We start from the raw sequence: 72,089 nt of genomic DNA, 5'->3' as shown, positions 1-72,089 counted from the left end.
GAGGGAGGTGGGATATGATGATAGAGACTGGATTAATCTTGCACAGAATAGGGACCGATGGCGGTCTTATGTGAGGGCGGCAATGAACCCTCGGTTTCCTTAAAGCCATTTGTAAGTAAGTAAGTAAGTTCCTTCATGTAAATCCTTACTTCCCTTGATTGCCATTCCACTATGAGATACAATTCGTCGGTATATTGGTGTAGGCACACAGAAGTTCTACATATCGACTATTTAGGTCAGTGGTGTTCATTACACGGACCGTGGGCCGCATGAGGCTCTCAAAGACATTTTATTGAGGCTCTTGAGCTAATAATGTCCATACCTGTTGAGTAACAGTTAGCGCATCTGACCGCGCAATCAGGTGGCCCGAGTTCGAATACTGATCGGGACAAGTTACCTGGTTGAGGTTTTATCCGGAGATTTTCCTCAACCCAATATGAGCAAATGCTGGGTAACTACCGGTGCTGGACCCCGGACTCATTTCACCGGCATTATCACCTTCATTTGATTCAGACGTTAAATAATCTGATATGTTGGTACAACGTCGTAAAATAACCACTAAAAAAAAACAAGAACTAATATCAAATACCTTACTATAATAATACCGGACAGCTGTATACTAGCAGCTTTGACGTGAGTGCGAAATATCATGGACTTGACATCTAGCGGAGCGACGTGGAATTACGACAAAGACAAATATTAACATAGCGGAATTCGGACTATTGTTTAAAACGTGAGTTACTAATGTGGAATAATATATGAAACACTTAAGAAATGTTTAATAATATTTAATGTAACATTATTATCTTATATCAAAGCTGCATGTTATGAGAAATATTGCATGCTTCATTTTACTTTCCGTAATTGTTACATATTTTTTTTCTTTGGTTTAGTGACACAAAATCGATTCTGATATTAAGAATGAATTTACCTTTATACTGGGTGTTCATTTCAAAGTGTGTCATGACGTCACTGTTGTTGGGTCACCGATTTGAACGAGTTTCAGCTTAAATGTTAGAGAAGTTGCCTATTATTTAAGGCGTTCTTCAATCTGAACTTGAGAACGTGTACGGTATAACTTGAACGTCGTAGCAACAGATGGCGGTCTGTACGGTCTGTGTGCTACCATAACCTCTTTCGAACTGTGTTTTGCGACGGCAAGTCGTACGCAGGGTATTTGTTATCATCGGTTGCGTACGGTAACATTCCACAACACAAATCAAATGCTCCGTGTCCATGTTGACCGTCGAAGTTAATGTAAACAAATACGTAAGTAATCGTCTTAACCCTCTCCCCATATCCCGACAGTACGTATTTCCAAACAGTTCACATTCCTGCCACTACTGGCGTTACCGTACGTATCGGCACGTACTCTTCAGAATGAACGCCGTACTTGCTAGCCAACTTCTCTGCCTCTTAGATTATACACCTGAGCTGCGGAAGTGTAGGAAGATTGAATTCTCTAGGCTCATCAGCTAGCCACATGAAGGCATACAGCGAGCCAAGACACATTTTGAACTGAACACCCAGTATATGCATTGCTGACAACTGCAAAGATAAAATTGGTAGTAATCTGATGCTTGTAATAATTTGTAAAAGAATGTGGACAACAATAAAACTTAATTTGATAAAACCTTAAAATTTCAAATATATTTTAACTTCTAATCATTCATTAGGTCTAAATAAAGAAGCAAATTTTTATTTTTCTATCAACACAAAGACGAAGGAATTAGGCCTACCAAGGAATATTGTTGACTCACGTTTTATGGTCCCTCGGAAATCGAAAGTACGATTTTGAGCAATTTGTAATGCTGTAATTTTGTAGCAATTATAAACAGCACATATACACCCTGATATTTTAACACAGCACCAATTAATAAAACTATTAACTAGCCCAGCAACAATATACATTGCAGTTGATTACAGCTTGCTTCGCGAGTATTTCCACACCGGCCGCCTAGGAGCAGCACCAGCGTCGTTCGCACGCAAAACTGCTAGCTATTTGGTGATATTACTACAGAGCGTTCCAGCGATAAGTAGGCCTACCGATTTATTCTTCGGCCTCTGGGCGACACGATGCTTGACCGATCGCCAAAAACCGGGTCCTTAAACTCATCGAATTCAGCCTTACATGCATACATACTAACCATAATATGTTGTATTTAACATTAATTATTACATATTATATTATAGTCTGCATCAATTGAATATTCACTTCAAGGTCAATGCATAAATAGTTGCAGCTTAAGTTCAGTCACAATGATTTACTCACAATGTAAGCACGATTTGCATAAAATGAGGTATTACAAGATAGTATTTCATGTTATTCACAATAGACACCAGAAAATATTGTATACCTGAACATTCCTAGAGGTTTAACAGCCTCTAATGGCGAAGTGCATCAACCTCTGATAAAAACGCAGTAATCATAGGTTACGAAACGACGGTTAAACAGTAACCGTGCTTAAAATATAGGCCTAATTTCTGTGCACCATTCATAATCACCGATTACTTAAACATAGTTAGCTGACACTTCATTTAAGCAACGTAAAGTTTATGATGGTACATTGTTTCTACAAAATGACTAAAGGAAAGTATCCATTCCTGTGCAAAGATAAAAGTCAACGTCTAAAACCGACTGCACTTACTACATTCTACAGAGTGATTTATATAGAACTGACACATTTCTTTCATTAATTGTTTCAAAACGAATTGTGCTAGCGACAACTTATTATACCTAAAATGTAGAGGAATTTTGGGAGATTATTTACCTCTACAGCAAATGTTGAAAATGTCCTCCATCCTGCATAAGGCACAACTCAACACGTCGTTCCATGTTACTGGCCACTCGTTGTCAATAGCTTGAATCTCCTGTGTGATGTTGCGCTTCAGATCGTCCAATGTCTGGGGACATGTGGCGTAAACCCTGTCTTTTAAGTAACCCCATAGAAAGAAGTCCGGCGTTGTCAAATCCGGAGATCTCGGTGGCCACAGGTTCCTGGAAATTATTCGGTCGTCACATAACCGGATAAATGGAACCATGCTTCATCTGTGAACCATGTGATGGACAATATGGCAGGATTTTGCACAATGAACGTCTGAAACCAACGACAATAATTCAATCTTTTATCCTTATCTGGTTCCTGTAGCTGATGAACAACCGTAACCCTATATGGCTTTAGGCTCTCTGACACATTGAGTAGGTGTACCCTGTCTCCTGCGACAAACGTCTTAATGATTTTTTGGGTGACTGCTCTAGTCGTGCTCTTACGTCAACAACAATTGTGGGAAGCCTAGATGAACGATGCTTGCCCTTTTCATTCACCAGAGATCCAGTTGTTTCCAATTTGTTTACCAGTCCCAGTATTGTGTTTCTTTTGGGAGGATTGCGAACACCAAATTCTCTCTGGTATGCCCTTTGAGCAGCTGTAATTCAATTCGTAATCTAGTATTGCTTCAGAAGGAAGAGTCGTTGATTTAATGTGTACTGCATTTTCACGTTGACACAAAATGTCGAAAACAGCTGCCAACAATAGGAATAAAACATAAACATCTGCGCATCTAGTGCTGCCAACAATAGGAATAAAACATAAACATCTGCGCATCTAGTGACAAGGAATCGAAATTCCAGAACATTCTGCTTAATTTGGTGCTAAAATTGGGTCAGTGATGCCAACAATAGGAATAAAACATAAACATCTGCGCATCTAGTGACAAGGAATCGAAACTCCAGAACATTCTGCTTAATTTGGTGCTAAAATTGGGTCATTGAATGAATTTCCAACGGAATAATTAAAGAAAGAAATGTGTCAGTTCTATATAAATCACTCTGTACAACAAATCGAACGTGTCCTATATTTTCGCGTTGCATTTGTTTGCTTTTGGGCACTGTTACGTTTGCGAGTTAGGCTACATTTCTTTGTTTTTCAGTGCTCTTAGGTTAAAATCGTACAAAATGGAAAATTAAATGCAAAAATGATTGTATCCCAAGTGAGTTTGAAGTATTGCTAGACTTAATTACTATATTTAAATTAATTATATAATTAATAAGAAAAAGATGGAATATCCATAAAGGAAAAGGATGAAGAAGATTAGTACGAATGTGTGTACGATCCAGGACCCCATTTATACCAGGGAACTGTGCATTATCCTAAGATCCATCCATAACCTCTCTTATTTCAGTCAGTGACGTAGAGAAAGAGATACTCGAGGGTTCCCTCTTAAAATACAGATAATATCAGTTGCATAGAATCGTAATATAAGCAGCAGATGCATAGGAGAAATACGACTGTTTCTGTGTTATTTTAAGTGACCCATATGTTGCAGCAGAAATGACACTGTAGATTTTAATAAAATTAATTCCTCCTGAAATTTTCTGTCACCTAATCCTCGTAAGAATTCTCTCTTTCACGCTCACCATCAACTCTATCCCAGTATTTATTTTTTATTTTATTGGGTTATTTTACGACGCTGTATCAACATCTAGGTTATTTAGCGTCTGAATGAAATTAAGGTGATAATGCCGGTGAAATGAGTCCGGGGTCCAGCACCGAAAGTTACCCAGCATTTGCTCGTATTGGGTTGAGGGAAAACCCCGTAAAAAACCTCAACCAGGTAAGTTTCCCCAACCGGGATTCGAACCCAGACCACCTGGTTTCGCGGCCAGACGCGCTGACCGTTACTCCACAGGTGTGGACTCTATCCAAGTAATTCAAGTACTGTACAATGAAAATAGTCTTCGAAATAATCACCTCTGAATCTGGCCGCCATTTTGTTTTACTTGGCCTATTAATTACTCTCGAATATGGCCGGTTAGAGATTACCGTGGTTAACCTCCTGTTTAAGTTCTAACCGAGGTCGATGTATTGTAAAAATGCTTAACCAGACGTTAGGTGGCAAATTTAACCGGGGGTTTACACTAACCGACGTTGATGCACGAGGACTTAAAAGTAATAAACCGCGAGAAAGAAGGAGATAGTTACCCAGATTCAGAGAAAGTAGCGCCAGTCGCCCCCCCCCTCCACCGCAGGAACATTTCGCTATAGCGTGCGATAACAATATCTCAACATTGTTAGGTGATAACGCAAAAATCAACATCTATTTTCGCATATACATCTTTATTACACAACTTTCAACACTGTATCACTTCGGAATATGTAGGCCTATAGTAAGACTTTCCTGTGTTAAATTTCAACGTACTTCGTTTACATGTTTCGATCTATTTATGGGTCATCTTCAGAACTGGTCGTTGTTGGTCTTGGCGCCTCTTGTTCTGTTTCCTGTGAGGGTGTGTTCATGTGGTATAGTGTAGAGTCAAAGCGTGTGTGTGTTTTGAAGTTGAGTTGTGTGTTGAGAATTTCGTTGGGGTGTGTTTTTGTGTGTCTGTATATTTCATATTGTTCTAGTGTGTTTAGTTTCTGGTTTTTTGGTTGGATGTGTAGTATTTCCATGTCTGTGTTGTTGTCTCTGTGGGTGTGGTTAGCATTTGTGATGTATTCTGCATATGTGGAGGTGTTTTGTAATTTTGTTATGGCTGTGATGTGTTCTTTGCAGTGTGTTTGAAATGATCTGCCTGTCCGTCCTATGTAGAAGTTATTGCAGGTGTTACATTTGAGTTTGTATACGCCTGTGTGGTTGTATTTATTTGTTTGTGTTGTTTGTGTGTTGAGATGTTTTTGTAGAATGTTATTTGTTCTGTATGCGATGTTGTAATTTAATTTCTTGAATGAGGTTGCAATTTTATGTGTGGTTTTGTTTTCGTATGTTAGTGTGATGTATTTTTTGTGTTCTTGTGTTTGTGTTGTATTCTTATGTTTTTTGTGATTATGTTTTGTCTTACGTATTATGTTCTCTATTATGTTAGGGTTGTATCCGTTTTCTTGTGCTATGTATTGGATTGTGTTTAGGTCTTCGTTGTAATCCTGTTGGTTCATTGGTATATTGAGTAGTCTGTGTACCATTGTTCAGAATGCAGCTTGTTTGTGTTGTGTGGGGTGGCTGGATGTGTTGTGTATGTGTGTTGTTGTTGTTGTTATGGGTTTTCTGTATTGCGTATTTACTGGAATATTTCACGCACTTTTTTCCCGCAATTTCGATCTATAAATTAAGGGTGCGTGAATTAAGCGAGGAATTTCACAAGCTGGTATTTTTAAGGGTAAAAATGACAAAACTACAATTTTTAATTTGAAGGACGCAGTATGACTCGAATATCGGGATTTACCATTCATTGTTAAAACTTTTTTACAGACGGCTTTTGACAGGTTTCCCTTTTCGAGTCTCAAACTCAACTGATGCGATCCAACACAAAGCCATGGATAAATATATAATAGGATACGAAACTTAATGAGTTTCCCGTAACACATACTAGAGGCGCTGTTGTAGAAATTGATCCTGCTGCCATCTATTTGTGGGAGAGGCGTTATTACATCTAGCAGCGCACCAAGTAGCGAAAAGAGTAATTACTCCATGCATTTAGCAGTGCACCTGGTGACGAAAATGTTAAACTGTGCAGAAAGTATTCCCTCCCACCCTCATCGATATTCAAAACTAACCCAATTTAAAATAAAACATTTACAGTTTTATTCCTCACAGCATATTCCCCTGAAAATTCTTACCGGAGCCAACAGGAAGATAAAAGAGACGATGTGTTTCACACTACCCGATTAAAATATAACCAGACAGAAACAAAAAATAAAGCAAAAGGTTAGATAATTGGGATTGTATTCTTTGTGTATTTATTGTACAGCACAATGGTAAAGTCTGCGAGAACTACTTAGACAGTTCAATTTATTATATTACTATTACTTTACAATACATTCAACAACTCTATTTTTACAACGTCCATAAACATCACTGTTTAACATACACTGCTTATACACACACGTATCACTTTATGTTCACTTATTAGCAAGTTTCAATCCGCCATCTCGTCTCCTCGACTCTCCCGTACAGCAATATCTCGAACGGATAAATAGAGAACTCTCGGAAATGTACCCAACACGTAGTTCTAATGTTCACCACCTACGACGTTGGGCGCTGATCACCTTATTTCAAACCCCCAAATCCAGATGGTGCTGACCGCAGTTTCGCATTCTATTATATATTTATCCATGACAAAGCTTTCATACCACCTCCATTCAAATGGTAGGGGGAGGTCAAAACCCTATACCGGTATTTTTAAAGGACTTTCATAGACGAGAAGGGTGCACCTGTAACAGGTAGCTGTCCGGTCCCAAATACCGCTATGCACTCTCTCGTTACAGCATTTAAGATACCGTACATTCAGGGCTCCTCAACATAACACACCTCATTACTTGAAATTTCAGCATGTACTTGTTACAGTATTTCACGAATATTAAATGCGTGAAATATAAGAGGAAATTAATTTATTAAATAACTAGCCTTACCCGTGCGCTCCGCTGCACCTGTTAGAAATAAATATAAAGTAATTACATAATTAAAATAGGACGTTTGATCCAGGGAACATTCGTGTTTGATAGAAGGATAAATCGTTTAATATGTTACTTAATTTAAATTGTATTTAAATAATTAAAATGCGATCATTTTGGTCCAGAGAGCACTCATTGGTGCAATGACAATTCCTTTAACATGTTTCTTAATTGTTATTACATGCAACCATAGTTTAATGAACATTGACATAATTTAGATTTAATGTGTATACTTTATTTTACTTGTTATAGGTTTCCATTGAATTATGGTAATAACTTAATTTTAACCCTTGTTTTCTACGTATTCAGTAAATGGCGCTTGGCCCACTATGGTTCTGAACCCTTCAAATAACTTAGATTATATTATATTATATAGTATTATATTATATGGTATTATATTATATTATATTATATTACATTACATTATTATATCAGAGGTTACTGTAATAACATTATAGCATTATGTCCATCTAGAGAAACTACACTTTCCAATGGTGAAATAATAATTAATTATACAAATCGGTTAATTTAGCTTCCGATATTACTTCATACAAACACAGAAACATTCTCTGTAGACTATCTTTCATAGCTTTCGATTGTTGTTGTCCAAGGCCCCTTATAGACAAAGTCATTTGTTTTTTATTTCATTATACGGCCTTAGATGGCAGTTATTTTAATTTTAAAACTCATTTATCTCATTAAATATCAGTCCTATCAAAATTTTTCAAAGAATAAAACTTATCGCAAATGAGTTTTAAAGAAACTTTTGTTATGTAAAATTTTTCATGAAAATCAATAATAAGCGAGATATTTCGATTAATTTAATTCAGGTCCTCTTATAACACCCCCTTTTAAATAATTTATTTTGAATGCCATATAGCCTAAAATCTAAGTTACAACGAACTTAATTTATATTCCAATTTTCATCGAAATCCGTTCAGCCATTATCGCGTGAAAGGGTAACAAACATACAGACAGACAGACAGAGAGACAAAAATTTCAAAAAAGCGTTTTTCGGTTTCAGGGTGGTTAATTATATATGTTAGGACCAATTATTTTTGGGAAATCGAAAATTAGCAGAAAAATTTCGGCTACAGATTTATTATTAGTATAGATATAGCCTAGTAAATAATTTGGGTGCGTGAAATATGCGATGGCGTGAATTACGCGTGTAAATACGGTACTTTGAATGTGTGTTTGTTGTCTACTTTTCGTATTGTGTGGGTCCGAAAACATAATAATTGATGGTCTTTTTCTCTATGAGGAAATCAGTTTTGTACAGTGAAACCACAACAGTTGATAAAGTGTCGTGAAATAACCAACTTAAAATAAAAGAAGTTACGGACCATTAACAGAAGCAGTGGCAGTACAACAGTAGTGGTTGCCACAACAACACGGTGTCTGTGACAGCAGTATTAAAAGTAACAGCACTGATATCAGACTGTTGAACTATGGGAAGCAATAGCTGCGATCTTCCGTCGGACCGAACCTGCTAAGTGGACCCAGTCGATATGCAATGGCAGTGAAAGTAGCATCCGGTCCCTCCCAGAACCAATACTAATCGGCAGCGCTAATGGAAAAGTGTAGTTCCCTGCAGTAACCGCTGCTCTTAGCGGGGTCCACCGCCGAGCTTGCTCCTCCGTAACCTGCTTCTGTCGTCCGTCCGTCGTCTGCCGTCATATTCCTATTTTCAACATTGCGAGTGAATTACTTTCTTCCTTCAATCCTTCATTTCTTACTTCCATCCATCCATTCCTTCATTTTTCGTTCTTTCCTCCCTTTCTTCCTTTTCCTTCTTTAATCCTTCTATTCATCAATCTTTTTCCCCATCCTTTCTTCCTTTTCTCTTCCTTCGTTCCTGTCTCCTTTTCTTTTTTCCTTCCTTCCATCCATCAATCCTTTTCTTCTTTCTCCTCCTTCGTTCCTCCTTCCTTTCTTTCTTTCTTTTCTTCTTTCTCTCTTTCTTCCTTCCATCCATCAATACTTTCTTTCTTTCCCCTCCTTCATTCCTCCTTTCTTTCTTTCTTTCTTTCTTCCTTTCTTTCTCTCTTTCTTTCTTCCCTCCATCAATTCTTTCTTCCTTTTTTCTTCCTTCGTTCCTTTCTTCCGTCTGTTATTCATTTTCCCTTCTTTCTTCCTTCCTTCTTTCTCCGTCCATCAAATCAATCCTTTCTTTTTTCTCCTTCATTCCTTTCTCCTTTCCTTTCTTCCTTTCATCCATCAATCCTTTCTTTCTTTCTCCTCCTTCATTCCTCCTTCCTTTCTCTCTTTCTTCCTTTCTTTCTTTCCTTCTTTCTCTCTTTCTTCCTTCCATCCATCAATTCTTTCTTCCTTTTTTCTTCCTTCGTTCCTTTCTTCCGTCTGTTATTCCTTTTCCCTTCTTTCTTCCTTCCTTATTTCTCCGTCCATCAAATCAATCCTTTCTTTTTTCTTCCTTCGTTCCTTTCTCCTTTCCTTTCTTCCTTCCATCCATCAATCCTTTCTTCATTTTCTCTTCCTTCGTTTCTTTCTCCCTTTCTTTCTTCCTTCCTTCCATCCATCAATCCTTTTCCTTTCTTCGTTCCTTTCTCCTTTCCTTTCTTTCTTCTTTTCATCCATCAATTCTTTCTTTTTTCCTCCTTTGTTCCTTTCTTCCTTTTTCGTCCTCTCTTCCATCCGTCTGTCAATCCTTTCTTTCTTTTTCCTTCCTTCGTTCCTTTCTCCTTTCCTTTGTTTCTTCCTTTCATCCATAATTCTTTCTTCCTTTTTTCTTCCTTCGTTCCTTTCTCCTTTCCTTTGTTTCTTCCTTTCATCCATAATTCTTTCTTCCTTTTTCCTTCTTTCGTTCCTTTCTCCTTTCCTTTCTTTCTTCCTTTCATCCATAATTCTTTCTTCCTTTTTCCTTCCTTCGTTCCTTTCTCCTTTCCTTTATTTCTTCCTTTCATCCAAAATTCTTTCTTCCTTTTTCCTTCCTCCGTTCCTTTCTCCTTTCCTTTGTTTCTTCCTTTCATCCATAATTCTTTCTTCCTTTCTCCTTCCTTCGTTCCTTTCTCCTTTCCTTTCTTTCTTCCTTTCAGCCATAATTCTTTCTTCCTTTTTCCTTCCTTCGTTCCTTTATCCTTTCCTTTCTTTCTTCCTTTCATCCATAATTCTTTCTTCCTTTTTCCTTCCTTCGTTCCTTTCTCCTTTCCTTTCTTTCTTCCTTTCAGCCATAATTCTTTCTTCCTTTTTCCTTCCTTCGTTCCTTTCTCCTTTCCTTTGTTTCTTCCTTTCATCCATAATTCTTTCTTCCTTTTTCCTTCCTTCGTTCCTTTCTCCTTTCCTTTCTTTCTTCCTTTCATCCACAATTCTTTCTTCCTTATTCCTTCCTTCGTTCCTTTCTAATTTCCTTTCTTTCTTCCTTTCATCCATAATTCTTTCTTCCTTTTTCCTTCCTTCGTTCCTTTCTCCTTTCCTTTCTTTCTTCCTTTCATCCATAATTCTTTCTTCCTTTTTCCTTCCTTCGTTCCTTTCTCCTTTCCTTTCTTTCTTCCTTTCAGCCATAATTCTTTCTTCCTTTTTCCTTCCTTCGTTCCTTTCTCCTTTCCTTTCTTTCTTCCTTTCATCCATAATTCTTTCTTCCTTTCTCCTTCCTTCGTTCCTTTCTCCTTTCCTTTCTTTCTTCCTTTCAGCCATAATTCTTTCTTCCTTTTTCCTTCCTTCGTTCCTTTCTCCTTTCCTTTCTTTCTTTCTTCCTTTCATCCATAATTCTTTCTTCCTTTTTCCTTCCTTCGTTCCTTTCTCCTTTCCTTTCTTTCTTCCTTTCAGCCATAATTCTTTCTTCCTTTTTCCTTCCTTCGTTCCTTTCTCCTTTCCTTTCTTTCTTCCTTTCATTCATAATCTTTCTTCCTTTTTTTTCCTTCGTTCCTTTCTTCCTTTTTCTTCTCTCTTCCATCCATCCAGAAATTCTTTTCTTCCTTTTTCCATCCTTCGTTCCTTTCTTCGTTTTTTCTTTCTTTCTTTCTTCCGTCCATCCATCAATCCTTGCTTTCTTTCTTTTAGAATGGCCTCTTTCGCTGTTATCATTAAACCAATGACATTAATATGAGTTACATTATAGTTTTCGGCCCAAGGACAGGCATTTCACTGTAAACCCAGCATTCTCCAATCTTTCCCATTTTCTGGCTTCCTCTTAGTGCACGCTATGATACGTATGTAATTGTAATAATTAAGGAAAGTTTCCTGAAACTCTCAAAGATTTATTTTTCTTAGAATCTGAGTGGAGGGTCCTTTCATATAAAAATAAATTTGTTATTGAAAACGGCATGATAACCATTATACCACAGAAGAGACTTGTAAAATCTGTGCCTCGTGTCATCTCGAAATTTGGACAACGAATTTGTCCGCATTTTGCATATATGAGTGCCTTGAATATCTGCAGGATTAAAGTTGGAAGCTTCAGTATGTACAAGAAACACAATTCTAATATTTCAAACAGTGCTTAACTAATTCTAAGAAGAAAGCAAGATTTGGTGACACTCTAGTGTCGGCACGATGTATTCCATTTTCAGCCTGGACAAGTAACGCTGTCACCTAAATGGAGTCGAACCCAGGCCAGATGAATGATGAGCAATCATTTACAGCTCTAACAGATGAGAAGAATCATGGCGGGAAGTTGCGGCAATTAATTCAGTTGGTTCAAATCAGTTTATGGTCACTTCCTCTGGGTCCCCACGGTTTAATTAATTACTTATTTCCATAGACAGTAGCTTCCCTTTCATTAGATTTAATACAGCTTCCTGGATCCACACTGAAATTCACGGTCTGTCAATACGAACCCAATTAATTATCTGTACAATAAGTCTATTTTCTTCATTTTATCACAAACTTTGACCAGGTTTGGTGCAATGAAGGGATTCGCGTCCACTAGCTTGGCCTGCGGGTAACAAATGGAACCCGTAGACTAATCCGAGAGTGCGCTCGGGCTTGGGTTCGAATCCCACTTAGAACGATTACTTGATTTGGTTTCTCTTAGATTTTTCCCAACTGCAAGGTGAATATACCGGTAGGGGCAAGTTATTTGGTTGAGGTTTTTTCCGGGGTTTTCCCTCAACCCAATATGAGCAAATGCTGGGTAACTTTTCGTGTTGGACCCCGGACTCATTTCACCGGCATTATCACCTTCATCTCATTCAGACGCTAAATAACCTGAGATGTTGATAAGCGCCGTAAATAACCTACTAAAAAAAAAAGAAAAAAAAAACAGAGAGGGTTTGAAATTGAACGGGTTACATCAGCTGCTTGTCTATGCGGATGACGTGAATATATTAGGAGAAAATCCACAAACGATTAGGGAAAACACGGGAATTTTACTGGAAGCAAATAAAGAGATAGACAAAGTATATGATTATGTCTCGTGAAGAGAATATTGTACGAAATGGAAATATAAAAATTGGAAATTTATCTTTTGAAGAGGTGGAGAAGTTCAAATATCTTGGAGCAACAGTAACGAATATAAATGATACTCGGGAGGAAATTAAACGCAGAATAAATATGGGAAATGCGTGTTATTATTCGGTTGAGAAGCTTTTATCATCCAGTCTGCTGTCTAAAAATCTGAAAGTTAGAATTTATAAAACAGTTATATTACCGGTTGTTCTGTATGGTTGTGAAACTTGGACTCTCACTTTGAGAGAGGAACATAGGTTAAGGGTGTTTGAGAATAAGGTGCCTACAAAAATATTTGGAGCTAAATTGTATTTGGCGAGTAAAGTGAAATGGTTTCACCTTACTTACTTACTTACTTACTTACTGGCTTCTTTTAAGGAACCCGGAGGTTCATTGCCGCCCTCACATAAGCCCGCCATTGGTCCCTATCCTGAGCAAAATTAATCCATTCTCTATCATCATATCCCACCTCCCTCAAATCCATTTTAATATTATCCTCCCATCTACGTCTCGGCCTCCCTAAAGGTCTTTTTCCCTCCGGTCTCCCAACTAACACTCTATATGCATTTCTGGATTCGCCCATACGTGATACATGCCCTGCCCATCTCAAACGTCTGGATTTTAAGTTCCTAATTATGTTAGGTGAAGAATACAATGCGTGCAGTTCTGTGTTGCGTAACTTTCTCCATTCTCCTGTAACTTCATCCCGCTTAGCCCCAAATATTTTCCTAAGCACCTTATTCTCAAACACCCTTAACCTATGTTCCTCTCTCAGAGTGAGAGTCCAAGTTTCACAACCATACAGAACAACCGGTAATATAACTGTTTTATAAATTCCAACTTTCAGATTTTTGGACAGCAGACTGGATGATAAGAGCATCTCAACCGAATAATAACACGCATTTCCCATATTTATTCTGCGTTTAATTTCCTCCCGAGTGTCATTTATATTTGTTACTGTTGCTCCAAGATATTTGAATTTTTCCACCCCTTCGAAGGATAAATCTCCAATTTTGATATTTCCATTTCGTACAATATTCTGGTCACGAGACATAATCATATATTTTGTCGTTTCGGGATTTACTTCCAAACCGATCGCTTTACTTGCTTCCAGTAAAATTTCCGTGTTTTCCCTAATCGTTTGTGGATTTTCACCTAACATATTCACGTCATCTGCATAGACAAGAAGCTGATGTAACCCGTTCAATTCCAAACCCTGCCTGTTATCCTGAACTTTCCTAATGGCATATTCTAGAGCGAAGTTAAAAAGTAAAGGTGATAGTGCATCTCCCTGCTTTAGCCCGCAGTGAATTGGAAAAGCATCAGATAGAAACTGACCTATACGAACTCTGCTGTATGTTTCACTGAGACACATTTTAATTAATCGAACTAGTTTCTTGGGAATACGAAATTCAATAAGAATATCATATAATACTTCCCTCTTAACCGAGTCATATGCCTTTTTGAAATCTATGAATAACTGATGTACTGTACCCTTATACTCCCATTTTTTCTCCATTATCTGTCGAATACAAAAAATCTGATCAATAGTCGATCTATTACGCCGAAACCCGCACTGATGATCCCCAATAATTTCATCTACGTATGGAGTTAATCTTCTCAAAAGAATATTGGACAAAATTTTGTACGACGTCAACAAAAGTGATATTCCTCGAAAGTTACCACAGTTGGTTTTGTCCCCCTTTTTAAAAATAGGTACAATTATGGACTCCTTCCATTGTTCTGGTACAATTTCCTTTTCCCAAATAGCAACTACAAGTTTACAAATTTCGCTATATAATGCACTTCCACCCTCTTGTATTAATTCTGCTGGAATCTGATCGATACCTGGAGACTTGTACTTTTTCAGATTTTCTATCGCAATTTCGACTTCTGAAAGCGTGGGTTCGGGTATAAATGGCTCAGCAGTTTGTATTCCAATTTCGTCCCGATCATTTCTATTTGGCCTATGTACATTTAGTAGTTGCGCAAAATAGTTTTTCCATCTGTTTAGGATAGATGGAGAGTCTGCAAGCAAGTCACCATTCTCATCCTTGATCACGTTTACCCTTGGCTGATATCCGTTCTTAAATTCCTTTATACCCTTATATAAATCTCGAATGTTTTTATTCTTACTATTTGTATCTACCTCATTAATTTTTCCTTCAAGTAACCTCTCTTTTTATTCCTAAGTGTACGACTTGCTTCCCGTCTTTCATTGAAATAATTATCTCTCTTCTCCTCAACTGGATCCTGCAAGAATTTCAATTTTGCCTGTTTCCTTCTTTCTACTACCATGCATAGCACAATAAATTTGAAAGAATCGCTTATCTTACAGGAACAGGAGAAAGCTTAAAGAATTTCACTCACAGCCGAGATTGTCGAGGTCCTTGAACTTGTTTGACAAATGGGAGTGAACACAGTGAAATCCATCCTCACTAAACAAGAGCTGAAGGCATTCAGTTTAATAGGAACTTTATAGCTAAGAGAGTGACAGAACGCACTTGTTTCCAAACACTAATCTGGCGATATCAGAGCACTTGACCTCCAGAAAATAGAAAGTGGCGAGGTTATATTACGGGGGCGAAGCGGTGCTCCGGCTTCACTCGATTGCGAAGAACCAGAGAGGGCGACGCACGAGGGCATGAAGGAGTGACACGAGCGACCATGCAAACCAGGCTGCGGTGCAGATATCTGGTGAGTACCGCCGACACGACTTGGAACAGCTTATCGTCCAGTAAAGTATTTCAATTGCTCTGATACGAATACAAACAAATAAGAACAAAATCTGCCCATTAGCATAATATCTAGAACAGCGATGTCATGTCATTTTCTACTTTTGTCCTCCTAAATATGGATTCTGGACTACTGTGGACGTAAAAATTTGTTAGAAAAGAGGGAAATTTTACTGCATATCTCCTCTTCCTTAATTTGAGGAACTGTCGATGTTATGAAGTCCACCATTTGCTTCTTTACATCGATAGTATTTGCTCGAGAAAGAAGACTTCCGTTGAAAAGAAATTCAAACATGTCAATTCGCGTCACTATCTGACTCACGCCTGGCAACGTAAAACATAAAAAATTGTTAACTTCCGCAGACCCACGCACATTAAGAAGGGTCTTATAACATAGATATGGGTGTAATGAAGAATATTAAACAATTTTTAGCCCGAAAGAAAGGGGGTTATTTTTTTCCCATCCTGTTGAATTTAGTTCTATACTCGCTGAGACGCATTTTCTCACTTAATCCAAAAATGAATTATATTATAGTGACTATTACACTCTTACTACGTCATACTACTTTAGACCAATAAAACGGTACGAAAGGACGTATTTCCACCAATCATGGCTGCTTATCGCACAATTTTATCGCGTCCCTAGCATTTGTTTAATTTTATCGCATCTCTAGCATTTGTTTAATTTTATCGCGTCCCTAGCATTTGTTTCTTTGTTTGCCAACATTTGAAACTGCGCTGGTCTGGACGTCAAAAAAATATATAAAATTACAAACCACTCCAGTCGATGCACAGCAGTTTTAAATATGACTCGCATTGGCATTCAAGAACAAGAATTAATAAATATCACTGATCATACCTATGCATCTTCTGAAATCCGATTTACAAATAAATGAAGAGCACCATTCGGAAATTCTGAATAAGTTGAATACACCATGTAGGCCTAAATCAACGAGTTCCACTTCTATTACGCACACGTCCAATATAACATCAATTGAACCACCAACCACATTCAAATTTGAAAATTGTACATTCAATAATTATTCCTTTTAAAATTATTCATTCGGAAATCCTGAATAAGTTGAATACACCATGTAGGCCTAAATCAACGAGTTCCACTTCTATTATGCACACGTCCAATGTAACATCAATTGAACCACCAACCACATTCAAATTTGAAAATTGTACATTCAATAATTATTCATTTTAAAATTATTCATGTTTATTTTTTATGTCATCGTCGTTAAATAAAACTTTTCTAACACTTGTGTATATTAGTTAGGTTATGTTATAGCTTCCGCTATATGATATTATGGATAGTCACGTATCAGAGATTGTTCAATGTTAAGATTTATTGAATATCATCTGTGACGTTGATTACTGGGATTCGGATAATTGAAGTGGAATGTTGCATTTTAATAAAAATGAAACTGAATCAACAAAGTCTTCTTCACTAGTAACATTGCCATCGTGTATAATAGATCGAGCACTTCTCGCTCACTACTGCCATCTAGCATGCATCTAGCGTAATATTTGTAATGTTGAGATGGTACAGTAATACATTTGAAGACAGTTGTATTTTCGTAAGTCAATTAATATTTTATTGTATTGGAGTACTTCGTTACTTCTAATCTTTATATACTTTCTTCTAATCGTGTAATAGTCAATTAAATCCCACTCGAGTTTTGATTTTCTCTAGATAAATCAAAACGTCTAGTGAGATTACTGTTGATAGAATCAAAAGATGTTGATAAAAATAGTACATAATTTACCTGAAGGACCAGCAGCCATGATGACACTCAAATATTCACAATATACTACAGTAAGCACTTGCTATAAGAAAACGAAAAACCAACTGAAAGCGCTGACAATCAGCGACTGACGGCTGTGTATATTTTGTTCCGTTTAACGGTGTTGTTACTGCTCTCTTATCTTCGCTGATTCTATTAAAAGATACTTAGAAGCGCTACGCAACTATCTGGCTATATTTCTACATCAGTGTTTTACAATTTGAGCAGGTTGAGTTTTAGGGCAAATGTCCCCGTAAAAGTGAGAAATAGACCACTGTGCGACGCCAGGGTGGAATCCGGTGTGGCTTAGTGGATAAAGCGTCAGCACGTAGAGCTGAAAACCCGAGTTCAAATCCCGGCGCCGGAGTGAATTTTTCTCCGTTCCATTACTCTTTCATCGTATTAGTACCTACATTAATACTGTGAAATAAGTATCACTGTTAGCAGGGGTGGGCAGTATTTTAAATACATGTGTTTGAAATACATTTGTATTTTGTATTTTGTAATTTGTAAGAATTTTCGAAAGTATTTTGTATTTAAATACATAAAATTGATGAATTTTGTATTTCAAATACTTAAAATACTTTTTTTTTCTTCTTGTCCTTCAAGTTTTGGATTTGGATTTGAAGAATGAACTTTTGTCTTATTTGCTTATCCATTTCAGAACTGCTAGTTTTCTTGCCACAACTGATTCCCTTAATGCCATAAAGAAATTTCTAACAACATCAAGGATCCATCACCCAACATTTGATAAATGGTCAGCATTATGGAATGCGTCTAGAAGACCCAAATACTCAGAAATTATATCAGATATCTTGAAATATTCATCTAAGTTTCCTTGCCCAACTCGATGTAATTCTCTTCATGATTCAGCCTCTCAAATATTGCAATTCAAACATGATATAAACAGGTGTAACAGAGAACTGCTCATCTGGTTTCACACATATTCTGTGTCCTCTTCTTATCATTTGGTGAGGCAGTGTCAGAGAGCCATCTCATCTCAATGGCAAAGGGACAACCCTGTGCACTCTAGAGAATTACCCAACAGTGAAACAAGCTTTTATAAAGTATAATACAAGTTTGTGTACCTCTGCACCTGTAGAAAGACTCTTCTGTTTTGCAGGATTTATTCATTCACAAGCAAGGGGATCCTTACCTGATGAACTTCTTGAGAAACTGTTTTTTTTAAAGGGAGCAGTAATTATTCATATATAGCATAATTTCATTGCTGACTGGGAAAAAGAATTATAGTTACAGAGTTTATATAAAACTTCGAGGTAAAAATACTTTTAATGTTAATATAATATTTTAGATTTTCAGTAATATTCTTGTTTCTTTAGGCCTATATCTATATTGTATCGAGTATTTCATATACAAATGTATTTTCAGTATTTGAAATACAAATGTATTTTGGTTAATTTTTAAAAGCAATTTGTATTTGTATTTCAAATACAATTTTTTGAAATATTTTGTATTTGTATTTCAAATACTTGAATGTCAGTATTTTGCCCAGCCCTGACTGTTAGCCCACTATAGTCCGAATCAGTTTACCTAAGGACGAACCCTAACCATTTTCCCCCCATTACTACATATCCTAGTGGATTATGGTGATTTTCTGGTTTGAAGGTTGAATTTTCTTTTGCCAACTTCGTTTCAAATTTCGGTACTGAAAAACACAACTGGTAGTGATTTCCTAATTGTTATGTTGGCAGCAGTGACAGCCATTGCCGATAGTGCAATTTTTTTCTTTTTTTTTTAAGGCTTCTGAGCCGATTACTGAAAGTTAGTAAAATGTGGACATACTAATAATTAATAAATATCAGTATTAATATTAATACATAATAATTGTTTTATGTGTTGCTTTGTGTTGTGGTTACAATTAAAGACTATAGACAGGCAAGTGTAAATAAATATAACATACTTGCTATGATACATGTACTTCGGTAATTGATAGAAGTGCCATTGCACATTTTAATTACTTTCTTTCGTGTTTAGATTTGTATTACAATAATGCCAAGAGACGAAATAGCACGGCAGTGACTCCTCTAAGAAAGAAAGCATGTGCCATTCAGAGTGTGCTTCAGGAATCTTACAGCGATTCTTCAGCATAGGAGAACATGCATAATATCAAAGATTAGCTCTTCCCATTTTATCCAACGAAACTAAGGAACACTTGCTGTAAACCTAGCTATTGTGAGATGACACAACTGCATAAGCTATTAACCACGCTTCTTCCACGAAAGTTAATAATAGGAAAATTGCTACATATTTTTACATACTTGTATTTTTTTATGGAACTATGTTTGAGTAGCGGCGTACAGCTTGTTCACACCATGAATTAGTGGTGTAAATTGAGGAAAATATTCGCATCATATTTCACCGCTCACAATTCTCAGTATACTTTCATGTCATGCATATTAACTTCTAAAGTGATATTCTAAAGCTAAGCAACAGCTTCCCAGTTGTCCAGAATGCAGCAGTGACGGTCTCTTCACCTGGGACAAATGCAGATTATACTTCGGTAATAAGTACACTTCTATCACGCACTCAATAATGACCCTATTATTAGGACGGGTAAAGATGTATTTGGGAAAATCTTTATGTAGATTAAATAAGAATAAAATTATTTTCATAATTGCCAGTACCAGCGGTTTCCTGCTAAATCTGATTATTTTACAATCATTAGAGGGGATGAAATTTTGAATTTTATAATACGGGTATATTTACGTACTATTGGCGACACTGACTGTTACCTTCGCCATCTATTCATAGAAGTAATAACTAAAGAAGCCACACTTACGCGAACAAATTATCGATCACTATCGATTAATTATATCTTCGAACGTCATTGTACTCTCAGCACGTTCACGTTGAATTCAGCAACTCACCAACTTGATTTTTACACAGAAGTGACACAAAACAATTCAACGTTGTTTATCTGAAATTGAAACACTGGTGATTCACTACGAAAATTAATGTATTTTTTTGTTTTAATTATATTCCATGTCCAAACAATGTATGTACGCTGAAGTTCAAATAATCTAACCCTACTAATCGACAGTGATCGATAATTTGTTGGCGTAAGTGTGGATTCTTTAGTTATTACTTCTATGAATAGATGGCGAAGATAATAGTCACTGTTACCAATCGTAGATAAATATACTCGTGTTATAGAATTCAATTTTTCATCCCATTCTACTGATTGTAAAGGAACAATGAATTTGGCTGGAAACCGTTGATATTGTCTATTAGAAAAACAATTGGAGGGAGTTACGCAATAATAGCCCAAGAGCCAAAAATCTGTTTCGAGATATTAGTCATTGAAATACATCTGTTTTTTAATAAAATATTTTATTCAAGAAGTATTATAACATTCATATTATTACAAAAAAATAGCACAAATAATACCGATTTTAATACGAGACCAGCAGTTGAATTAATATTTCAAAATGAAAATAAATACCGGTAAATTTTATATAATAAACGAATTTTTGCTTATAAATAGCAGGAAAATTCAGATATCTCATTCTTGATTTTTTTTCCGGGTTAAATTAGCCTGCCATCAACAGATTTGTGCAATTATTTTTTAAATTGTCGGTTGGTCTATTATTGCGAAGCTCCGTCCTATTTATCCTTAATCTACATAATAATTTTCCGTGACACTTTTTAACGGCTCCCAATAATGGTGCCACCTATTGAGAACTAGCGGAACTCTTTCAAAGTTTGTCAATTTTTCATATCTTTAGTTCTGACTTATCCCGTGGTTGGAAAGTTCGCTTACACGATCATAAAATCTAGGTCGTATACGTTTGTACGTCAATATTGACAATTAAACTACGTACTTACAAGTATATTCCTAATCCCTTGATGACAATCTAACCCAGCTCTGTGTATTGTAAACATAAACATAACATAGAGCGCGTATCATAACTTTACACGCCAACAGTTTTATTTTCTCTAAAAGCTTGGTCACGGTTTATGTTATAATTGAGATGTGCAGTGTCTTGTCTTCTTGGAAGATCATCAGGTTGTGACTAGCAAAATATTATTACTGTTGGCAGGTTGTACCAAAGTAAAACGATTTAATTCCAGGCTAGCAGAGGTGTAGCATTAAGCTGTCCTTGAGAACGCACGAGAGTGGCGGAGGGATTATTAATTACCGTGCTCTCTGAACATTGCAAATAGAAACGCATCGCCGTCCCGTTCATTTTTGTTTCCAACTCACACGTCTTGAGAAAGCTCGGCTGACAGCGATGTAATTTCACGGAGTGTATGTAAACGGAGACCATAATTAAAAATAATACGCAATTTAATAACGTAGATAATTGCTCGAAGGTGCTGGGCTCGAGTTTAACTGGGAAATATTTATTTTCGCTGCACCTTCAACGCGTACGAACCTTGTTTTACATTATTACCAAAGCTCGGAACTTGGGGACTTGTGTCGTGTGCATGAGTAAGGTTACAGGTACAACGTACACAAAGCTCACGCTGCAAGTGCTCAGGGACAGTCGTGTGTACTAAGAAAGTGGCCACAACTAATGACAGGAAGACGGACGAAGAAACTGTTATGTCGAAGCCAATGACATTCAGAGAATTAAAGGTAAACGGTCTGTTTGAGGAAATAGAAAATACGTGTTATTTCGAATGGGTATTAAAGAAGTTTGAAAATACATTTTGTTTTAAATTTAAGATACAGAATTTCGTGGAGAATTCGGAGGAGATACATTATTTTTTTCGAATGGAGAGTTTATATTTTGTGAGCTGTGCCACACACAAACTAGAGGCTGGAAACGAAATTCATTGAAAGGCATTGCAGTCCCTCAAATTGTAGAAAAGTCTGTCCTTAGCCATGGATCGAAACGTAGAGGGGCTTGCCCTAGTAGTGACACACTAATTGAAAACTATTTTCGAGAAAAAATTAGGATATATTTATCTTTCTCAGATACGAGATCAGCTAGCAACTGCTGAAAATCGAACAGAAAACAGTAACAGTGAAAACATTCAGTATTTTAAGTCTACTACCGAAAAATCTTCGAATGTAGGTAGTCATACACTGTAATAAAATGTACACAGCAGAACAGTAAATTTGATATATTTCTCATGTTTATTTTTATTATATATATGCTATGAAATTACGTGTTTCAACCTACCATAATATTATCAATATGTTGTCGCAGCCAGAAACCACTTTTGTAGCAGACCTGACAGTACCTCCGTGCTGGAAGCGGGAGTTTGTTGACATTGAAGTCCGGTCGCTTAGTCACGTGCAAAGACACAAGTCCCCAAGTTCCGAGCTTTTATTATTACTTGAGTCTAGTGGCGAAGTAAGGAACGGGGCAATGAATAGTGGAATGGAAATGGTAAGGAAGAGTATAGGGCTCGGAAGAAAAGAGAAATATTAGCAAATATAAATTTTAGGTTGTCTCGTAGATAATGTCGATTTTTAAATTTTGGAGTTTTGAAAGATTTTAATGATTTTGTTTAGTTTGGAAATGTAATTTACAGAATACTGTTGTTATTACTGCGTGTTTTTTTTCTCTCTGTTATTTATACTCGCTTTAACATCTTAAGTCATATCGCGAGTTAATCTTTTGGTTGAAATCCGAAGGCCTGTGTACTATTGTTGAGACTGGTTCTATTGTTGTGAACTAGATGGCGTGTTGTGAGATTGTGACAGTTGGCATTTGTTAATCGGCCATTCCAGGCAAATGAAAAAGTATTTTGTGCGAGATCGTGCGTATTTGCCTGTTTTCCGCACAGAACCAATACGCGGCAAGTGTGAAATACCACATTCAGTATTCCCAACGTAACACACATAACAATTTCCCTCTTCTTACCGCTTAAGCGTCATATTCATTTTACTGCTTTAGGCTTTTAACATATTATTTTTTAAGACGTTCAATATAGTAATAATTATAAATTGGAATTTCACCTAAATTGCATTGTTAATTATTGTTTTTAAAAATTAAGTAAACTCTACAACACCACAAAAGTTACTGCATTTGTAATGCAAGTAACATTAAGGAAGCCGTTAAAAAATCAACAAGATTCCAGACTCAACATAGACTGAGGGGGGGAAAAAAAAGACAGACGTATATCACGGCCTGCTGCAGTATAGTAAACACAGAAAACATTTTATAGGAACAATGTTGAAGATAGATATATTTGTTTTCCAAAGTTGCCGTCATTGAACAGAAACCAAGATGGAGATTTCATTGCAACTAATTAGAAATTCCTCTTTCAGGTATGTAATAAACGATCTTCGCACAAAATAATGTACGATACACGAGCGGTATGTTTGTTTTCATGTTCTCGGAAATTAAAAAAAGCTCAATTACGTTTCGCTTTTTCAATCTTTTCCTCGAACATGAAAACGTCAACATACCGCTCTTGTAACGCATATTACTATTTCAGAAATATTTGTTTATTATTTTGTTTAGATTAGGCTCTAAATTTAAATATTCTAATGTTTTATTTTCAAAAGGAAAATAGTTTGTAAGTTTTATGAGCATTAAATTTAAGTTGTCTTGGCTAGGTAATGGGTACTTTTTGTTTCCCTGAAGTTTACAGCACTTACTCATAGAGAGATCGGCTGTTAATGTATGTTTTTCAAGGAGTTATTGTTGAGGAAATATTTTGGGAGCCTGCACTGTTAACTTCAGAGCTCGCGGATCAAGGAACTTTTTACTCTGTACTATATTATTTCTGCCATTTATTTTAAGTAGATTGGGTTAATAATAACTAGCGATCTTAAAGTTCAAGTGAATACTTGACTCAGAAATGTCACAGTTGTTTTGAAACTGGAAAAATGGAGGACATTAACTCATCTGTAACATCCGTGACATGGGAGAAACATCTATAAAATACTAGCCGTACCCGTGCGCTCCGCTGCACCCGTTAGAAATAAATATAAAGTAATTACATAATTAAAATAGGACATTTGATCCAGGGAACATTCGTGTTTGATAGAAGGATAAATCGTTTAATATGTTACTTAATTTAAATTGCATCCAAATAATTGAAATGCGATCATTTTGGTCCAGAGACACTCATTTGGTGCAATGACAATTCCTTTGACCTGTTTCATAATTTTTATTACACGCAATCATAGTTTAATGAAGATTGACATCATTTAGATTTAATGTGTATATTTTATTTTACTTGTTATAGGTTTCCATTGAATTATGGTAATAACTTAATTTTAACCCTTGTTTTCTACGTATTCAGTAAATGGCGTTTGGCCCACTATGGTTCTGAACCCTTCAAATAACTTAAATTATATTATATAATATTACATTACATATATTATATTATGTTATATTATATTATATTATATTATATTATATTATATTATATTATATTATATTATAAGTTACTGTAATAACATTATAGCATTATGTCCATCTAGAGAAACTACACTTTCCAATGGTGAAATAATAATTAATTATACAAATCGGTTAATTTAGCTTCCGATATTACTTCATACAATCACATAAACATTCTCTGTGGGCTATCTTTCATAGTTTTCGATTGTTGCTGTCCAAGGCCCCTTATAGACGAGGTCATTTGTTTTTTAATTCATTACACGGCCTTAGATGGCAGTTATTTTAATTTTAAAACTCATTTATCTCATTAAATATCAGTCCTATCAAAATGTTTCATGGAATAAAACTTATCGGAAATTATTTTTAAAGAAACTTTTGTTATGTAACATATTTCACAAAAATCAATAATACGCGACATATTTAGATTTATTTAATTCAGTCCCCCTTATAACCCCTTTTTAAATAATGTATTTTGAATGTGATATAGCTTAAAATCTAAGTTACAACGAACTTAATTTATATTCCAATTTTCATCGAAATCCGTTCAGCCATTATCGCGTGAAAAGGTAGCAAACATACAGACAGACATACAAACAAAAATAAAAAAAAAGCGATTTTCGGTTTCAGGGTGGTTAATTATATATGTTAGGACCAATTATTTTTGGAAAATCCAAAATTACCAGAAAAATTTCGGCTACAGATTTATTATTAGTATAGATTTAGGCTACTGATTGTGTTTTTGTGAACTAATTGTAAGCCATAGGATTTGCATAGGTTTCGCAAGGATACTATGAGAATTAATCTCTTTTTGCTTGAGTCAGAGACCTGAGTTTTACACTTTTTGTTAATAGGTGTGAAGTGAGTTCACAAATCTTGTCACATCCGTGACGGAATCTAAAAAATAGGGTAGCCTTCAGGCGAATAACACCCACACTATAGAGAAAATTGGCAACAACGTAAGAAAATAAATTGCAAGGTTTAAGGGTATATGCAGAACTTTTGGATATGAATTATTATTTCATTAAATAGTACATTATGCAACGAGCCTATAATGATAGTAATTAAGACGCGAGTATGTTCGTTTATGAAACGAGCGCGAGCGAGTTTCATAATTTTCATACGAGCGTCCTAATTACCATTATAGGCAAGTTTCATACGACCTTTTATGCTCGACCATATTTCTAACTTGAAATCATTCATAAGCATTCATGTTATGGTTATGTAAGTGAGGAGCGGAACTGACCTTCTAAATTGTGAGATGTGCGCAGACGCGAAAGTATTGATTCTTTCCGAGGAACGAATGTCATTGACCTTGATATAATCTAGAGAATAACATGAACATTAGTCTTGATATAACCTGGAAATTGATTTAGAATTGAAAAACGAGATGACAAATTGAATTTATTTGAACATTATTTACAATTAACGCTAATTATTATAGTAACAGAACATAACCTTCTGCGACAGTATTGGATTTCCAGCCTCCGTGACGTTTCGCTAGTTGTCTTTCGATTGCATATCCGAGAATAGTCGATACTTGCGTTTTCATATTGCTACAACGGTGATTTCTCATTGGCTGAACAACTAATCTATAATGAATAGGTGTACTTTAATGAGGTGCATTAAAGGACTGCTACCAGGTGTAGAATTACTACATTTCGGCATGGTCGAGCATAATAGTACATTATGCAACGAGCCTATAATGATAGTAATTAAGAAGCGAGTATGGATGTTTATGAAACGAGCGCAAGCGACTTTTTATGCTCGACCATATTTGTAACTTGAAATTACAGTATTCAGATGTATACATTTTATTTGTATCTGACAAGTTCGGAAGTGACCTTGTTCTAGGTCGTGAATTGTGAGATGTGCGCAGACGCGAAAGTATTGATTTTTTCCGAGGAACAATAATGTCATTGACCTTGATGTAATCCCGTTAAACTTGATATAACCTTGATTATTGAATTTGACATTGAAAAACGAGATGACAAATTGAATTTATTTGAATATATCATTTACAATTAACGCTAATTATTATAGTAACAGACCGTATTGAATTTCCAGCCTCCGTGACTTTTCGCTAATTCTCTTTCAATTGCATATCCGAGAATAATCGATACTTGCGGTTTTATAACGGTACAAATCTGACTTGTCATTGGCTGAACACCTGTAAGCTGTGTTGTCATTGGCTGAACAACTGTACTTTAATGAGTAGGTGTACTTTAATGACATGCATTAAAGGACTGCTACCAGGTGTATAATTACTACATTTCGGCATGGTCGAGCATAAATATATTAATACTGTACTCATTATAAAAAGAGAAGAAAAGAGACAGGAAAGAGATGAGAAATAAGAAGAATGAAGCGGAGAAGAAGATGGAGAAAATAATATATAAAGCTGAAAAAAAAAGAAATATGGGAAGTAACCGCGAATACATACAGAATAATGTAATATTGATGGAGACAGACAAGATGAAAATGAAAGTCTTGACCAAATCATCAGACCGACGGAGTTACCAGAGACAGGACTGTAGTGGGGAAGGTGTGGGAATTATCTGTCGGCGGGGAGTGCATTCTATGCGGTGAACGATCAGTCGCTAGTTTGACATAAACTGCAATTGAACATCACTGTACTTATACTTATACAGGGACATCATTTTATTTTTACTTCAATTTTTATTGTACCTGAATTTTTTAATGTACTTCATTCCCACCCCGTCTACTAATGAAGTTCCAACTGTCCTCCAGACAGAATCAAGCCGCATATAGTAAACAGCACTGCGTTAGTAAGTATAGTACGTTCCAGAAACATGTTCGCGTTTTCCAGTGACGAAAGAGCTTTCAATATTAAATCATATTTCCGCACAGGTACTGTCCGTTAGCCTACGTCGCATCCCAATTTCCCCCACCTGCTTCTGCACGCCTCTCTGTAAAAGCTGGGCTATCTTAGCTCTTTTCTGAAAACATTAATTTCTGTTAGGAATTGGACGTTTACGTAATATTATACAACTGTTTAAAATAACTTAAATAAAAGGGCCTCGTTAAGTAATTAACTGTCACGTGATTTCCCCCCTTTCTACGATCCTGCGGCATAACCACTTGGACGGACAGTAGATAGCATGTCTGAGTAATTTTATGTGTGCGGGTCAGGCAGAAGTGAAGATTGAATTTACAGTACGTAAGGTACTCTTTTATAGAGTAGATACAGAATTATTTCAACATGAGTTACTGATATGAAGTACGAACCTGGTAATTGGGATTAGGTACAATAGTCTATAGTGCGATAATATGCACATTAGAACTGAAGCCTGTATCGAAATGAACGGCCACCATTTAAAAAAAAATTGTGTTTAAATATTCATATTATGATTATTTTTCAATTTAACTTCATTCTCTATATTGTACGCTAATGTGTTGTAGACAGTATAATATACACTGCATAATGAATACGTCCACATAGACAGCTCAGTACGTGAGTAAAAACACTCATTGTTAATACTGTATTTTTATTAAACAAAAACCTAATGAAAATGATCAAACTCAAAAGCGCGATATTTCCTAGTTTACGTAAATGGATGAACTACTTTTCTCCCCTCCTGTACCTAGTAAAGTGATTTGTTTGTATATTACGCCAGTATCATCGAACTCCAGTCGTGGAAGGGGGTAGCAAACGGCGTTGATCCAGAGGTATAGGCAAGTTAATATTAAAAATGTTAGTAAAAATAAAATGATGTCCCTGTAGTTATATAAACAAATCCTCGGCCTTGAGAACGCGTTGGATGGCCTATCTGGGGTATGATTGATCGAGAAGACGATCACTTTTGTATTACTCCACAACTATTTCAAGACGATCCACCCAATATGCTCCCATCCTGGGTGTGCATCCCGAACAGTTTATCTCTTCCGCCCCATCTCTGCCGGTCGTTTACATAATTTTTCTCCCCACGCATCTCCTTCGCCCAGATTCTATTCCACTGATGTACTGCTCCATTGCTTGACTTCTCTTTCCAATTTGTGTGTTTCCATATTTTATCTTGTTTACCTACGCAGTCAGCTTATTTCCTTGCATCTCTCCCTAGCCAGCTACAAATGTAGATAAAATCCCCTTTATAATTTCTTATTATAAACTGTGTGGGAAAAATACGAGTAATCATTCTCTTTATTATTCATTTATTTATTTATAGCTATACAGATTTCTAATGTTTACACATTTTTCTGTGTCTAAAGTCTTATGGCCGTTTTTTCCAAGTATTGTTAGAAAATTTAACGACTGTTAAACTCTAAACAGTTTGTTAATTAATAAAATTGTATGTTTTCAACACCAGTTTGGTTTAACATATTGTTAACAGTTTATTTATTTTAAATGTAGGATTTCGGGCAGTTAACTCGTTTAACAGTTAGTTAAATATGGCCGATGTCTCCACAGCTGTTCGAACAGAAGTTGCGAAATTAATCCCGGTGCCGGAGAGAATTTTTCTCCGTTCCATTACTCTTTCATCGTATGATGACGCAGAATATCTGCATGAAAATATCATATGTACTTCGGTACATTAAAATAATATATATGATATGCGTAAATCACTTCATAATTTAAGACGGCGCTTATTCCGTCGGATCCCGGCCAACTAGTCACTCATAACGAGTGCACCTCAGCACAAGTGTGAATTTCGCTCCTACGTTCATAGACATCTATGACGTACTGCAGAGGGCGGCCACTAGAGGGAACCCAAGAGTTGGAACTTAAACTGAGACGATTCTGTCCGACACCGAGATGGGTATCCGGTGTGGCTTAGTGGATAAAGCATCAGCAGGTAGAGCTGAAAACCCGGGTTCAAATCCCGTGTGCCGGAGATAATTTTTCTTCGTTCCATTACTCTTTCATCGTATGATGACGCAGAATATCTGCATGGAAATATCATATGTACTTCGGTACATTAAAATAATATATAAAAAATCAAAAGCCAAAAACATTTGGGATTTCAAAATTTGGATTTTGTTAGTCCTTTATATAGTAAACATGCTCTCAAAATTTCGCTAAAAATGATTAAGAAAAAAGTTGTCATTTTAGTGGTGTATCATATTAAATAAATATTTGAGGTTATAACATTTTATTTTGAACTAGGTACTTTCATTTATTGAATTATCCACAAGATGGGCACTCTTGTGATTAGACTATTTCGCGAATATATTGATAAGCACTTTATAACAAACAGAAGCAGGTTATAGGCCTATTATAAATTACAATATTCAATACTTTCAATTGATAGTACGGCCATCATGCGATATCATGGCCAACTCTATTAAGAAAACAAAATAAATATTTAACATCTGAACATCAGATGTTACAAGACATTAAACAAATGTGTATCAGGTACGATAAGATTTCAGTTGACAGTTGGCTTTGATTGGTTAAATCTCAAGAGATTATTATTATTATTATTATTATTATTATTATTATTATTATTATTATTATCATTATCATTATTATTATTATTATTATTATTATTATTATTATCCAAAGAGATTGCATATAAATCACTACTTCGTCCAGTAATGGAATATGGTGCTGCATGTTGGGATCCTTACAGATTAGAACATATAAAGACATTGGAAAAGATTCAAAAACGGGCTCTCAAGTGTTGTCATAATAATTCACCATTAAAATGGGACACACTCACGGATCGGAGAACGAGAATTCGATTATGCGCACTGTTCAAAACATACAGAGGTGAGCCTGCCTGGAGAGAAATAAAAAATAGGTTGCAGCCGCCAAATTACTCTTCAAGGAACGACCACTCATAAAAATTGAGGGAAAGAAGACAGAGGACGAACACTGGAAAGTTTTCTTTTCTCAATCATACTATCAGGGACTGGAATGCTTTACCCGCAGACTTATTAAAGGCTTTACCAATAACCAAAAATGTATTTAAAAATAGACGGTAGTATATTATACACACTACTTAAAGGGTGTAATTGATATCTTGTTATTTGAAGTGTTGTATCAGTGGGGAAGTGTGTTGTGTCAGTGAAATCTATTGTGTAAGTGAAGTGTGTTGGTGTCAGTGAAGTGGCTGTGCAATGTATTTGAACAGTGAAATGTTTAGAAGTGTTAGTAAAATCAGGTAGAATCAGTGCAGTGAATGAGTTGACAGCGAAATTAGTGTAGTGCCGAAAGGAACTTGTGCAGGTATGAACCTGTCACACTCGTGGGTCTTAGTTCGAACTTAGGGTTAAGATACAAATTAGATTTACTTTAAATGTTATTTTAAGTGACCATGCTTCATTTAATTTAGGATGCTCCTTGTTATTATTATTATTTACTATTATTATTATTATTATTATTATTATTATTATTATTTATTATTGTTTTTATTAGTTGTGTTTATTATTAATTGTCAATATTGAGTGTAATTAGTTACAACTGCCACCGGGTATTTATTTTATTTATTTATTCATTTGTTGATGAACATAACATGCAAAGCCCAATTACAATGTTCACGACTAACAAATTAATTGATAAAACATAAACAAGGAAAAGGAAACATATACTTATTAAAAACTGAAACAAAATAGAAATAAGAGAAAGAAAAAAAGAGAAATTGAAATAAGGTGTGAAAGTAGCTTCAAATTAACTAACAACAATATTCTGTAAAATATGATAACAAATAATTCTGTATCTAGAGAAATTCATAATGAAAATATCAACATTCGGATGAGGATGTAGTTTATTGTATAACTGTAACATTTGGAAAACTGGGGAATTTTTGTGGGATTCAGGATTTGTCCTTGGTATGTAAAACAAATTTCGAAATTTCGTTTTAAGCTTAGGTACATATAATGTTATATAATAAAATAAACCAACACAGTCCAACTTATTGTTAATAATTTTATAAAGAAAGTTTAAAGATTGACAATTTCGTCGAATTTGCAAACTAGTAAAATGGAAATGTTGAAGCATTGTAGCATAACTCTCATAGATGGATAATCATTATAAAGTCTGTAATATAACCATTTTAGAAATTTATTTTGAATTTTTTCTAGTAACAAAATATATTTGTTAGTAACTGGGTTCCAGATAACAGCAGCATATTCTAATTTAGATCGAACAATGGAATTATACAAAATTATTATAGTTATTATATATACCCATTTGCAGTGTGAATAAATACACATACATTATTATTATTATTATTATTATTATTATTATTATTATTATTATTATTATTATTCCAACATTCATTTAATCTGATTGCGTATTTATTCTGAGTTTTTCATTTTTTGTATTGACTTTGGCTTCCCAACCTCATGCACTCAAGTTTCGTGTCTTCGCCTCTTCTCCAATTTCAAGTCCCCTAACCACACTAAAGCGCCCCTGAGAGCCCCTCTTATTGTGTTAAGTTGCCTATCAATCACCGGGCTGCTCTCGTCAAGAGCTCTAATCTGATTACTACCTCTTCATTCACCGAGAAATGACATTACCTCATATTCTCTCTCGCTATATAATGGCGCTCATGTAGGACGTCGCTCCTAATCGAACTGCAGCATTGCATTATGTTTATTGATTGCTTCAACAGACTTCGTGATTGATTGGACAGCCCAACAGATCCACTTGCTTATTTATTGCGAGCAGGTTTAATAGTCGGCTGTGAGTAAACAGTGTTGAAGGCGCAGTTTTAACGCTGTGTTGAGATCAGGGTAACGATTTTAAGGCCCAATTGTATAAAACTCCCTGAGTAAAGATCAACTTTGATCGAAGATCGAAAAGTAAACCGAGTTCAGACACTTCTTGTATTGTATAAAACTTTTCTGCGATCAAATTACCTTGGTTCAAATGCAATCTAAGTTCACGTGAAAAGGATTTGGCAACATCGCATAAACAGGTGAAATACGTGATGCGCGGACCATGTTATACGGTTTGTTCAGTGTTGCCAATCTAGCGACTTTAACTCTTTTTCAACAACAATTTCTTTTAACTTTTATATTGCTTAAATAGGGATTTAGTGACCTTTTTAGCATCCCATAGTGACAAAATTTAATCTTTCTTTGTTGATAATGAGAAATCTAGCGACTTTACAACTACTTTTTGGCGGCTTTCCGTATTACACTCTGTTGGAGACACTGGTTTTTTTTTTTGCAATGTAAATAATGGCGGACAATAAGAAGAAGGTTGACTGTTCTCCAAGTTGTTATCATGTTATGGTGTTTAATATTGCTAAACATAATAAAGCTTTATAAAACCACAATTTTCGTTTAGTAATACAGTTAATTGAAAATTTATGAATTTTCCTATCATATCCATTAATAAATAATTAATGGGTGTTATAAACATAATATAATTATAGGTTATGTTATTTGATACTGCTGAACACGATAGAGCCTTATAAAATATAACAATGTTTATGTATTAAGGCAAGAAATTGAAATAAATATATATAAATGTACCTAACATATCTATTAATATTAATAATAATGGATATTTTATTTGCACAATCTGTCACTCGTATATTTCAAACAGAAAAGAAATAACTGAACTTGGATCATCTAACTTAATCGGAGAAATTTCTTCAGTCAAAGTTGACTTTAGTTTGAGACAAAATAATCTCAGATTAGACTTTATACAACACAAAATTCCAAGTTCAGCTGAAACAAGGATCAATTTAACCTCTGATCTAAGATTAAATGGTTTATACAATTGGGCCTAAGGGTGGTACCCTTGAGTGAAATTAGGAAATTCTGAACTATAAAAGCTTACTTACTTACTTACTGGCTTTTAAGGAATCCGGAGGTTCATTGCCGCCCTCACATAAGCCCGCCATTGGTCCCTATCCTGAGCACGATTAATCCAGTCTCTATCATCATATCCCACCTCCCTCAAATCCATTTTAATATTATCTTCCCACCTACGTCTCGGCCTCCCCAAAGGTCTTTTTCACTCCGGCCTCCCAACTAACACTCTATATGCATTAAACTATAGAAGCTAGATTTTCAAATTTCTACCATAGGTGTATACTAATACAACCAAAGAACTTACAAACATTTGTCCTTATAGCTCTCATGGTTCACAAGTTATGGGCAAGTTTACATTTATGGGGGTGGAGTATCTGAAAAAAGTCCCTTCCGTAACAATTTTTTTTCGGTCTCATAATTTGTGAATGGATTCACCACACATAGAGTGAATCGGGGATAGATGACTATTGGGGGAAGATGCTTATTTCTTTGTAGTTTCACATTCTTCCAAGAGAGAACGCCACGCACATGTCTTCATGATCATTGAGACAGTTGAATGTCTGTAGAGTGGAAGCTAACTCATTTTGCCACGTGTTCTTGTTGTGAGAAGAAGAAATGCAAGCAAACAGCTCATTTTTCTGCTATAAAGTAATTGCAAAGGTATGTTACAATTTTAATACATCCTTGAATTCGTGATAACTGTCAAACCTTTGTAATGGATATTGTAGTAAAGGTTCTAAAGTTTGTGTTGTTAACAACCAACGACCTTGTTCCGCCATCTTAGGTTGAGTCACAACACTAGGCATCTTACCCCGATACTTGGGGAACATGATCACTTTTTTCGAGGTAAGATGGCAACTTGTTGCAAAAGTTTTATTTTTTTCTGTTATTGCAGGGAATGTGTACACATTACGTAAGATCCTCTGATAGAAGTCAGTGGATTGAGGACAGTCTTCAACTTGCGATGGAATACGTTATAACAGAGGGTATGAACTGTTTTAGAGCATCGCAAGTATAGGGGATTCTCTACCGTACCCTTAAAAGCCGCCTGAAAAAGAATGATGACAAGAAGATGTACTGGATTGAATTCATTGTGTGCAAGAAGTGATTTCACGAGTCTTGCACAGGGCAATAAAATATGTGCAGTGACTGTGTTGCTAAGTAGTGATAACCGAGTGAGAAAGTGTCCATGAGCTTTAGATTAAGCCAATTTTGTTATATATACATGTATTAAACCAAGTTCATGTTAAATACATATATCGGTAAATGTGTTAATTGCATTTGCCATCTTACCTGACTATCGGGGAAAGTTGCCTACAGTGCAGGTAAGAAGAAAACCTGTACCTATAAACAAGGTAATTAATGTTTTCTGTTTTGTACCAAAAATATAGTTTCAAAATACACAAATAACGTTTATTTCATTTGACAATCCATAGGCATTAACCGGGTTTGAACCTGAAAATTTGAGTTAAAATGACGAAATATCTCCGAGAACGAATCACTTTATACCGCTACTGCAGAAGCAATAACGAATTTACCTTTACAAAGTGCCCAACAAAAATGTAACTTCTCTCTGTGAAAGTCTATGAACCAAAATAGAGTCACAAAAACAGTTTAAGTTTTGAAACAAAATATCTTCCACATAATTTAAACTGGGGGCATAACACCGACGAGACCAATTATACCTCGGTTATGTTTGAAAGTGTCATGTTCTCCCTAATATATTGTAAGGGTGGGAAGAAGCGCCATGAGCAAAATTTTCAACTGACGCCACTGAATTACTTCACACACCCCTACACAGAACGTAACCCAACCCCCATTTAGAACGCTCCCAATCACCCTACCATATAATTTCATCAGATCATTTGTCACCTTATACATCTCGTAATTTTATACAGGGTGGTCTACATAATGCTTACATTCAACCTCAACTGATAATTTTAAGAAGTTGTTTTTTTTTTAACTTTTGGACACTTTAAATGGTATTTAAAAGGTCATCTTAAAGAACACTGGGATAAGTAATCAAATTTACAAACAACTACAAATGGTTTATCTATACAAAATAAATAATACTAGTGGCTTGTGCAGCAAATGCTGCAAACTGAGTGCATTAGACATTAAAACAAAAATTTTTCAGATTTATTTTCAATGAAGGATACCTGACATTTTGAAAGTTATTTGCTTCCATAATAATGAAAGATACTCCCTCTGAATGTTTTTTATGCCAAATACTTTTTCTTGAACTTATCCACCTTCAGGTTTTGAGTTTCAACGCGAAAACGCAAGTAAAAATGTCAGGACGATCAGTGGGTTTTTCATATGGCAGTAAAGCAATAGCTCCTTTCTTTAGGAACTGTAATTTTTGCGCTCTCTCGTGCCAATACTGAAGAGAATGACGCATATAAATATCTACACCACACCGCCATTAAATATATGAAAAATACCCAACCCTATTTCATTAATAACTATAAAAATATTTCATTTTTAATAACAATACTATCTTACGTAAGTTTTGTAGTTATATATAGGCTATACGTATACATACTACATAGCCATCACTCAGTAAGTTATAGAAATGAAGATCTAACTTCATGTATTCTATACATCTACTTATGTAACCCCAAAACGTTTCACTTTCATATCATCAATATATCATTAATATGTATAATTAATGAAAGATAGTCACATCATGGCATTAACTATAACAATATTTCATTTCTAATGGTAATAATGTCATAAAACCACCTCAAGTTTTGTAGATTTTAATATCCAATACACAGCTGTACTCATAAAATTACACACCACAGAATCAGACCTGTAAATTATTTTTAGTAAGGCTTGAAGTTTTTAATAACCAATTGAATTTGAACTCTAAATATGTCAGCAATCCTGCAGATCATGGCCTTCGTGTAATATTGTTTACTGTAGTGTGTTTGTGTTTTGTTTTATTTTGAAAAGCCATTATTTCTCAAAACTGACGACAGATGGATTTTGGAAAATAGGGAAATTATGTAGGAAAATTGACATTTAACAGAAAACTACTATTTTTCTGAAAAACTTTGGGTTCCAAGCTTCAAAATGAGGGGTCATTTATTAAAGTCCGTTCAGCCGTTTTCCTGTAATTTCCATTACCAGTTCAAATTATATATATATATATATATATATATATTATCACAAAGCTAAGTATACCACCCTGTACATTTTAGGGGTTGCTACTACCCTTCTAGACTCTGGAGTATTCATGCCCTTAGCGATCCTCTTGCTTTCCGTGCAATTAGCTACAAAAACTCAACTCGTCCACGCATGAATTCGAATTGAGTGGTACCTCCTATTGATTTATCGTCTATTTATTTTGATTAGCGCTTTCCCTGTATTCTAATGGGTGGTGGCGTAGAGACTAGCGCATCTGAGTATTCGCAATTACGAGGAACGGACACATGAGGGTGCTGGTGGGAAAGGATTGTGAGACGGTGACGATGGGGATTGTTAGAAGGTGTAGCAAGGGTCATGCGCCCGAGCGGCATTTATCAATTTGTTATGGAATGCATAGCCATGCCCCGGCCTGCAACATATCATTTCAATAAGCATTCACTGAAAACTTACCGAGAACTCGTTACGTTGGACGCCTGCAGCCGGAAGCATGAGTCTTCAGTATGCTGTGAAAGAAAGAAAAAATGTTCAGAGGTCTGTGTTCAACCTGGAAGACTTTGAGGAATAATAAAATTGTGACAACTGTGTGACAGATAAAAAGAAAAAATATATAATTAGACACACTGAATCACACTATAAACTGGAAAAAAATTACATCACCAGGAAAATATTTCTTAATTCTTCTTCTACTTCTGCCTATTCACTTGTATGCATATTTGTCAGTCTAACTACCTACCTACATCTACACTACCGGTCAAAATGTTTCGATCACCTATCACAACTATGGATTTGTTGTTAAAACAGGGATTTCGTTTTGAATATTCTATCATATCATAATGCTAGAGAGAGAAAATATTTATTTTGTTAGTCTATTTAGTTTTTCCGATGTGTTTGTACATTTAAATAAAGTATATAAGCCTAGTTGTTTTCACAGCTGATCGAAAACTTTTGACCGGTAGTGTATCTGTGTACCTACCTACGTCTATCTGTGTAGGCATACATATGCCTGTCTGTATACCTACCTCTCTATCTACCTATCTACGTCTGTGTACCCACTTCTGTATCTACCTACCTATGTCTGTTTTGTGCTACCTCTCTATCTACTATACCTACATACACCTACCTGCCTCCCTGGCTGTCTGTCTGTCTGTCCATCCATCCACCCATTCATCCACCCACACACCAACCCACCCAAACTCTCTATCTATCTGTCTGTCTGTCTGTCTGTCTGTCCGTCCGTCCGTCCGTCCACACACCCACCCACCCATCTATCTATCTATCTATCTATCTATCTATCTATCTATCTATCTATCTATCTATCTATCTATCTATCTATCTATCTATCTATCTATCTATCTATCTATCTATCTATCTATCTATCTATCTATCTATCTATCTATCTATCTATCTATCTATCTATCTATCTATCTATCTATCCATCCATCCATCCATCCATCCATCCATCCATCCATCCATCCATCCATCCATCCATCCATCCATCCATCCATCCATCCATCCATCCATCCATCCATCCATCCATCCATCCATCCATCCATCCATCCATCCATCCATCCATCCATCCATCCATCTATCTATCTATCTATCTATCTATCTATCTATCTATCTATCTATCTATCTATCTATCTATCTATCTATCTATCTATCTATCTACGTCTGTGTACCTACTTCTGTTTGATCTACCTTTCTATCTATCTACATACGTCTGTATCTACCTCTCTATCTATCTATTTCTGTCTATGTACCTACTTACATCTATCTGTGTAAGCCTACCTACCTCTGTCTGGTGTACCTATCTCTCTATCTACCTACTTTTATCTGTATGCCTACCTCTCTACCTATCTACCTACGTTTGTGTACCCACTTCTGTATCTACCTGCCTATGTCTGTTTTGTGCCTATCTCTCATCTACTGTACCTACATACGTCTGTCTGTAACGAACTCTCTATCTACCTACCTCTGACTACGTACCTACCTCTCTATCTACCTACCTAATTCTGTCTGTGAACCTACCTCTTTATCTACCTACCTGCGTCTGTCTGTACTACCTACCTATCTACCTACCTCTGTGTATCTACCTCTCTATCTACCTACATACGTCTGTGCCTACGTCTCTGTTTATCTACCTATGTCTTTCAGTGTACCTACCGTTCTATTTACCTACCTAAATCTGTCTGTGAACCTATTTCTCTATCTACCTACATCTGTCTGTGAACCAACCTACCTATGTCTGTCTGTGAATCTGTCTATCTACCTATTTACGTGTCTGTAAAACTGAATCTGTATCTACCCACGTCTTTCTGTACACCTACCTCTCTATGTACCTATCTACGTCTGTCTGTGTATCTACCTCTATAGCTACGTTTGTCTGTGTACATATACCTCTGTATCCACGTACCTATGCCTTCTATGCACCTAACTCTGTAGTTACTTATCTATTAATGTCAATTGAACAGATTAAGAAAGTCAAAGAATAATAATGCCATAATAATGAAACAGAAATTAATGAAATGTAATGCAGTTAAATAATAAGTAAAGACCCGAAATAAATATAAAAAAACTTCTCAAATTCTTCCTTAATATTTCAACGAGAAGTGTGTTGAAATAAAATGTCCTTGACCGCGTTCAAACCCGTGAACTTCAAGACAAAAGGTCGCATAGTGAAGTCAATGCATGTAGAAATGCGGACAGATGGTTGTTAGTGTTTCTTTTTTTATTAATGAACAATTGCCAGTTATATAGCGAAGCCTTTCCACCTGGTCTGACCAAAAGAAATGATTGAAATGGCTGTTTCACACCGCGTTAAATGTTTTCACAAATTACAGACTTCAAAGGCATCTCTAGCTTCATGCCAATTTGTTGGTCCACAGCCTCTGAATTGCACTCCTTTCTAGTTTAGCCTACCTCATCTCAGCACGGAATACGTAATTAGAGCCTGAAAGGTTTAAAATGTATATTTTTCGAATCGCCTTATTTTGCGCTTTCAATCTGAATTCCTGTGTGTTCTTTGCACCTGACTCGCTTTTTGTCGGTATCAATGTGTGAAAAATCCCAACAGCCGGATAATTGTCCGATTAGCGAGAGTGTATTTCGATGTGGAGTTATAAACGGATGTTATTGAAGTTGCCGGCAATGTTACTTCTGTATTCTGACTGGATATGGAACTAACAGAACAGCAGAAATCAAGAGAGTAACATTGGTGGGTAAGAATGATTCCCATATTACCACCACCATACAGTACTAACAAGTCACTCCAGGTGTGGTGAAATCAGCACTAGGCCTACTACTACCAACGCATCTGAAATTGCCACCTCTACTGTCATCGCCTCTAAAATCACCACCACTATTGTCATCGCTCCTAAAATCAGCACTAATGTCACCACTCATGAAATAGCCACCACTACTACTGCCAATAATCTGAAATCAACACCACTATTACTGACAACAAAGCTGACATCGCTACCCCTACTGTCACGGCTCCTGGAAGAACCACCACTACTGTTACCGCTCCTAAAATTAGCACTAATGTCATCGCTCATGAAATAATTACTACTACTACTGCCAATAATCTGAAATCAACACTACTATTACTGCCAACAAAGCTGACATCGCTACCCCTACTGTCACGGCTCCTGGAAGAACCACCACTACTGTCACCGCTCCTAAAATAAGCACTAATGTCATCGCTCATGAAATAATTACTACTACTACTGCCAATAATCTGAAATCAACACTACTATTACTGCCAACAAAGCTGACATCGCTACCCCTATTATCACGGCTCCTGGAAGAACCACCACTACTGTTACCGCTCCTAAAATGAGCACTAATGTTATCGCTCATGAAATAATTACTACTACTACTGCCAATAATCTGAAATCAACACTACTATTACTGCCAACAAAGCTGACATCGCTACCCCTACTGTCACGGCTCCTGAAAGAACCACCACTACTGTTACCGCTCCTAAAATAAGCACTAATGTCATCGCTCATGAAATAATTACTACTACTACTGCCAATAATCTGAAATCAACATCACTATTACTGCCAACAAAGCTGACATCGCTACCCCTACTGTCACGGCTCCTGGAAGAACCACCACTACTGTTACCGCTCCTAAAATGAGCACTAATGTCATCGCTCATGAAATAATTACTACTACTACTGTCAATAATCTGAAATCAACACTACTATTACTGCCAACAAAGCTGACATCGCTACCCCTACTTTCACGGCTCCTGGAAGAACCACCACTACTGTTACCGCTCCTAAAATAAGCACTAATGTCATCGCTCATGAAATAATTACTACTACTATTACTACTGCCAATAATCTGAAATCAACACCACTATTACTGCCAACAAAGCTGACATCGCTACCCCTACTGTCACGGCTCCTGGAAGAATCACCACTACTGTTACCGCTCCTAAAATAAGCGTATGAATACACAAAATTATGCATGGGTTTGGCTCTTCATTATATTTTTGTGTAATAAATTTTTAACTTAAAAAAATACGGAAATTTAACGAAATAAATTGTACCCACATGAAGATTTTTATATTCTTCACCAGCTCTTAGATTTAAAAGTCAATGCGTATTTTATTTAATAACAGAATGTAAATCCTTAAAAAAAAGATTTCAAAACACAATTTCAATTATACTTCCGTGAGGGGCATTTTGAATTTACGCGTGATCTAATTTGATAAAATAAGAAAAAACAATAATATTGAAGGAACTAATGTATGAAATTTGTTGCAATTTGGTACAAATGTTTATATAGGCCTATGTAGGGTAAAGTTGGCTAATTCCGTGATACATTTTTTTCACTGAATGTCACGGGGTTGGGTATCTTGTTAGGAAGTTCACCGATGTCTCAAAAGTAGGCGAAAGATGCACTCTTTCCAGAAAGATGTCTGGCGCTAAGGTCGAAAGGCAAAGCTTTGACTGACATTCAATTTTTAAAAAGTATCACGGGATTAGGGGTATCACGGAAATAGGCAACTTTACCCTATACATAGAACCAATCCACAAAATCTGAAAACTAGTGAACCAAAACTATAGAAGATATCAAATTCAGTCCCTTAAGGAAAGTATAAGAGTTTTTATTTAATAGAAACATCCTGAACTCAATCCAAATTCTACGCCCCTTAAAGACTGTTTTTTTTTTCAGGACTAGCAGTGCGCTTTAATCAGTGTTGCTTGAAACTATAGAAGCAATAAACTCATTGTGTATTTTTCGTAGATCAGCATACATTATAAAAACCTTGTTTAGTTAAGTATTGCCCTGAAAAAACAGACGACAGACTGTGTAAAACAAATCAACCCATCAGGAAATTTTACATGCCGTAAGACTTCTGACAACGGATCGTGAGGCAAGGTACACGCGGACATCAAGTTCTGACACCAACAAAAACCAAAACCAGGCACACCTACTTGTTTCACCGTAGGTGAGGCAGGCCACGGTGCTAAAGTATAAGAGCCAAACTTTGGTCGTTAAAAACTAATTATAAATGTAGCAAGTCATCCAACTATGACTAGGAAGGAAACTGGTTCCAAATTACCGGACATAATAACGTAAATATCAAATTACTGAAATAATGTAACTTTTGAAGTGGAATAAAAAAAGAAAAGAAAACAACGTTCCTAAACCATGAGTAGTACCGTATACCGGAGATACGACGTTATCAATTCTAGAATCGTGGTACTTACTTACTTATTGATTTTTAAGGAACCCGGAGATTCATTGCCGCCCTCACATAAGCCCGCCATTGGTCCCTATCCTGAGCAAGATTAATCCAGTCTCTATCATCATATCCCACCTCCCTCAAATCCATTTTAATATTATCTTCCCATCTACGTCTCGGCCTCCCCAAAAGTCTTTTTCCCTCCGGCCTCCCAACTAACACTCTATATGCATTTCTGGATTCGCCTATGCGTGTTACATGCCCTGCCCATCTCAAACGTCTGGATTTTATGTTCCTAATTATGTCAGGTGAAGAATACAATGCGTGCAGCTCTGTGTTGTGTAACTTCTCCATTCTCCTGTAACTTCATCCCTCTTAGCCCCAAATATTTTCCTAAGCACCTTATTCTCAAACACCCTTACTATCTGTTCCTCTCTCAAAGTGAGAGTCCGAGTTTCACAACCATACAGAACAACCGGTAATATAACTGTTTTATAAATTCTAACTTTCAGATATTTTTCTATGAAAGAAAATAGTTCGTGGAAATAATAATAGAAATGAGTTATAGAAAACATGAATTATAATTATAATAAAATAATAGGGCATATATTTAACTTAATTACTGCTGTTGTTAGGAATATAAATTATGAAAAATAATTGTGTTATAGGGTAAATTAGGGTCTATTGGACAGTCGGGCTTGTTGGACACTCTGTACTTTAACGTGTTACCTCGCCACTTGAGGGCACCACATTCTACCAGAAGTCAATGACGGAAGTAGACACGAGTGGGGCTACTTCCGTCATTGACTTCTGGCAGAATGTGGTGCCCTCAATTGGCGAGGTACAAAGTGTCCAACAAGCCCGACTGTTCAACAGATTCTAATTTACCCTAATTCAATTTATTCCAATTTAATTTTGTATTGAATTTAACTTTCAGTTTATTTTGTTTATAATATATTAATATGGAATATGTATTCCTGTAGTTAAACAAGCATTTTCTATGAAATTTGTCAATTAGACTCTTTTTCTATGTTGTAATTTCTTGCTTAAGCCTTATTAAAACAATATACCATGGCTTTAATGTGTTTTTCCAAATACACGTTTGTTTCTGAGCAGTTAATGAGGATTATTTTAGTATGACGGAATTATATATATATATATATATATATATATATATATATATATAATAAATTATAGACATCAGCTCAAAGAATTTGAGTAACCACAAAGGTCCTGAATACAATAAACATGTACAATATAATGTGATGTGATACATTAAAGAAAAAAGAAAGTTAATTGTTTAAGGCAAATATAAGTGGATTAATTGAAATAGAGATGATGATGATGTAATATTTGAAGAGAATCCTTGATAATATTTATAAGGACAGACATTACATAATCAAAAGGAATGTGAAGTTCCTTAAGATAATTCCATCTGAATTTGGAAATAGAACCTCTACTGACAAACAGCAAACCAATGACAGACCATTGTTTCAGAGGGACGTTGTACTTTTGAGAAAGATACGACAGACAAGGTTTATATATAGACTTTTTCTCAATATCAACTTCGGTGGCCTGAATTAGGTTTCTTTCGAAACAGATAGTAGGGTCAAGAACAAGAGCCCGTTTTAAGTGTCCGTTAATAGCAACAATGTCTGCCCGTCTGAAAGAACCATCTGATGATACACAATGTACTTCCTCATGAATCTCCCAATTTAAAGTTTTTAACGATGTCGCCAAAGCACGGAATTTGGATCCCTGTCACTGATTTAAGAGCCACTGTATAACAATGAAGAATCATATATTATATACCAAACTTGTGAAACTGTTGACACTGAATGTTGTAAAAACTGTAGCTACAGGTACAAATAACGTCATTTAGGTGTTATTTGAAAATTTTTATTACAATTTTGGCATAAATATAGACTTTATTAAATATGTCACGGAATTAGGCAACGTTACCCTACATAAATTTACAAACAAGAATCTTTAGAAAATTACAAATATTTGCCTTAATGAACAAACAAATAGGGAAAACGAGAATTTGTGCTCCCTCATGCCAGTGCTGTTAAAACTAACCTCGAACAAGCAGGGGCGGCCCGTTCTTATGTGCTACAGCACAATGATAATTTTTACTCAAATAATGTATTTGCAATACCACCATAGTATTTGATCTGCCATTTGACAATTTTCCGTGGTTATGTTCATGACGCATTATAAAGTGTTTAGTCTTCGCTCTTAGCTCTTTGCTGCCTCAGGGGGTTCGTTGTGCTACTCAAAACTCCACATGAGAATGTAGACAATTAATGCGCATGTGCGAAGCTGAAATCACTGCCCTGATTGGTTACTTTTACGCGGGGAAGTGCTGTAGTCAGCTTCAGCACAACACAGCTTGGAGATTGCAAAAGTAAAGCCTAACGAGAGAATGCTTGTTTGTGGAAGAACTCGGAACTATTTACAATGTAGGCCTATTTGGTAATTCAAGTGTCCGACTGCTGTTGCCGTCTACCTGGTTTTTGAGGTTCCTCCTGAATCAGTCAGCAAGCGACGGAGAATGGAATCCCAGAAAACTGAAGCCAAGGAAGTATGTGACCGTATCATTCAGAAAACTACTCACCGTTTCCAGTCTTTAAGCTATCTAGACGCAACAAAATTGTTAAACAGCGAATTTTCTGGCAATTTTTGGATAGCCTAATTTTCCTGAACGCGAACTTGAAGTTGCTGTCAACAGCTATACTGTACTGAACAAAAGAGTGTTAAAGACACAACTTTGAGTTCTATACGGAACATCTGCCTTCCGGAATATAGATAGAGCTGTTCAATTGTTACGATACATAGCCTCCAACAATTCACAGAATTCATTCTGTGAAGTAACACTGTCAATAGAAAAGAGTATGATATCCAAGTTGAAGGGTTTAACACCAGGGTAATTGACTGGTTCTGCAGTAGGAAGGAACGTCGTATGGATTTCATATTTCGTCACTAGGCGAGTCTCAAATTAAGATAAATACATATAAGTGTATATAGTAGGCCAATATAGAGATTGTAGCACACTCATTATTTTGACCACCAGCCGCTACTGCGAACAAGGAGATTTTTATAATTCCTGAAGAAGTTTTACTAACATTAAATTCATGTATGGTTATAGAGAGACGAAATAAACATCCAAAACTGTTTTGTTATATTAAAACAACTTCAGAAACACAAAAGAGTTTGTGAGACGTGATTCTTTACAGTAGTGTAAAAAAGAACTAAAAGTTGGTGTTAACAAACTGCAATATTAACTCAAATCGACCTTCCACTGTCATGGCAACGTGTGTCTACTTTTCATCGTCAAGATATTGTTTTGATTGACATGCTGTATAATTTTACCTGAGCTGGAAAGTAATTTTTAACACGCGGATGTAGGATAAGAGAAATAAATTACAGGGTGCCGTGGCTAAAATAAATTCTTCGCAGTATGTCATACAGAAAATGAAACTGAATATCGGGCAATCTGATACGTCGAGAGCTGATGTTATCAACCACAGTTGTAGTCCGCACTCATATTGAGTACACGGCATGATTGGCGTGTAAATTGTGCTGTTAAAAGGCGAGATTCATAATTCTTAGCGGCTCTTCAGAAATTACAGGGAGAATCCACGATACAGCTAGGAGCTATTTAAAGTAAGGAGGGATATTTTCTGCCAGTAATAAGTACTTTAAAATGACCAGGTTTTTGTTCACTTAGGAAGATATCACGTGTGAACACTCCATCAACCATTTCAAGACCACTAGAATTCTTTTGTTTTCAATTTGAAGTTAATCTACATCATTTTGCCCAAAATAAGAGATGTTGTTTGATACACGAATTCCTCCCAATAGCTTTTACCGTCCTTGGTGGTCTCGTTTAGTATCTGATCCTCCAAGTTGTTGAATATAAAGAATTTTAGAGGCTTCGAGGAGGCAATTCCTTTGAAACTTTTCTTCTTTCATGCATGTTACTATTCAAACTTTTGAATTCAAATTCATATACAACGTTTCAATTTAAATGTGTGATAAACAGACATCGGATTCTAGGGCAAATGCCTATTTTGTTTCTTTAGGAGAAAAGTAAAAATAATTATTAATATTTGTGTTTCATGGAAATTGAAAGGTATTCAAAGAGTTTTATAGTGCCCTAAAATGCCCTAAAACGGTTATTAGAGCCTAATTTGTTAATATTCGCCTAAAAATGCCTAACTCACTGTAAAGTTTCGCATTTTACTCTTACTTTTTATAATTTATACATGCATTCACTGCGAAATTTAAGGCATTTAAAAAGTGGAAAGTTTGCTTCACACCGGCCATGAAACCATTGATAAAGGAAACAAAATGTTTTGAATCTCACGACACTCGCAATAGATTCCACCGAATTTAACATGTTTGGAGGCATAAATGCCGACAAAGAACCAACCTTAGTTTTGAAGCAGGCAACAACCACAACATGTGCTGCTACCGATTCAGAGATATACTATACTATAAAAATGACTGTTTTCGGTCTGAAACCGATTAGCTGTACTGCCCTTCAGAGTGTCATAAAATCACAATTTTTGGAGAAAGAGTGTTTTTGAAATATTTATGAAAAGTCGTAAAACTGCGAATTAGTAGGGTAAACCGTTACAAAATATTTAAAAGAATGGCCCTCCTAGTGTTAACACTACCAGGAAATGCAACAATAAGTGGAACTTTGTATTTTTGTCCAATTGAATCTCAATAACAACGGTTCATTTGAATGCTCGCTAACAGTTGCTCTTTCCCTCACCTTATTTGTGTTGAGAAGTTTTGAGCGGTAGGACGTTTCCCTGTGAAGTTTAACGCGATAATGCCGAAAAAAATAAGTGCAAAATCTACATTGATCCGGCAATGGCTAACAGAATATTCAGAATTCACTTATGATGGAACTGCAAGATTTGTAGCAAACAGGTATGTAACAATAGTTGAAATGTATAAATTCTATTAATTTTAATGAGTAGGCCTATAATATTTATACATTGACTGAGCTATCCTGAGGTATAATTCTTTTTAAGACCACTACACTTTAACCTTTTAAATTCCGATAGTTAAAGTATTTGCAGGTCATTAAAATTTTGATTGTTCGAACCCACTAACTTTGTGATAGAAATACGGCAATACAACAATTAGGATTTTATTTTAATTCAGTTTACTTTACATTTTTAGATTTCGTAAGAAAAGAAGTGCCACCTAAAGCAGCATGTGCAAGGAGCGGCTCATAAGGCTAAAGCTCAGCAGAAAAATCAACTGCAACAAACTTTACTAACACAGCCTACTTCATCCAATCTCAGCAGCAATTTCTATGCTGATTTAACCAGAGCGTTTGTTGCTGCTAACATTCCCTGGAATGCAATTGAAAATCCGGTTTTAAGACAGTTTTTACAAAAATACTGCAAACAAAATATCCCATCTGAGTCGACCCTAAGAAAAAATTACTTAGACAGAATATACAATGAAACTTTAGCTTCCATTCGGGAGGATATAGGTGATTCTTACATATGGGTCTCTGTGGATGAAACCTCAGATCCTATGAATAGGTATATAGCAAATATGGTAGTAGGAAAACTTAGTCCTGATGGACCTTCGATTCCACACCTCGTATGTGTTAAGGAACTTTAGAAAGTGAATAGCCAAGCCATTGCTTATTTTGTAAATAAAGGCCTACAGTCTTTATACTCAGGTAATATAGACGATTCTAAAGTTCTGTTGTTTTGTACTGATGCTGCCTCATACATGTTTGCTGCAGCTCCACTTCTTAAAACATTTTATCCTAACCTCACGCATGTAACCTGTCTAGCACATGGCCTTCACAGGGTTTTTGAAACAATCCGGAATGAATTTCCTCTTGTCAATTCGTTTATTTCTAACACAAAAAAATGTTTTTGTAAAGCCCCATCCAGGATTTCAATATTCAGAGAGAACTTTCCAGATATCCCACTCCCACCTCAGCCGGCTGTTACACGATGGGGAACCTGGATTCAGTCAGTGGTGTATTATTCTAAGTATTTTAAAGAAGTGGTCACAGTTATTGATAAATTACCTGAAACTGATAGTGCAGCGTGTGTGAAAGCAGTTAAAGATTGTCTGAATGACTCACGAGTGAAAAACGATATTGCCTACATAACATCAAACTTTTCTTTCATACCTGCAAGCATTGAACAATTAGAACGTTAAAAACAATCTCTTTGTAGCCAAATAGCAATAGTAAAGGAAGCTCAAGTGAACATACATTCTGCTTTGGGCGAAACTGGGAAAAAAGTTAAAAATAAGTGGGACAACGTATTAAATACAGTAAGAATGTAGGATTTTCATTGTTGGAAAAAGTATAAAGAGTGATATCGGGGGAAAGTGTAAATGTTCCAGTAAGCATTGATGTTTCTATTGTACCTAATTAAAAATTTGCGCCTCTCACATCAGTTTCGGTTGAAAGAAGTTTTTCTGCTTTCAAAATGATTCTCAGTGACAAAAGGCAAAGGTTAACTGTGGAGAATTTAGAAAAAATTCTGGTGGTGTACTGTGCAGATAATTATAATAAAGTCTGAGCATGGAACCGAATTTCAATAACTTAAAAAGAGTAATCTTGATATCAATAATCATTATTTCATTAGTTTCAATATATTAAATTTGTGCAGCTCTGTTTATAAATATAATATAGTATTCTTTTTTAATGTTTAAACATACTTTTTTGTGCGTATTTTAGTGTATAACTAAAAATTTCAGTGAAAGAAATAAGTATGATACCTTTATGTGCCTAAAATGCCTATTTTCATTAAAATAGAACCTAATTTTACAAATTTTGAGATTATTTTAGGCGCCTAAACTGCAATTTTTAGTGCCTAAAAATCCGATGTCTAGTGATAAAACAGCTAAAAAATTGGTTTCACGGAGGTAAAAGGGAGAGGCTCGTGTGTAAGAAGCACCAGTGATGTGAAACTAATTTAACCATATATATAAACTCTAAATAATTATACATCTTGATTACACAACTTTTAACACTGTATCACTTCGGAATATGTATGGTAAGACTTTCCTGTGTTAAATTTCAACATACCTCGTTTACATGTTTCGACCTATTTATGGGTCATCTTCAGAACTGGTCGTTATTCGTCTTGGCGCCACTTGTTCTGTTTCCTGTGAGGGTGCGTTCGTGTGGTATAGTGTAGAGTCTAAGAGTGTGTCTGTTTTGAAGTTGAGTTGTGTGTTGAGAATTTCGTTGGGGTGTGTTTTTTTATATTTCATATAGTTCTAGTGTGTTTAGTTTCTGGCTTTTTGGTTGGATATGTAGTATTTCCATGTCTGTGTTGATGTCTCTGTGGGTGTGGTTAGCATTTGTAATGTGTTCTGCATATGTGGAGGTGTTTTGTAATTTTGTTAAGACCTTTGGGGAGGCCGAGACGTAGATGGGAAGATAATATTAAAATGGATTTGAGGAAGGTGGGATATGATGATAGAGAATGGATTAATCTTGTTCAGGATAGGGACCAATGGCGGGCTTATGTGAGGGCGGCAATGAACCTCCGGGTTCCTTGAAAGCCAGTAAGTAGGTAAGTAAGTAAGTAATTAATAATTTGTGGGTCTCTGGCGTTTCGTCAGCCCACGCGAGTTGTGTGGATATAAAGGGAAAGGTTGAGACGGTGTCGGGTGGAGTTCCTGGGTAGCTCAGTTGGCAGAGAGCTGGTACGTTCAACCAGAGGTCCCGAGATCGATACCCGGCCCCGGAACAATTTTTCCCTTGAAATTATTCAAATCTGCTTTACAGGTAGCCTTACCTGAAAGATTAGATTTGCATAAGTAATTAATAATAATAAATTTAAAGTTTATTTATAGTAATCAAGTTGCACGTCGCATACTGAAGCATTTATTAAAGACCAACTCTCAATGCTATGGTCCAGCGTTAATGAAGTTCTAGCAGAAGGAAGACGCCTACAAATGATGGGAAGGTTATTACATGATTTAGCATAGTGGCCGGGGTCATAAAAGCGACCAACCCAGCTATTTTCTTGGGAATGAGTCACAACGGAAATGAAATATACTGACCTCTCTAAGCTGTGGAATATTATGCACGATTGACCACGGTTCATCAGAGTTTCAAATTAAGGGACGTGTAGGGGTATTATACTAAAGGCCCTTTTAATGGAATACATAACACGAGACTCTCCCTGCCTCCAGGGATGCTGGAATTGCTCTCTCTGTACACAGCGCGTATACTTAAGACCCTTCCTACCTTGAGCGCTGGTCAGTGGCGTTCCGTGCCCAGTTTCTCGTAAACTGACCCTCTACACGTACAGTAACACTTTCTTACTAACTGAAATTGACCATGCATGTCAATAGATCTGAAGTTACGGGCTTCAAATCAGGCCGAGGGCAAAGAATTTTTCATAAATCATCCTCACTATCATTATCATTTACAGGGATAGGAAATGTAGAGCAAGGCCTATTCGGTTACCAGTTAAAATGTCCATTGCAAAATGTCCACAGCACAAATGTCCATAAACTATGATGTCCACCTTGCTATGACGTCTATGACCACATTTCTCCATCCTTCCAACTCTAAGCTGGCTACGGCTTAACGAACGTAGAAATGTTCATTCTCTTGTTCTCCTTTTCCAAGTCCTTCACACCTCTACACCTACCTACCTTGCCTCCCGTTTCAGTTACCTGTCATCATCATATCACACGCACGCAAAATAGCCGCATACTAGCCATACCAACACATAAGACATCATCGTATTCATCATCATACACAATGTCCCTCTCGCGCTCACCCTACCCAGTGACATCAGAGACTGTCGGAATTTAATAGCGTACAAAAGCAAACTTATTAAGCATTTTCTTACTGCTTAGAGTAGGTTTACTTTTTACTTCATTAATAAAAAAAAAATGTTTGTCTCTTCTTTGTATTCTTAATGGTGTAGTTTTAATTCCTTGGTAGAGGGGAAGAGAAGGCCTGATGGCCTTATCTCTACCAGGTTAAATAAATAAATAAATAAATAAATAAATAAATAAATAAATAAATAAATAAATAAATAAATAAATAAATAAATAAATAAATATGAAATAAATGTCCACAACGAAAATATCCACCAGGATTTAATATCCAGCAATTATATTCCTAAAATTCATAAATGTCCAGAAAATATACAAAATTACATTAAAATTTGTCAGTTTTGTGGTTCTTCAACAAATTCCTTGCGCGTTTTCAGATGTAAGATATGGGTCTTAGATATTGTTGAATACTGTTGTTTTCTTTGTACTGATCATATCTTCTATTTCTTCAATATGCCTCTGATTTGTTGCGTAAATCTATTAACTGGTGCCCTGATGTTTTTATGACCACCCATCACTTGAATGATTAAATTTTCATTGACATGCTGTTCTGATTTTATATTATCTAAAAATTTCCAAATGCTAACATGGTGGGCTGAAACAATATGCTGAAATTTGGAATGGAAACCTTCTACGGAATCCCACAGTGTACTTTGATAATGGTTCCATATTGGTGATGGAAATCGGGGAAGAACAGCCTTCCGTCTACCCCTTGCTCTTCTCCCACTTACACTGAATTTCAGCAAGTCTTCATGTGCATTGCCATTTAACATATCAAATATGTTCGGAACTTCATCTATGTTTATGGACATTTCTATTGTGGACTTTTATTTATGGACATTTCAGTTGTGGACATTTATGTTGTGGACTTTTATTTATGTGTTTTTTTTTTTAATGGACATTTTAAACTGGAAGCGCCTATTCTAGCCTGAGGAATATTGACACTTAAAATTGCTGAAGTCTTTTACATTTTTGACCTTCCAATATTATCAATATAAATACCATATTCCCAATAGTAGTTTAAATTATCTTTTAACTTACTTTAAGTTTAGACTGTGGTTTATATTAAAAAAACCGTATTCTCAAGTTCTGTTCAGCTTCCTTTCTTGGTTTAAACACTAGTTTACTGGAGAAAAATATTGCTAATAATTGTGACTGAGGAATTGATGAAAATTTTAATGAAATTAAGGATGAAGACATAAGAACAGCAACAACTTTTGGGCCAAGAGTAAGTCATTTTCAAGAATGCTATGAAAGGCAGTTTTAATGGGTTTAGGCTCAATAAGAATACTGCAGACATAATACTAAAATAAACAGAAAACAGAATCAAATCACCTACAAACAGAAACCATGCTCTTTCTCCAGTTGACAATTTTTTACAGCCTTAAGTTGTTATGCATCAGGGAATATTGGGGACCATTACGACATATATCAACGTACTGTATGTGAAGTGATTTACTTACTTTGAAATGGCTTTTAGAGAACCCAGAGATTCATTGCCGCCCTCACATAAGCCCGCCATCAGTCCCTATCCTGAGCAACATTAATCTAGTCTCTACCATCATATCCTACCTCTCTCAAATTTATTTTAATATTATCCCCATCTACGTCTTCGCCTCCCCAAAGGTCTTTTCCCCTCAGGTCTCCCAACTAACACTCTATATGCATTTCTGGATTCGCCCATACATGCTACATGCCCTGCCCATCTCAAACGTCTAGATTTAATGTTCCTAATAATGTCAGGTGAAGAATAAAATGAGTGCAGTTCTGCGTTGTGTAACTTTCTCCATTCTCTCTCTTAGCCCCAAATATTTTCCTAGGCATCTTATTTTCGAACACCCTTAGCCTCTGTTCCTCTCTCAAAGTGAAAGTCCAAGTTTCACAACCATACAGAACAATCAGTAATATAACTGTTACAAACTCTAACTTTCAGCTTTTTGAGAGCAGACTGGATGTTAAAAGCTTCTCAGTCGAAAAATAGCAGGAATTTCTCATATTTATTTTGCGTTCATTTACCTCTCTAGTGACATTTATATTTGTTACTGTTGTTCCAAGGTACTTGAATTTTCCCACCTTTTCAAAGACTAAATTTCCAATTTTTTTTTTAAACTACGTTCTGGTCACGAGACATAACATATACAGTACATTGTTTTTTTCTTTTTTCGGAGTTTACTTCCAAACCTATCTCCTTACTTGCTTCAAGTAAAATTTCGGTGTTTTCCCTATTCATTTATGGTTTTTTCTCCTAATATATTCACATTATCCGCATAAACAAGCAGCTAAATTATTATTATAATTCTCATCATTACCATTATTCATTCACTATTATTGTCACTGTATTTGTTGTAATATTTATTACACTGTATTTGTAACTGTCATTGCTACCACCACTCTACTGTCAACATTACTTTTTTTTTCATTGTAACTGCGTTTTACATTATCACAATACTTGTCATATGAAATTTAACACTGTTATTGCAACATCACTGTTTTTTTAGTAAATTTGTACTGCCACAGTATCTATACTAATAATAAATCTGTAGCCGAAATTTTTCTGGTAATTTTCGATTTTCCAAAAATAATTGGTCCTAACATATATAATTAACCACCCTGAAACCGAAAATCGCTTTTCTGAAATTTTTATTTGTATGTATGTATGTCTGTCTGTCTGTCTGGATGTTTGTTACCTTTTCACGCGATAATGGCTGAACGGATTTCGACGATAATTAGAATATAAATTAAGTTCGGTGTAACTTAGATTTTAGGCTATATGGCATTCAAAATACATTATTTAAAAGGGGTGTTATAAGGGGGCCTGAATTAAATAAATCGAAATATCTCGCTTATTATTGATTTTTTGAAAAATGTTACATAACAAAAGTTTCTTTAAATCTCATTTCCGATAAGTTTCATTCCTTGAAAAATTTTGATAGGACTAATATTTAATGAGATATATGAGTTTTAAAATTAAAATAACTGCCATCTAAGGCGTTGTAAAGAAATAAAGAACAAATGACTTCGTCTATAAGGGGCCTCGGACCAAGGCTTTTTAACTTTACCCAGGTTGCATCAGTATGTGTTGACCAATCAGAACGCAGTCCCCGTGTGACGTATGAGGATTTCTGGCACATGGCGACTATCATTTGATAATATTATGTTTTGCCGAGAAATGTTGAAATAAATTGAAAATAATGCAAAATATCACCCGTGAAACGTTAAAATACATATATAATATATAGAAAATACTTACATATTATGAATATGTGTTGTTCACTGTTTATTTTTCAATTGATAGTGGTAATAGCCAACATCTGTATCTGCAGGACGTTTTCGTGTTTTCCCAATTTTGTTCTTGTTTTCAATATATTTGTCACTGCCACTAAAAGCGATGAAGGACTAACTTGTAATAATTCTATCCGTTATGTTGCAGGCACTGCTTCTGCTCGGCTTACTTCCGGTTCCTTCTCACTGCATCACGATGAGGCCAGAAGTCACTGTGGCCGCGCCCACCGTCAACAAGGCACGGGACTACAAACCAGACGGCACCCTCAGTCCCGGGGTGGGCTACCTCTCTCCAGGAGTGCAGACATCGGGTCCCTTGGGACAAGCAGGACTCGGGCCCTACTCTCTGGCACTTCTGGGCCACAACCCTCTCCTCACGAGCCTGCTTCTGAGCAGCCTGCTTTCGAACCCCGCTCTCGGACTTGGATATGGAGGTATCGGCTACAAACCACAGTATTACGGAGGACATCTGTATGGACGGGACCCGCTCGTACCCTTACTGTTGAGGCAGTACGGGAAGTATCTGCCCTACGGACTGGGAAGCTACGGCCTGTACGGATACAGCGCCCCCAACAGCCTGGAGGATACGAAGCCTTTTGGTTCTTACAAGTACGAGTACAGGTTGTAACGAACTATCAGAGAAATGTTCATTAATATAGCTTCAAGTTTAATTACTTGTTACATAAGCAATACTACTGGGTGTTCATTTTAAAGTGTGTCATGACGTCACTGTTGTGAATCAACGATTTGAAGCGAGTTTCAGCTTTTATGTCAGACAAGTTGTCTATTAATCAAGGCGTTCAATCTGAACTTGAGAACGTGTACGGTATAACTTGAACGTCGTAGCAACAGATGGCGGTCTGTACTGTCTGTGTGCTACCATAACCTCTTTCGAACTGTGTTTTGTGCGGCCAAGTCGTACGCAGGGTATTTGTTATCATCGGTTGCGTACGGCAACATTCCACAACAAAAATCAATTGCTCCGTGACCATGTTGACCGTCGAAGTTAATGTCAATAAATACGTAAGAAATCGTCTTAACACTTTCCCCATATCCCGACAGTAAGAAAAAAAACACCTCAGTACATGTTTCCAAACAGTTCACATTCCTGCCACTACCGGCGTTACCGTACATAGGCTATCAGTAAGTACTCTTCAGAATGAACGCCGTACTTGCTATGTAACTTCTCTAACACATAGGTAATACACCTCTGCGGAAGCGTAGGAAGATTGAATTCTCTAGGCTCATCGACTAGCCATATGACGGCATACAGCGAGCCATGACACACTTTGAACTGAACACCCAGTATGTACAAGCAATGCACTATTGTACAATAGTACATTATGCAACGAGCCTATAATGGTAGTAATTAAGACGCGAGTATGTTTATGAAACGAGCGCAATCGAGTTTCATAATTTTCATACGAGCGTCTTAATTACCATTATAGGCAAGTTTCATACGACATTTTATGCTCGACCATATTTATAACTTGAAATTATTCATAAGTATTCATATTATTCTTATCTGACTGGGGAGCGGAGGTGATCTTGTGCAATATCTCGTAAATTGTGAGATGTGCGCAGACGCGAAAGTATTGATTTTTTCCGAGGAATAAATGTCATTGACCTAGATATAATCTAGAGAGTAAAATGAACATTAATCTTGATATAACCTGGAAATTGATTTAGACATTGAAAAACGAGATGACAAATTGAATTTATTTGAATATTATTTACAATTAATGCTAATTAGTATAGTAACAGAACATAATCTTCTACGACAGTATTGAATTTCCAGCCTCCGTGACATTTCGCTAGTTGTCTTTCGATCGCATATCCGAGAATAATCGATGCTTGCGCTTTCATACTGCTACAATGGTATTTTCTGATTGGTGGAAAACCTGAACTATAATGAATAGATGTACTTTAATGAGGTCCATTAAAGGGATGCTACTAGGTGTATAATTACTACATTTCGGCATGGTCGAGCATAAACCAATTAATTGTTGTATTGCTCAGGATAGGGACCGCTGACGAGCTTATGTGAGGGCGGCAATGAACCTCCGGGTTCCTTATAAGCCATTTGTAAGTAAGTATTATACTTGTAGCATTTCATGTGCTAGTTTGTTAGATCTAAGAATCTTCTTCCAGTTATGCGGTAATGGAATGTGATCTTCGGAGGTTTCAGCCCTAACACTACATTTTTTTTTAGTCAAAACATCTCCCGTTCATGATCTTCATTTTCAATATCAATGAGTAGCATATTCTTATTTTATAACTGTCGTTCATGTACATCAATATAAATAATTATAAGATAAATTATTTATTTATATTTATGCAAAGAAGGTCCTTCGATGGGCATCTAACCTGTGTACTTTCCTATAATTCATATTAAATAAATAAATATATTCTATACTTCATATATCATCTGAATAATCATCTGCTCATCACTATAATATTCCATAATTTTATGTTTATCCACCTTTCAATCCATTCTTCCATTCACATTTCCATCACAGTTTGTAATGGATTTCCTTAAATACATTTTTTTTTTTCAATTTCCCGATCTGAATCTACGCTTACAGACTCTGAGATTCCTTGATGAGTCTTCTTCATAAGCAACAATAGAAATTCCAGAGACTATTACAGTTTTACTACGTCATACTGCTTTTGACCAATAAAACGGTACAGAAGGACGTGTTTCAACCAACGAGCTAGATACTATAGAGAGGACAAAGACCTCAGAAACTTGAAGACAATTGAACATTGGTCCGCCATGTTTCGGTTAGTCAAAACAAAGGGGCGTGGCTCGGATGTTGTAGGAAATGACTGGGAACTGAGCTACATATTAAGACTATGTTAATAAGTAAAAAGTAAAATACACACAAAACTTTACGTTTTATAACAGCTGTAGGCCTATGTTTTATTAGTTTCACTAAATATAGCCCAGATATTAAATGACAAGCTATACTCAATGCAACCAAAGCAAAGCACCTAAAGACGGATGAATTTAATCGGCAGAAGAAAAATAAATAATTTTTTGACTTCGTCACAAATTTAATTACCTTACAGCTCTTCTAACCTAATATGAAATTATGTAATTCAGTGCTCACCAGGTGATTTCAAGAGAGACGACGTATGTAACTAGTAGGAGTAAAGGTAGAAGAGGAAAGGTAGTGGCGAAAATTAAAAAAAAATCCAGTAATTAAGTTATTGAGAAAAATTCATTTGACATTGGAATTAACACAGAGAACTTTTGAACACTGCAATTATTAAAACTACAAATAACCTCTTAGCATGCAACATAATAATTAAAGAATGACAATAATAGAAAGTTACTCGTGATCATAACTCACCACATTTATTGAAACGATAAGATACTTACGATTAACATTGTTATCAGAAACAACAGGAGCCACAGCTAGGTACACTTCTTTTCGCGTGATGGAGACATCATGTAGTCTAATATAATTTGAAACAAATATTGTCGCGTGATGGAGACATCGTGTAGTCTAATATAATTTGAAACAAATATTGATCTCACACGTGTCTCGCAACTAGGCAGAGGCTTTTGCAGAATAAAACTGTTCTTACATTATTTTGAACATTGATGACAAATTGTGTGTGATGCAAGTGCTAACTTTCCTCTTTGTTAACAAAAAGAGCCCTACGCATTAATAAAAAGAAAATTGGAGTAGGCCCTATAAACACAATAAATACTAAACTCTTGATGGTCAAACTTATTAATACAGATATTTCGCTTATGCTCATCCGTCTTATCTTATAATTCTCTCCGGCAATGGTACCTGTATTGAGAGGGTTTAATTATCCAGCAACGAATATTATGATTTACGGTACATTTCATTTAAATCCGAGGGAATGAGACATTTTTGGAAATTTTGAAGTCTTAATTATTACTTTTTCATTTATAAATCAGCTTTTTACAAAACCTATAGAGAAATGTTTAAGTTAAATATTCATGTATCTGAAAAATATAATACATGTACAAACTCGTTGCAGTGTACCTTTGATAAGCACTCCTTGCGGAGGCTGGCGTTGCTATAGACCGCCATGTTTTTTAGGGAACGATCCATAGTACTGTTGGCCTCCGCAGGGAGCGCTTATCAGAGGTCTTCAGCCTCTCTATAGTATCTAGCTCGTTGGTTTCAACCAATCATAGCTGCTTATCCTAAATTTTTATCACCTCTAGCAATTTTTTTGTTTATGTTACCTCCCTAGCATTTGTTTCTTTGTTTGCCGACATTGTACTTTCAATAATTGTATCTTTTAAAATGATTTATGTTCATTTCATCTTCCTCGATTAAAACTTTTCTATCATTTATCTTGTTTATATTATTCAGGTTATGTTATAGCTTCTATTGTATGAGATTAGGAGTAGTCATGTATTAGAGAATGTTTAATATATATTAATAAATAATTGAAGTGAAATGCAACTGTTTTAATAAAAATAAAACTGAATCAACAAAGCCTTCTTGACTAGTAATCTTCCATAAGAGTTTAATGAAAATTGTATAGTTGGCACAACTGGTAACGAGAGAACACTGATCATAACACACTACTGCCATCTATCAGAATATTTGTATTGATCAGATGGTACAATAATACATATTCAAGACAGTTTAATAAGTCAATTAATATTTTATTGTATTAGAGTACTTTATAAACTTTTTTCTAATCGTGTAATATGCCTAATCAATTAAATCCCACTCGAGTTTTGATATTCTCTAGATAAATCAAAACCTCCAGTGAGATTACTATTGACTATTTCGTTTATATGATGTCATTTCATTTTCGACCAATGAAGTGTAATTAAATTTTGAGTTCCAACCAATCACAGTCATACAAAGCAATAATTTTTTCAGCTAGATTTATCACTATCAGTTCATCGCATGGTTGTTTTGTTTAGTCACTGTCGCTAACTGTTTCACCGTAAATCGATGAACATGAATCCATGTACTAAATAAAGTGCGAAATTCTACTTCCACATCTACATCTTCATGTTCTAATTCCATGTCCATTTAAATTAAATTATGATTTCAGCAGATAATGAAAATGTATTTCTGTTATAACAACAAGAAAAAGCGCAGTACATGTAATTAACATTGTTAAACCCGTATTTCACTTTTCTCAAATGGCACTACTGAATAACATCCAATTTCTTTATTGCAGTAATCGATATTCATTTATTTCGACTTCACAATGTCTGAATAGGTTAAGTATTCATAAATGTACAATTATTAACATTTTGTGAGCGAATTTTAGGGCTGTATTATTTACATTTTTATTTTATTCACGAAATAGTTCTAATAAATGCCACTCGAGGTCTGAAATTTCCCAGGAAGCTCGTGAATTTATCGGGAAATCTCAGACTCTTGTGACATTACTATAGATAAAATGAATGCATCCATTTGAACCAGTTGGAGCATCGTTTCAGATCGTATTATGTCCAACTTACAATTTTTTTACGCGACTGACGAAAACTGAATTACTGGTAAACCGGACAAGTCTTCAAAACTCTACACAAAACCATTTTGAAGTACAAGTTTCACATTTTACAAATATGACGACTTGGAACCATCAGACTTCACAGCATGAAAGATAAATAAATACAAATTAACAAATTTAATTACGTCCACTGTTGGACTTAATACGTTTTGAAACGATACTCCTCATTTACTACCGTCCATTTTTAACCGGTGTTGAAGTTGCGTCTTAACGTTACATAATCTTACTTATTTACTTACTGGCTTTTAAGGAACCCGGAGGTTTATTGCCGCCCTCACATAAGCCCGCCATTGCTCCCTATCCTGAGCAAGATTAATCCAGTCTCTATCATCATATCCCACCTCCCTCAAATCCATTTTAATATTATCTTCCCACCTACGTCTCGGCCTCCCCAAAGGTCTTTTTCCCTCCGGCCTCCCAACTAACACTCTATATGCATTTCTGGATTCGCCCATACGTGCTACATGTCCTGCCCATCTCAAACGTCTGGATTTAATGTTCCTAATTATGTCAGGTGAAGAATACAATGCGTGCAGTTCTGTGTTGTGTAACTTTCTCCATTCTCCTGTAACTTCATCCCGCTTAGCCCCAAATATTTTCCTAAGAACCTTATTGTCAAACACCCTTAATCTCTGTTCCTCTCTCAAAGTGAGAGTCCAAGTTTCACAACCATACAGAACAACCGGTAATATAACTGTTTTATAAATTCGAACTTTCAGATTTTTTTGACAGAAGACTAGATGACAAAAGGTTCTCAACCGAATAATAACAGGTATATCCCATATTTATTCTGCATTTAATTTCCTCCCGAGTGTCATTTATATTTGTTACTGTTGCTCCAAGATATTTGAATTTTTCCACCTCTTCGAAAGATAAATCTCCAATTTTTATAGTTCCATTTCGTACAATATTCTGGTCACGAGACGTAATCATATACTTAGTCTTTTCGGGATTTACTTCCAACCCTATCGCTTTACTTGCTTCAACTAGAATTTCCGCGTTTTCCTTAATCGTTTGTGGATTTTCCCCAAGCATATTCACGTCATCCGTATAGACAAGAAGCTGATGTAACCCGTTCAACTCCAAACCCTGTCTATTATCCTGAACTTTCCTAATGGCCGTTACATAATCTATGGCTGAAAAATTCAACAAAATTCAGAATAAGTCACTTAGTTTTCCTAACTTAATTCATATTAGGCCTATACTATGCAATACAACTGTGAGATAGATTGAACACATCTCCCGGTAATGCAGTTAAAATCATCTCTATTTTGGTAGTAAGATTTAGATTTCAACTTCCGGCATATTCGTGCGTGAAGGCGGACCAAATCGAGATTTGCTGGCAATCAATCAAAAATACGAAAGTGCACTGTATGAGGAATCAATCATTCCAGCACAAACGACTGACTCCTTCACTACAGAGTTAATTCATTCCGTCATTCTTATTTGATTTCAAAATGCACTTCAGAAAGTTCGAGCTGTGGTGTAATGGATAGGCCGGAATTTTAATGCTGTATGCAAGGAACGGTTCGGAGTACGAATCTTGCGCAGGCCTTCCTTGTTTGTCAATTCAATTCAATTCAATTTATTTGGCCATTATACATAAAATTTTAGGTTTCGTCAGAATACATTTAAAAACATATAAATACATTTAAAAAAACACTAATAAAAGAAACAGTAAAATTTTAATGAAAACATGAAATAATTTGAAACTTTTAAATTAAAGAAAACGAACTAAATTTCAATTAAACTTATTTATTAAAATACAATTTCATACAAATTTGTGTTGAAAAACTCAGCAACAGAATAAAAAGGATCATTTAATCAATTGTAAAATCTAGTTTTGAAGCTATTGATTGGTAATTTATAATATTGACTGGGGAGCTTATTATATGATTTCATCCCCATAATTAAAAAGTTTGTGTTGCTCTTGTGTAATCTACAATATGGAATATTAATTTGTTCACTATTTCAAATTTCATGATCATGTATATTGGCCACTAATGAGTAATTGCCGATATTTTGTCGAGTGTAAAGTACTAGATCATAATAAATTTATGATTGTTAAAATCCGTGATTGTCTGAAAAGTGGCCGACAATGTTCCAGATAGTTTGATTTACATAAAATTCTAATGGCTTTCTTTTGTAAAACCAATTTTGGTTCCATTTCACCAGAAAATTAGGGCATATCGGATTATCGACTGAAAGAAAGAAAAGTAGGCACATCTTAAATAATTTTGAGAAACGCAAGTCGTTAATTTCTTTAACAAATATAAAACTCTTGATAGCTTTTGTTATAAACATCCGCTCTAACACACGAGAGATTTCACAGCATGTTCATCTCTTGTTATGTTAGTGGTAGGCCTATAAAAGAGATATAGCCATATATGTTTTTACTCAAATTTTAGTATAACATGTCAGGTGTCTCATGGTTTTCTATATGGGTCATCTACTTCCATTATTTGCTTTCCCACGCGGCCCGTCTAGCTTCATTCTACAGGGACATCATTTTATTTTTACTAATATTTTTAAATATTGACCTGGCTATACCTTTGGATTAATGGCTGAGAACCAGTTCACTGTGCAGTGATGAAGCGTTTCCCACACAACTCAAAAACTATCCAACATTATGTGATGAAAGTTGTTGTGTGTATTAATGCACGTCATATCCACAATATGATGCAAGATCACTTCTCTACCTTTGATATATTGTCTGATGAAAAATAAATTCATTTTAAAATGGTCAAATATCAGTATTTTCTTCTAACACAAAATAAAAAAAAAATATTATTTATTAAGCAATGTAGTTGAAAGAGTATGATATTATAAATATGAGTTTCAGCAATAAAACAAAAGAGAGAGAACATGAAAAAGTTTACAAGTTTATGAATTATGAGGAAAACGCTTCATCACTGCATAGTGAACTCCCACTATTTTGAATTAAAAAAAGTATATATATATTTTTTTTTTAATTGTAAAAGTATATATATATATAAGTATATATATATATTTTTTTTTTTTTCATATAGCAGAAGGACATGGGAAATGCCTGTTATTATTCGGTTGAGAAGCTTTTGTCCTCTAGTCTGCTGTCAAAAAATCTGAAAGTTAGAATTTATAAAACAATTCTATTACCGATTGTTCTGTATGGCTGTGAAACTTGCACTCTCACTTTAAGAGAGGAACAAAGATTAAGGTTGTTTGAGAATAAGGTGCTTAGGAAAATATTTGGGGCAAAGAGGGATGAAGTTACAGGAGAATGGAGAAAGTTACACAACACAGAACTGCACGCATTGTATTCTTCACCTGACATAAATAGGAACATTAAATCCAGACGTTTGAGATGGGCAGGGCATGTAGCACGTATGGGCGAATCCAGAAATGCATATAGAGTGTTAGTTGGGAGGCCGGAGGGAAAAAGATCTTTGGGGAAGCCGAGACATAGGTGGGAAGATAATATTAAAATGGATTTGAGGGAGGTGGGATATGATGATAGAGACTAGATTAATCTTGCTCAGGATAGGGACCGATGGCGGGCTTATGTGAGGGCGGTAATGAACCTCTGGGTTCCTTAAAAGCCAGTAAGTAAGTTGAAAGAGCATGATATGGTAAACATGAGTTTCAGCAATAAAATAAAAGAGAGAGAACATGAAAAAGTTAACAAGTTTATGAGTTATGAGGAAAACGCTTCATCACTGCAAAGTAAACTCCCACCATTTTGAATTTTGAAAAAAAAATATATAAGTATTTTTTTTATATCGTATTTTTTTTTTATATAGCAGAAGGACAGTGTTTTACATACACCAATTTTCATTATTGTACAAGATACAGTAATGGAGGAAAAAAATGTTGAATATTGCTGTAAGCTGTACCTAACCACTTAAGTATGAAAAGATATGAAATGATGAAAGGAAAGCAGTATTGAATCTGACCCAAAAACTTCTTCGTTCACTATAAATTCCAACTGATTCCACCGGTGTTTGATTTCGATTCTCTGGAGATATAGCTCGCGCAAGGACCGATTACCGAAAACCAATGGTGGCGTTGCTGTCTGTTTTGACGTGTGTATGTAGGCACGCCGAGAGGGCGAGAGGTGCGAGCCGATGGAAGTACTGTCTCTTCCAAGAAGATGAACAAATGAGGACATCGCTGTAGAAATAAAGAACGTAGCAAGAGAAAAATTCGAAGCTAATTAAACGCGCAACACATGTTTACGAATGAAATAATAATACCGTGCGATACAAGACACGTATTCACAAGCAATGGAACAGACTAATGTCGAAATGTAACTATCACAACGCAAGACTGGTTCTATCGATGCGATTTCTCTTCGACTGTACTCCTAAATATCATTAAAGTTATCTCGTGATCTTTCCTGTCGCCCGCTCTTTCTTATCGCATTGTTTCATTCGCAGTCCTTCCGTCGGGATTCCCTGCTTGCGAGACCTATAAAAGTCTACGCTCCAGTTATGACGTAGCCTATATCAACTTGGTGACCTTGAAACGTTTTAAGTACGGTATTGTAATATTAGACCAGCACATCGCTCACATATTTCGCAGAAGTAATTTATATGAGCATTGCAAATATTATTTCGCTGGTTATTCTCATTAACTCTTATTCAAGCCGAAACAGGATATGGTATTCCTCAGCACTGAAACAACTGAAAAAACCCATCCTGTGTTTGAAGTAAATCGCGGAATCGTGTTGAGCCTGAATTCTCCGAAGAAAAATTGCTTACTTCCTGATTCCCAACACACGCTTCAATTTACAACCGCCTTTTGTGCAAAAAATTGTAGCAGTGACCACAAACAGTCAAACGTCGCCTCGCTTGCTTAAATTAAGAGGGACATTCATTACAGAGTTGCATATCACTAATGTAAGGGGCAGTGTGTGTGTGTGTGTGTGTGTGTGTGTGTGTGTGTGTGCAAGACCCTAACCACTTATCCTAATTACCTCGGTTTAAGTTCTACCTCTCAGTTTTCCCTTTGGTGACCTACCATCATAAACTGCTTAGTGGATAAAGCGTCAGCACGTATAGCTGAAAACCCGGGTTCGAGTCCCGGTGTCGGAGAGAATTTTCCTCTGTTCTATCCATCCTTCATCATATGGTAACGCAGAATTTCTGCACGAAAATAACATATGTACTTCGGTACATCATAATAATATGGTATGCGTAAGTAATCACGTAGAGATTCAAGACGGCGCTCATCGCGTCGGATCCCGGCCACTTAGTCACTCGCACTGAGTGCACCTCTGCACATAGTGCGTTGGACATTGTGCCACTGTCACATATTCTGTGACACAGTACATGAGGGTGTATTATTTATGTTGGTAGATACTGTGACATAACGCTGAGGTTGACAGTGCACGTTCATAAAATTAGGTATAGACTTAACCACATAACTTTATGTAAACATGCGCAATGCAAGAAAATCACAAGCAATCCTAGTGGGACATCAACGTCTATTATGCCACATTACTCCTGCTATTCCAGTCAAATTAAACGACACAATAATCCCTTTTGCTTCCTGTGTTAAAAACCCTGGAGTTTACTTTGACACGCATTTAAACTGGAATTACCAAGTAACCTATATTATCAAAAAAGTGCTTTCCATACTACATTCCTTAAACAGCATTCGAAAATTCCTCCCGCTATCACTCAAGAAAATACTAGTGGAAACACTAGTAATGCCCCACTTCGATTATTGTGATTTTCTACTGACTGACCACAATGTCAACCAGTCGCAAAGATTACAACGTGTTAATAATTCTTGTGTTCGCTTCGTCTGCGATGTCCGTTGCGCTGACCACATTACCCCATCCTTCCAAAATCTAAACTGGCTACGGCTTAACGAACGTAGAAATTTTCATTCTCTTGTTCTTCTTTTCCAAGTCCTTCACACGTCTACACCTACCTACCTTGCCTCCCGTTTCAGTTACCTGTCATCATATCATAACCTCTTCACACGCACGCAAAATAGCCGCATACTAGCCATACCAACACATAAGACATCATCGTATTCATCATCATACATAATCTCGCTCTCGCGCTTGTGGAATACCCTACACAGTGACATCAGAGACTCTCTGAATTTAGTAGCGTTCAAAAGCAAACTTATTAAACATTTTCGTACTGCGCAGAGTAGGTTTACTTTTTACTTAATAAAAAACATTTTTCTCTCTTCTTAACTTCTACAATAGACTGTCTAGCCTTTATTAATCAGTTAATCTTTTAGTAGTTGTAATCCCTTGGTAGAGGAGAAGAGAAGGTCTGATGGCCTTATCTCTACCAGCTTAAATGAATAAAAAAAATATAAATAAATAAATAGCAATAGCCCTTATACAGGGTGCGTCAGAAAGAACGGATGGATTTCACATGGCAAGAAAATTGTAAAGATTCATCAAATCAAAAATTTATTGTTATCAACATATTCACCAATACATGCAGTTTATTTATGTAAAACAACATTATCCATATGATGTCCTTGGCTTTCAATACAGGCATCGAGGCGTTTTCTGGTGTTCGCCATCACTTTCACAGTCATAGCTGGTGCAATTGCCACGATTTCTTCACGAATCGCTGTCTTCAGTTCGTCCAGTGTATGTGATCGATGTTTACAAACTTACGCCTTCAAATGGTCCCAAAGAAAGAAGTCGCAGGGCGCGAGATCTTACCGTAGCTTCGGACAATCTCAGTGCAATAGAATTTCGTCCAGGTGATTTCTTCTTTAATGTTGAACCTGTGATACGAAATGAAGCCACCCACCGCAAAATTGTATTCCGAGTTGGAATCCTAGCGTGACATCCGATGTCGAAATGAGTCCTGAGTGGCGATCACAGACTCTTCATTTTTCAAAAATGTCTCTACGATGAAAGCACGTTGTACACCAGACCAACACCATGTTCTCAACTGAAACTGCATTCTCTGGCTGACCCAACAGTCGTGGTCCCCCTCACTATATCTCTCTCCTCGTTGCGTATCGATAGTTTGAAATCCATCCGTTCTTTCTGACGCACCCTTTAGTAGGCTATTAAAACAATCGTTGCTATCCAGCAGTCAATTTTTCCAATTCACTTAAGTATTCTCATCGACTTTCTTCCTCTTGCATTGTTTGGGCTTATTCGAGATTTCTGCCGACCTCTGCTGTAATGTTCTGTACCAGACTCTTTGTCACCCCTGCGTTGTCTCCGCCACGAGCTCAGCGGTAACGCTCGGACCCACTTTTAGTTCGGCAATCCTTCAGCCCCCTTATATGGCTTTTATGGTGTTCCATTTATATTGTATTCGCTGCCCCCTCCGCCAGCTATCTGTCTTACCACTGCCGCTGCAAGTCATTTCTTTTCCACTCATATTTATCCAACTCGTTTTTCTGTCGGCAGCAGTGGCGTTTTACTTTCAGTGCTCCAGACTCCTGGACGCGGGCCAACAAAAAAGTTGTCTCCTTCATCTCGCACAAAGGCGCTTGCATCTTTTTACTGCGAGTTTTCAGATGAAGGATCGCCTTTAGACAGTGGACCGTTATTAAGGCTCACAATGGATATATTGCAAAGCAGTTCATTAGCTTCAACTCCTCCACGCACTGCGAGTATACAAACCAGCATAACAGCTGGATCCTTGCTCGACACACACACTACATTACGGACCAGTCAGATGATATTATAAGGAACAATATCAGAATAATATTATGAAGAGCATCTATTGCGTATCAGTCTTGCCCACTATGTTTTCTGGGGATGGAACCCGTGTCCGTAAGTGAGAAAAACATTCAAGTAATGTCGAATCATAGAAGTATCCTGCATTTGTAGCCGCATACTGAGCGAAATATCTGCACCATCGACATTACAAACTTCTACTAACTTCTCCTAATGCGAAAAATATTAACTTCAAATTATATTGGGAAAAGTACGTTAACACCGACCACAAAGAGTGGGCATATTCCTTATGCTTTATCTACAAAGGAGAATAAGATGACAACGATAAAAGATAGATCAAGAAGCACAATAATAAAGAAACAACCGTGGTCATAAGGAAAGAAAAAATGGAAGTAAAGAATAATACAAGGCTGACAACAGAGTAAAACAGAGGAGAGGCGACGAGAGGAGATGAGAGGGGAGGAGAGAAGAGAGGAGAGGGGAGGGGAGAGGATATAGGAAAGAGTGAAGAGGAGGCGAGAAGGAAAAAATGGAAGTAGAGAATAATACAAAGGTGATAACAGGGTGAGAAGAGAAGAGAAGAGAAGAGAAGAGAAGAGAAGAGAAGAGAAGAGAAGAGAAGAGAAGAGAAGAGAAGAGAAGAGAAGAGAAGAGAAGAGAAGAGAATGTGAGGGGAGGGGAGAGGATATAGGAAAGAGTGAAGAGGAGGAGAGAAGGAAAAAATGGAAGTAGAGAATAATACAAAGGTGATAACAGGGTAAGAAGAGAAGAGAAGAGAAGAGAAGAGAAGAGAAGAGAAGAGAAGAGAAGAGAAGAGAAGAGAAGAGAAGAGAAGAGAAGAGAAGAGAAGAGAAGAGAAGAGAAGAGAATATGAGGGGAGGGGAGGGGATATAGGAAAGAGTGAAGAGGAGGAGAGAAGGAAAAAATGGAAGTAGAGAATAATACAAAGGTGATAACAGGGTAAGAAGAGAAGAGAAGAGAAGAGAAGAGAAGAGAAGAGAAGAGAAGAGAAGAGAAGATGAGGGGAGGGGAGGAGGTTAGGGGAGAGGAGAGGAGGGAAGGGGAGAGGAAAGGAAAGAAGAGAAGAGAAGAGAAGAGAAGAGAAGAGAAGAGAAGAGAAGAGAAGAGAAGAGAAGAGAAGAGAAGAGAAGAGAAGAGAAGAGAAGAGAAGAGAAGAGAAGAGAAGATGAGGGGAGGGGAGGGATGAGGTTAGGGGAGAGGAGAGGAGGGAAGGGGAGAGGAAAGGAAAGAAGGGGGAGGGAGAGAAGAGAAGAGAATATGAGGGGAGGGGAGGGGAGGGGATATAGGAAAGAGTGAAGAGGAGGAGAGAAGGAAAAAATGGAAGTAGAGAATAATACAAAGGTGATAACAGGGTAAGAAGAGAAGAGAAGAGAAGATGAGGGGAGGGGAGGAGGTTAGGGGAGAGGAGAGGAGGGAAGGGGAGAGGAAGAGAAGAGAAGAGAAGAGAAGAGAAGAGAAGAGAAGAGAAGAGAAGAGAAGAGAAGAGAAGAGAAGAGAAGAGAAGATGAGGGGAGGGGAGGAGGTTAGAGGAGAGGAGAGGAGGGAAGGGTAGAGGAAAGGAAAGAAGGGGGAGGGAGAGAAGAGAAGAGAAGATGAGGGGAGGGGAGGAGGTTACGGGAGAGGAGAGGAGGGAAGGGGAGAGGAAAGGAAAGAAGGGAGAGAAGAGAAGAGAAGAGAAGAGAAGAGAAGAGAAGAGAAGAGAAGAGAAGAGAAGAGAAGAGAAGAGAAGAGAAGAGAAGAGAAGAGAAGAGAAGAGAAGATGAGGGGAGGGGAGGAGGTTAGGGGAGAGGAGAGGAGGGAAGGGGAGAGGAAAGGAAAGAAGAGAAGAGAAGAGAAGAGAAGAGAAGAGAAGAGAAGAGAAGAGAAGAGAAGAGAAGAGAAGAGAAGAGAAGAGAAGAGAAGAGAAGAGAAGAGAAGAGAAGAGGGGAGGGATGAGGTTAGGGGAGAGGAGAGGAGGGAAGGGGAGAGGAAAGGAAAGAAGGGAGAGAAGAGAAGAGAAGAGAAGAGAAGAGAAGAGAAGAGAAGAGAAGAGAAGAGAAGAGAAGAGAAGAGAAGAGAAGAGAAGAGAAGAGAAGACAAATAAATGGGGTGGTGCAGAAAGGAGTCAGATAAAAAGTTATGAACAAAGGAGAACAATACGAAAAAAGATCAAGAGATAAAGTAAAGATTTTAAAGAAAGAGATACAAGAATATAGAACTAAAAACGAAAATGGAAAAAATAAAGAAGAAACCATAAAATAACTAGAAAAAAATTCGACTAGCAAGGAAAGATAGAAGAAAAAAGTCGATAAAAGGATTGACAAGGCAAATGGGAAGAATGAAAAATAAAACCCGAAGAAAGGAAGAGAAAAAGAAGCGAAGGGAAAGAGGGAGAGTATAAAATGGAAAAAAGTTAAGAATGAAAAGTGAATAGACGTGGGAGACGGAAATACTATGCAAAAACTGAGATAGAAAGAGAAGGGCAAACGAGAAGATTAAGAAGAATAAAAGGAAAGAAGAAAAACAGAAGAATGGAGAAGATAGGGATGAAAGAAGAGAGAGAAGAAACGAAAAGAAGATAAGAAGGATAAGAGAGAAAAGGAAAATAACAATGCCTCCGAAGAAAAGAAGGGTTGATGTAGTAGAAGAAATAGCGACGATAAAAAATAAAGGGAAAGGATATGAGAGAGAAAGGGGTATAGAAAGAGAAGGAAAGAGCAAAGGAGAAGAATCACAGATGAAAGGGCAGGTAAATATATAAGAAGTCCATTTGTATCCAGACGCATTACGACTTGTTATTTCACCCTACTCGTAATTTATAACACAACCATAACTTAATGTCTTCCTGAACAACGCCACTGGTTTGATAGCTCCCACGGTTCTATCTACCAAAAATCTTTCATGTGTCAAAAGCCTCTGAAGCGTAATGGGACCGATCACTTTGATAGTAGGAAAATTACACCTTAGGGTGGAGGCATTCCATCATAGGGTGCATTGCTTTCATACTGTAGGTAGGAACACCTTTCTTCGAGTCTCTAATAATCTATCACGGAGCTGAAGTGCCTTTTCTATCGTATCAAATTGCAACCTTAATGATTAGATATAAATAAATCGGAGATAACATGGCATGACACGCTGAGTTGAGACTTAAGTGGCTTTGACTCGGATATTAAAAAACTACGACCTTAGTTGAATATTCGCTTCATTGCAGTCTTTGTTCGATCAATGTTTAACTGGTTTCGAAAGGAAGACGATTTCAGAAAGTAAATAGTATGCTTTACTTCGTCGCTTTTCTGTGATGGAAAAGGAAACATTTTTAATAAATTGTGAACACAACAAATAATAATAATAATAATAATAATAATAATAATAATAATAATAATTTTGTATCAACAAAAGCCGCCCTAAATAAGGATTCGATAGATCGGCCTACTAATCAATTTACAATGAACAATTATGTATTTGATAATTAGAAAGAAAAAATATTAAGATAAATGATAATAAAATATGATATTATAATAAATATTTAAACTTTTTCCTCAATATAAATAGCTAAAAGTACATCGAATAATGCCTGTTTTACAATAAGAACGTAAGGGTTACAATGTAAACTTACTTACTGGCTTTTAAGGAACCCGTAGGTTCATTGCCGCCCTCACATAAGCCCGCCATTGGTCCCTATCCTGAGCAAGATTAATCCAGTCTCTACCATCATATCCTACCTCCCTGAAATCCATTTTAATATTATCTTCCCATCTACGTCTCGGCCTCCCCAAAGGTCTTTTTCCCTCCGGCCTCCCAATTAACACTCTATATGCATTTCTGGATTCGCCCATACGTGCTACATGTCCTGCCCATCTCAAACGTCTGGAGCTTACTGTTAGGTTTCGTAACAAGCTGTTTTTTTACGGTGATGGGTTGTTAGCCCTTCGCCTAACCCCCAAGCTGGAGGACCACCCCTTATCGGCTGTCCACGACTGCTTATTCTATATTCGCAGCTACCCTCCATATCTGGAGGCCGTCTCCTCTATCCGCAACCTGAGGACGCGCCATGCCGTGGTGATAGGGACGCACAATACATGGTTACAATGTAAACGTTATTGTTAAATCAAGATGTCGTCACACCATCATTCAGAATGGGAACATAAACACAACCGCAAAGAAAAAGAAACTTGGTAACCATGGAAACATAACAACGATGCTATTTCATTATATTCTGTTGCATATTCAGCGCTGTATGATTTTTTTGTGCGAGATCGTGCGTATTTGCTTGTTTTCCGCACAGAACCAATACGCGGTAAGTGTGAAATACCACATTCAGTATTCCCAACGGAACACACATAACAATTTCCCTCTTCTTACCGCTTAAGCGCGACATTCATTTTACTGCTTTAGGCTTTTAACATATTATTTTTAGAGACGTTTAACATAGAAATAATTATAAATTGGAAACTTACCACTGCAATTTCACCTAAATTGCAAT

General features: G+C 36.3%; 1 protein-coding gene across 1 annotated transcript; it reads left to right on the top strand.

Annotated features, from left to right (window-relative positions):
• Nucleotides 1–15,479: 15,479 nt before the first annotated feature.
• Nucleotides 15,480–57,556, top strand: LOC138711665 (uncharacterized). Its single transcript, XM_069842797.1, has 2 exons — nucleotides 15,480–15,551; nucleotides 54,575–57,556. Exons 1-2 carry the CDS (start codon nucleotides 15,522–15,524, stop codon nucleotides 55,052–55,054), a joined length of 510 nt encoding a protein of 169 aa, XP_069698898.1. The 5' UTR covers nucleotides 15,480–15,521; the 3' UTR covers nucleotides 55,055–57,556.
• Nucleotides 57,557–72,089: the final 14,533 nt, after the last annotated feature.

This window comes from Periplaneta americana, chromosome 13 (genome assembly GCF_040183065.1).
Source record: "Periplaneta americana isolate PAMFEO1 chromosome 13, P.americana_PAMFEO1_priV1, whole genome shotgun sequence".
NCBI lineage: Eukaryota > Metazoa > Arthropoda > Insecta > Blattodea > Blattidae > Periplaneta > Periplaneta americana.
The sequence above is the reverse complement of the archived record's forward strand: the minus strand, read 5'-3'. Positions and strand labels throughout refer to the sequence as shown.

Bases quoted from the DNA above. Each gene is read 5' to 3' on its own strand.
- LOC138711665 (XM_069842797.1), top strand. From the start codon at position 15,522: ATGCAAACCAGGCTGCGGTGCAGATATCTG. The intron at 15,552-54,574 runs GTGAGTACCGCC...GTTATGTTGCAG, and splicing joins GGCTGCGGTGCAGATATCTG to GCACTGCTTCTGCTCGGCTT.